General features: G+C 46.6%; 1 protein-coding gene across 1 annotated transcript; it reads right to left on the reverse strand.

The window, feature by feature from the left end:
- Positions 1-2852: 2852 nt before the first annotated feature.
- Kiaa2012 (KIAA2012 ortholog) lies at positions 2853-53808 on the reverse strand. The gene is made up of 12 exons (XM_032899742.1): positions 53538-53808; positions 51274-51540; positions 35049-35208; positions 32134-32289; positions 26804-26934; positions 25521-25683; positions 24040-24182; positions 21105-21273; positions 19519-19740; positions 16038-16199; positions 13033-13143; positions 2853-2956 (listed from the first exon to the last, which is right to left on the reverse strand). Exons 1-12 carry the CDS (start codon positions 53619-53621, stop codon positions 2853-2855), a joined length of 1872 nt encoding a protein of 623 aa, XP_032755633.1. The 5' UTR covers positions 53622-53808.
- Between the last annotated feature and the right edge of the window lie 17829 nt (positions 53809-71637).

The following is a 71637-nucleotide window of genomic DNA, read 5'->3' on the forward strand; positions in this document are numbered from 1 at the left end:
AGAAGACCCACCCTAGTGAAGACCTGTCGTAAGACTCATAAGCGTGTTCTGGGATACTGTCTTTGGTTGCCCGGGATGGCCCATTTCTCACTTTCCCTCCCCCACCCCATGTGCCCTGCTATCCAGGCATTACAAGTTGCTTGTACTTCTCCTACTCTGCTATGTTCTCTAACACTCCTGAAGTCTCTTTCCCTCCGGAATCCTTTCTTTTCCATTTGGCTGGTTCCTACACGTATCCACAGAAACTCTGTTATGGGTTTTTTCTTTCCTTCCAAAAGCAACAGCCTCCATACATCTTAATTTGTGTTTAGCTCAACTCACTCACCTACTGCTGGGGTCGCCCTTTAAGGCATGGCTCTGTGGATCGCATTGTTGTGCCTGGATGGTACTTGTTGCTAGCAGACTGTCATGTGGTACGGCTGAATTAATGAATGGGCGATTTCTTTGTGCCTTGTAAAATAACCTGACTCATACTTTGTGGAGCATGTTCCAGTCTTGGTGCTTATGTTGGTTTTTTTCAAGTGAGGAACTGTGGAAAACCAACACTGGTGCTATTCTCAGACCATGGGCAGTGTGTGGAAGAAGCAGGAAAGACAGAGACAGGGCACCCCGGAGCAATCTCCTGCTCCAGTCACACACAGTCCCAAACGGCAATGGAACAGAAAATCATATTTATGGATTACTGGCTAATGAAAGTAAAAACTTTTAGTTACTGCAGCAAAAGAAAAGCTAATGTTTTAAACTTTATTATAAGAGAAATTCCCTTCTCTTAAAAAATCTATGTGAGCCTTAAAATATAGTGTTAAGTCCTCCTCTCTGTGGGTCCCTCGTGTCCATTGGTGTTGCCAGAACAGCAGATCCCAGGAAGAACCATGCTGAGGGTTTCCTTGCACCCACGGGTGCTCCCAAGGTAGCCGCCACAGCCTGCTCCTGACTTTTTAAACAAATATTATACTTAAAAAAAAATTGTCATTCAGTCTGTCCCTGACCTGTCTTATTATGCTTTTATTTTTTATTGCTGCTCAGTGTGTCCCTGACTTTTAAGTTTCAGAGTCCAGACTGACTTTCCGGTGTATAAATTACCTACAAAGCCCATCAACTTTGTACTATTTTTAGAATCCTATCTATTTAATCTAAAACTTTTCATTAAGACAAAGTTCTCAGGGTTGGGGATTTGGCTCAGTGGTAGAGCGCTTACCTAGGAAGCGCAAGGTCCTGGGTTCGGTCCCCAGCCCCCCGGAAAAAAAAAAGGAAAAAAAAAAAAAAGACAAAGTTCTCACAAACTAAGAGTGTGTGACAGTTCTGTAGATGACTAACAACGGGTGCTTTACGTCCTCCATTGCAGTCGGTTCACGGGGCATCCCCCAGTTCCAGTATAGTGCTCTATCTATGTCCCCTTAAAAACAAAGTGTGTAGTGGAAATCAAGCACCAGAAAAGCTAAGAACTTTTTCTTATGATCAGTGAGCGAACCAAGGAGCCAAGCAGAGCTCTCCTGCTCTGGAAACCAGAAGAGGGACTGTATGAGAACATGGGGACAATCAAAGAGAGGCCCCAGTGTTTGGACGTCAGACATCTGTAACTGCAACCATTATCATCATCAGCACCACCACCATCACCTTAATTATCGTCATCGTTTCACGACAGGGTTCTAACCTGGGAGCTGCTGTGTCGGTCACCTCTATGTAAATGTTGAACAAATGGACCCAGAAACTGCCCACCAAGGATGCTGGCCAAGAGAGAGCTTAGGTGGGGCCAGCCTGTCAGTCAGCTTCTTACAGAGCTTGTCATCACGAGGACATGACTGTGTCTTTGCTCTCACTTTTCCAAGCCCTGGGAAACGCAATCCCTCCTACTCCGCTGTGCCCCAGCTTCAGGCTGGGCATCCTGTTAATACAGCAGGTCCCTCACTCAGGACTCATTGCTGCCTCCCCCAGATGAACAACAGGGACCACACATGGTTTCCTTTTCACCAAAGACTCTTTTTAGGAGAAGAGCCTCTGTGTAATCATGCCTCCACCCTCGCCTGAAACAGGCAGCCATGTCTGTGGGTGGAGGAGGAGATACCAAGGTTTGCGTCTCTCTGTGAGAGAACAAAACAGAAAAGGAATTTTAGAAGGGGCAGAATTGCCCTCAGTTCTCCCGTTGGAACAGGAGCCACAGAGGGCTTTCTAGACAGCTTCCTAGTCTACAGTTGTGCAAGCTGAACTGTGTCCCACTGTAGGGGGCGACAGTCACTTATGGTCATAGGAGCTTTCTACTTCCTGGTTTATGTGGGGGGGGACTTTGTATTTCTGGTGGTCTAGGCATGACATAATGAGTTCAAGAGTTGAGAAGTCAGGGTGAGTTTTTAAAGAGAAAGCTGACTTTTCAGGTTAATGGCAATTAGAATGGACAGATCCACAGACTGAAAAACAATAAAAAATCTTAATAAGAGTATGAAACACTTCGAAAAAAATCATTTTCTTTGCCCTAAGATGGGGGAAACATAAGGTCAATGGATGCCTGGCTTTAAGCTTTTGAAACTGCATGGATGCTTGTGGAGAGAAGGTTGGTCTAGGATTCAAAAGCCATCGAGGAGAAGGCTGATTTTATTCAAGGGTTTAGAAGAGCCCTGCAGGACTCACAGTGCTGAAACTGTGAGCAGAGTCTTTGATCAGCCAGAGCACTGGTCAGCTGATGCTGGCCACGTGCAGTGGCTGCTGCTGGTGTGTGATGACACCCTAGGCCCAGTCTCCAGCCACAGCCACCAACAAAGGGTGGCTGGGACCAGGGCAGACAAGAGGGATTCTGGCCCTGGAGACAGACATTTTCACAGATTTTCTCCCTCTCTCCTTTTTCCAATCTGCTAGAGTCACCCGGGGTGAGAATTGTAGCTGTCCTTGTTAGCCAAGATGAAAATGAGTTTACACGATGCTGCTTTTATAGCTGAAGAGGATGAGGTCGGCAGACCTGAAACTGAAGGGACAGAGGTGGGGGGAGGGAGGAAAGGAGAGGGAAGGGGAGGGAAGAGGGGAGTAATAAGGGGGAAAATCAGAGCAGCTTAGAAGATTTACGCTTGAAGAGACATATCTTCCAGGTAAATTACCCACCCAAACTCACTTCCAAGTACTTCCCCTTTAAAATTCATTTTGCTTCATTAGTCTGTTAGTGACAATAAGTGTACCAGAGTTTGCCAAGGAAGGGGCAGCGCGGACCAGCGCAGCTGCAGTGCCTCAGCCTCCTGTGCGTCTGTGCAAGCGCACGGGCAGTCACAGGCACGCCCAGAGCCCAGGCTGAGGAGGCAAACCTGGAATCCACAGAGCCAACGGTGGAGGGAGGAAAAAGCCATAATTAGTGTTAATTGTTGACCCTCCAGTTCAAGAATAGATACTCTGGAGCATGGAAAATGAGAACAAACATTAATTATTGAGTAGGGACCTTGGAGACAGACACTCTGGATTAAAAGGAGAGAGATAAATTGCATAATGAATGTTAATTTTCCCTCCTAGAATTGAGCGGTCTGGTGGTTGAACGGGAAAAGGGGGCTAGAACAGTCCTGAAGGAGAAACCTCCGTGGGGGTGGGGGTTGGAGGATGGAAACACACACACACACACACACACACACACACACACACACACACACACACACACACATGCACACACACACACACACACACACACACACGCACACATGCACGCACGCACGCACACACACACACGCCGCACACACACACACACGCACACACACACACGACACGCACACACGCCAAGCACACACGCGCACACACGCACCACTTTCCGTTATGCTCCTCACCTGCTCCCTTTGTCTTCTGGCTCCTAAGAAATCTGTTCTTAGGCTGCCACAGTGGACTGCTAGGGAAGCCCAGACCTTTCTACAGTAAAAACCCCCATCATACTGCACTTCCAGCAAGCACATGGCTGCTTCCTAAACTGGGGCGGGGGGCGGGGGTGTGACTAGAAATAAGGAAGCCACGGGAACTGTGGACCTGTGGGTGCTGCTGGGGAGGTGGGGGGCTGCACATTGTGGGCTCCAGGCCTTAATTGTTGTTTTATCTTAATTACAATATACCAGACACACAGCACCCCCACCCCACATTGGTAATTTCTTAACTGAAAGTAAAAACAGAAGAGGGTAATTGTAGCCAATTTTGTGGACACTACAAACAGGCTTGTCTCTGGCCGCTCAGGTTTCATCCTCACATTAGGGCAGCCGCATGGACGGGGAGTCTCTGCCCAGTGCCTTCTGTCCAGCTGTCCATTGGCTGCCGTCTGGGGAAAGGGTGGCTGCCAGCTGTCCATTGGCTGCCGTCCGGGTAAAGGGTGGCTGGAGCCCTCTGCCTCTTCCCATGGTTTTCTTATGAAAGCAGACACTCACACATTGGGTCGAATAGTGTCTTTCCTCAAACGTCTGTGATTCCTTGTCATCCAAAAGGGAACCTTTCAGCTCTGGCTGGCATGCAGACCTTCTCTGGGCTGGCCCTGGCCTGCCTTTTAGCCCCAGCACCATCCGTGGACCAGGCTCTCAGTTCATACTGGACCACATGCTCTCTGCTTCCCCACCTCTCTTTGTCTCTGTTCATGCTAGTTCCCCATCAGCATAGCCCCACTGCTTCCTCCTGTGTACTGATGTCTCAAGGGGCCATGCACAGGGAATCCCTCCATGTGCAAAATGCACTTCCTACTCCCTTAGGCTCACTCCTTCCTTAGCGGCCGAGTCCTGTTGCTTGGGTCTAGACTCCTTCTGCCTTGCAGCGAAATTGCTTGTGAATCCACTTCCCACCTGGATTGTAAGGTCCCTGCACAGTAGTTACAGTGCTGGGTCCAGAGCTCGGGGAAACCCGAAAAGTGAGAATGGCACTCTGCAGGTGTGTAACTGGGGGAGACAGAGGGCAACAACGTGGAATCCTGGAGATACTCATTTATTTCTCTTGCATGTAAGAGTGGGCGAATCAGTGAAGTTATCTGGGCACCTGGTTCTTTAAAACGTATTGCTTTGTCATCCCATAGTTTTCTTCCCTGTGGCTGAAACCATTTTTGCTATTGCAGTCAAGTGCAAAGGTAAAAAAGAGAGGAAGAGAGAGAGCGAGCAAAGAAATGACTTGGAAGCCACACACATCAGTTCCATTCGCATTGAGCACACAGCCGGAACTAGGGGCAAAGCATGCTGGGAAATACCATCCTGAGTTAGGTGTCTGTATGTCCAAGTAACATTCAGGGATCAGGATTCTAATTAGCAATGGAGGGATGGACATTTGGGAATAGTTGAACACTCTGTGATTATAGTTTCAACCAATATTTATGAGCATTTTCTGTAAGGGTGACCTGTGTTTTCTGGGATGTTTGGAAGTAGATCAGAGAAACTTGCCTTTGGGAATTTTACTTCTAAAAGAGAAAAAAACCAAGAGCCTAGAAAATCAAGGAAGCGAGGCAGATGTTGTGCACATCTGTAATCCTGTACTCAGGAGGCTGAGAAGGAAAGGAAGGTAGTGGGTTCAAGGCCAACCTGGGATATATATAATAGCAAGGCCCTGCCTCAAAAACAAAACAGCAAACAGAGGGTGGGGGCGGGGACGACATGATATAGTGAGAAGAACTTTGACTTAATGGTATAGGAGACTGCAGCCCAGATTCACCACACAGAAGTTATATAACTGGGAAAAAAAAAAAAAAAACAAACCCACATATCTTTAGCTTCCAGTTCTCTTATTCTGAAATAAGAGGGCTTCAAACTATGTTTTTCCGTCCTCCAGCAGCCTAGCATGGACACGCTATGCAATCCAGCCAGCCTGGGAAGGGAAGAGTTAGCTATGAATACACGGGAGGCACAAACTCCTTTAGGAAGCTCAGCCCGTGTCTGTTTTCTCTGTTGGTGCCCTCAGCAAGCCTCACTAAGCGCTTCCTTTGCACAAATGTTGGTGATGGTCACCTGCACATTTCTCTTAACTTTAGGAACTCCAAAAGGCAGGGGACACAGAATCTGTGCTCTCATAGGCTCTGTAAAAAAAAATGACACAAGTGCTGTCATCTGCAAAAAGACGAAACAAAACAAAACAAAACCAACCAACCAAACAAACCCTAAACTAAAAGGCAGCAGGGAAATTGTGTTTTAGCACTTACTGTGCTTTTTCTTCAAAGATGGAATTTCTGGGCTGGAGAGATGGCTCAGTGGTTAAGAGCACTGGCTGCTCTTCCAGAGGTCCTGAGTTCAATTCCCAGCAACCACATGGTGGCTCGCAACCATCTGTAATGGGATCTGATGGCCTCTTCTGGTGTGTCTGAAGACAGTTACAGTGTACTTACATATAATAAATGAATAAATCTTAAAAAAAAAAAAAAAAGGAATTTCTGAGCCAGGTCTGGTGGTGCACATCTGTAATCCCAGCACATGGAAGGCTTGCTCTGAGTTTCAGTGTGAGTTCAGGCTAGGCAATGAGATTTTAAATCCACATTAAATAACATTTTAGCATTTTCAGAAAAAAATTATATTTCTCTTTGGCTTTTTCTTTTTTGGGTGGGTGTTACAGAAAGAGGGAGCCATCTACCGTAGAACCCTCAAGGGGCTGCTGCAAACAAAAGGAAGCAGCCAGGTATGGTAGCTCAGGCCTATGATCCCAGCACTCGGGGAGTTAAGGTAGGAGGACCTAGTGTGCGGGGCATGCTTCCTACTAAGACCCTGCTGAAAAAGAAAAACAGGAAGAAGGAGAGAGGAGAGGGAGAGAGAGAGGAGAGGGAGAGAGAGAGAGAGAGAGAGAGAGAGAGAGAGAGAGAGGAGACTCAGTGTCTGCAGAACTTTAGATGCTGGTCACTGTGGGGTGCTCCGTGTAGGCTGTGAAGGCCTTACTGGTTTCTTGATAGTGAGAGAAAAGGACCCAGCTTCCTTTTGAAACCTGGACAAACTGCTGTACAGCTGTCCCTTCTGAAGCCTTCAAGACTGTGGAACAAGAGACAAATTGGGTTTAGTTCAGTACCCGCTGAAGCTGATGAAGCTCTAAGAACTAGTGTGTTTTGTACAGCGGAAACCACTCAGGTATTCTGGGGAGAAACAAGGTTGCAAACTGGCTTAAACTACCTGCCGTGGTCTGAATGAAAATGGTCCCCACGGACTCATAGGGAGCAGCATTATTGGAGGTGAGGCCTGGTGGGAGGAAGTGTGTCACTAGGGGGCTTTCAGGTTTTAGAAGCTGAAGCCAGGCCCAATCGCTTTCTTTCTGCTGCCTGGGGAACCGGATGTAGAACTTTCAGCCACCTCTCCAGCACCTGCATGGCACCCTAGTAACAACAGACTACACCTCTGAATGGTAAGCCAGCCCCAATTAAGTATTTTCCTACATAAGAGTCGCCATGATCAGCTTGGTGGTGGAGGCAGATGCTGTTAATCCCTGCGCTCTGAGGCAGAAGCAGGTTGGTCTCTGAGTTCAAGGCCAGCCTGGTCTACAGAGTGAGTTCCAGGACAGCCAGGCTACCCAGAGAAACCCTATCTCAAAGAACCAAAACCCAAAAGACAAAAATAAAAACAAGAAAACAATGGAGTTGCCATAATCATGGTGTTGACTCTTTACAACAATAAAACACTAAGACACTGCCTTTTAATCTGTTGTCTTCAGGAGCTTGTTGCCAACATAAGTAACCCCAAACATATGTCTCTGCCTCACTTCCACCCGCAAAATCTCACGGGATCAAGGTTAACTGGCAAGCACACTATGCATTCAACTCCCTTGCTGAAAATGTTATCTGGGAAATGTAGTTTTCTGTCTCCTAGCTTCTACAAGACAGGAGTGTTGGAGGCCCAGCAACCATATCCTCCCATGCTTTCCTTTGTTCAGACTTTTGATTGGAGACCAGTAGAACTGATAACATCTGCCAACATTATTTAGTACGGGTCATTAGCAAACACTGATTGGGCAAGAGGAACAATGAATTATTACCACATGGGCCTCCTTCTTGCCTTCCTCTCCTCAGAGGGGGACGTTCTGTGGATTGTGGGATTCTGAACTGAGGTTTTCAGATGGGAAGCAAGAACAGTCAGACCCCAGTGAATGCTATGACTATGTTCTGGGTTAGAGAGCAGAACCAGCCCCACTGGGGGAGGCCCTGGGGAGAGGGGTTGTGTAGAAGCAGACACTAGAACCCACCGGCCCAGCATTCTCCAGAGGATATTTCAGAGGATGATCTAGATCTGTATGACACTTTGCTAAAAAACCAAAACTCGCTCAGCCATCACATGCTTCTACAACAGAAATTTACTTAACTCTACCTGTTCCCAAATACATTTGACCAAACTGGACCTCGAAACTCTTCCCTTTTGTGAGCTGCCCATACCTGGTGTCCCATGGGGCATGTGCTGGATGACTGGATGTCAAACCAGCTCTCCTTTTTCTATGACAAGGTTGAGGCTCAAAGGAGTGAAATTGTCTGCCCGTGATCACCAAAGCCACAGGTGCACAGGTGCTAAGAGCTGGTTGTAAGACCCAAGATTTGTGGGCCTCTAATTCAGGGCCCTTTCTCTTTCTTCATAGTTAGTGAAAGGCATTCCTTTAATAATTTCTTTCTTTCTTCTTTTCTTCTTCTTCCTCCTCCTTCTTCTTCTTCTTCTTCTTCTTCTTCTTCTTCTTCTTCTTCTTCTTCTTCTTCTTCTTCTTCTTCGATTTATTATATATAAGTACTCTGTAGCTGTCTTCAGACACACCAGAAGAGGGCATCAGATCCCATTACACATGGTTGTGAGCCACCATGTGGTTGCTGGGATTTGAACTCAGGACCTCTGGAAGAGCAGTCAGTGCTCTTAACCACTGAGCCATCTCTCTAGCCCCATTCCTTACATTTCTAGGCATCATTTTTATGACAACAGATGCTAAGAGATAAGCTACTCAAGGAAAACCACTCTGTGGTACATCCACCAACACAGAATGACCCTTTCGTTCAACCCAGACTCAGCAGAGGAAGTGAGTTGTCTGTTGTTGCAACACAAATTATCCTCACACTAGTCTACTGAAGTAGTAGAACCTTCTTACAAATGTGTGGTGGGAAGCTGGGAGTGATGTGGATCTGGGAGTCTGGTAAGCGCCATCACAGTTGCAAGGTCAGAGAGGAGTCTGTAATCTAAAGGCCTAGCTGGGTGCTGCTGCCCTTTGGGAGTGTGAGGCAGGAGGACCTTGTGAGTTCCAAACCAGCCAGAATGACAGCGAGACAAAATCAAAGTAACAACAAAATCTCCTGCCTGGCGGTGGTGCGCACCTTTAATCCCAGCAGGTGGACGCAGAGGCAGGTGGATCTGAGTTCAAGGCCAGCCTGGCCTACAGAGTGAGTTCCAGGACAGCCAGGGCTATACAGAGAAACCCTGTCTCAAAACCCAAACTGACCAACAAACCGAACCAAAAACCATCCTTCTGCAAAATGTCCTACGTATGCTGAAATTTGATCTCTGCGGTGACGAAGAGCTAAAGAGTGTCGAGATCTTCAGTGGGTGTTTGGGCTTTGCTCGGGAGAGTAGTAGGGAGTACTGTTAATTTGTGAGGGAATGAGGGCATTCTCTCTCTCCCGGGACTGCGGCAGCTCTTTTAAGAGTGGGTTCTTAGAACTCAGGTTGCTAACTTGTATCCCGTTGGACTTTCCCTTTGTTTTCATGTCACTTCCCCATAGCACATGCAGATGATGCTGGGATTTCTGTCTCTAGAGCCATGATCCAAACTAGGTCTCTAATCTTTACAGATCATTCACGATCACATCTTCTGTTACGGCAACAGACAGTGGGTGAAGACAGACCCTGTTCCCAAAGCTATAAACCTCCCTTCAGTCCACATCAGTGTTATTAGACATAGGCCACCATGTCCTTTTGAAGCGAGATATGTCAAATAATTTGTGCATGTGTATTAAAACCGACACCCCAGAAAGTGTTAGATAAGGATGCTAATTAAATGACAAAATAAAGCAGCGAGAGTAAAACAAACAAATGAGCTGTGGAGAAACACTTCACGTTAAAATCCGTTTGGGGCAAGGCTGAATGGTAATTAAGAACTGCGAAAGAGATTGGAAATTCAAATCTGTGTGGGACCTGAAGTCCCAACCTCAATGCTTGGCACAGACATCTTTGAGCATCTTTCAGCGAGAAGCTTGTGAATAGACGAGCTCCTGAGAGGAAATGTGTTCTGCTGGCACTGGGATGGGAATAGCTGAGGATTTGTGTCAGGAGTAAGCGATTCAGAGAGCGTAGCCAGTGTTTGACTTGGGCCTTCCCAAGCCAGCGCTTCCCTTCGTAAGCCTTTGAATTCTGGGAGTGTTGCAATAGCCCATCATTGAGGAGAGGGTCAGATTCCAGCTCTAGTCCTCACATCTTCCCCCACCCTCTTCTTCTAAAGGTTATATTCATCTCCCTCTGCTGCTTGAAAGCAAACTTATCATGATCTAATTGCCTAAGAATTTATTTCCAAATAGTTGTTGACAGAGCCTTAAAGTTTCAGAAAGATCAGACAGATCATATTCCCTCTTTTACTTGAGAATTTTTTTTAATATTAAAAAAAAAACTAGCTATGCTCCCCAAAGAACTCTTCTGTGTGGCACCTGGGGTATTCAGTCAATCAGCACGCATTTCTTGGACATACGATAAAGAAAAGGGGTTCCCTAGGACTCATATATTAGGGAGCCAAACTGAAAACAGATGCAGATAGATCCAAAATCACAAAGGTGGGGCTGAGAGAGAAGAAAGGGGCAAGATTACATCTAGGCAGTGGTCCAGAGGGAGGTAAAGTTATTCAGCAAAATGTCCTAGAAAAGATGAACTTAGAGCTCGTCTAAATATTTGGGGGCTGACTCGGGAAAAGGCCTGGAGAGAAAAGATGAAGCTGAATACTTGGGGCATATTTTGGGGGGATCACTGGAGCTGGAATGTATGGGAGACGATTCTGGAAGGAGGTGTGGAAATGGTGACCGTGTACACTCAGGCAGGAAGGCAGCTCAGTGGTGGACTGCTTGCCTAGTATGTGGGAGGCCACAGGTTCCATTCCTAGCACCAAATTTAATATAAGCAAGCAAAATAAAAATTAAAAGATGGCACTAAGAGTCTGTTGTGGCAGAACAAGTCCTCTGCAAAGGACTTTGAATATACTGTCAGATCAAACCAAAGATCAAAGATCAAAACCCCCAAATCCACAAACGATTTTCAAAACAAAACAACAACAAAAATACCCTCCAGGTATTCCAAAGAGATGGCTCAGCAGTTTAAAGCACTGGCTGCTCTTCCAGAGGACCTGGGCTCGAACTTGCCACCTACTCATTGCTCACAAGTCTCTGAAGCTCCAGTAACAGAGGATATGGTGCCCTCTCTTGGCTTCTGTGGGCACTGCATGGAGGCGCAACACACACACACACAAAATATGAGTACAATTTTTAAAAACGCACTTCAATTAATGGAGTCTCTTAGAAAGGTTGACCAGTTTTTTTTTGTTGTTGTTGTTTTTTGTTTTTGTTTGGATCATTGTAGGAAGACATGAGTTTAAGGTTTTTCCTCACTCTTTAAGGCACCATTGAATTACCTTCAAGACTGAAGGTCAAGCAACTGTTCTTTGGGGAAGCCAGAGAGAGAATGCCTAGCTGACTCCTTCAGCACAGTGAATGCTTTTGAATTTGAGAAGCAAGTGAGATTTTGTGTGTCATCCTTGGGACTAGGAGAGGATTCGGGCAACTCTCCATTAATATAGCCTAAGTTTTATTTCTCTTTCTCTCTCTGAAATTTGGATGTGTGGGGGGTTTGCTGGGACCCAAACTCAGGAGCCTGTGCCTGCCAGGCTCTCTACTCCATGTCAATTGGTCTCTGAACTCTTTCTCAGTGAACACTTGTATGTGTTGGTAACTGTGATGGGTGCTGGAGACCATGAAGTGTCTGAAGCATTATATATATGACAGACAATACTTGACTATTTCTGTTTCTGTGGCTTGCTTCTGCATCGTCCAAAGAAAAACTACCTCTTCAGGAACGGCAGGCAAATGTGAGGCAGGTGATCATTCCATTTGCTTCCCTGCTGGCCCACCAGCTGTACCACAGAGTCCTTCCACCTGTCTCATTCCTGCTCTGACAGATTCAGACCCAAGATATTTAAAAATCCATCTCCTGGTATAGCCCAAATGGTGATGGAAGCTCTAGGATGCTGAATTTAGAAGCAAATGTATCATAGTCCTCAGGAATCCCTATAGTGGTGGGTGGAACTTACAGCAATAGGTGCAGGCTATAAGATTCAGTCAAGGGATCCTGCCCCCCACCCCCGCCCATATCTTGTCATTTTGGGTGAGGAAACATGGACACAGGAAACATCATCAGTCCACACAGAGGACAAGCCAAGGCTATGGAAATCTGGCCCTGAATCCAGGCCCTCCTCATTAAGCCAGTTGTGACATAACCAATTCGTGCAGCTTTTAATCTTTCTCATCAAGGGGCTCGCTGGCTGCACAGCTCGTGCAAGCCCATCCTGGTGGTTTCTGGGTGGTTGATACTCATCACCCTCTGACTTCAATTCTTTTTTTCCTTTGCAAAATGGCTACTGTCCAGAGCCAGCGGCTCTTTTCCAAAAACCTTCCCATGCCAAAGTGGGTTTTGGAAACCGCCTGGCTGTCTGTCTATCAGGAGCCAGGTGACTCACTGCAGTGAACCAACTCACATAACAAGGATGCCTGATTGGATTACCAATTAGCCACCTCCACCTCAGGAGCGTGGTTGGAAAGAAGAGAAAAGGCAGTGTTTAGTTTGGGCAAATACCAAAAGGGCTTTATCATCCTGATCAAGGCACTGGCCTGGCACACTAGATCTCTTCCAAGCTATTCCTCTGCAACTCCTGTCTCCAGATGTTGCTGCAAGAGAGAACTTGTTCCTTGAACATAGGGTTATTGTGTCTGGACGACAGAGGAACCTCTGTGTCAGGGAGCGGGAAAACCTGGCTGTTCCATGTCTGTTTTTAATGATGTCTCTGCTGCTGGGAACCCTTGGTAACTGAAGGTAAAGCCTACCTCTCTGAAAATGAGGCTGACCCGGAGTGTTACCTTACCTTGTCCCAGTGGAAGCGCCTCTGTTCCCATGAGCCCTGGGAGGGTCAGGCAGACGTTGTCACCATCTGGACTCAGCAAGAAGGGTCTCAGTGTAGGCTCTCTGGAGTCTTCTTGAAAGTAAGCACATGCATGGACAGCATTAGTCCCAGTGCAGGGAGGGAGACTGTGCCTGGCTGTGTTCCCCTGAGCCCAGGTGGGCACTGGGGTGGATATACTGGCATGCTCTGTGTTTGCCAGAGATCAGGGGCACTTGGCAGAGAGGGCTCTGTTGTCCATGCCTTGTCCTCTGGGGGTCAGAATGAGGTGGAGAACGGGGGCCTTCCATGAGCTTACCCTATACCCATCAGCATCTGGAGAAGGTGGCAGCTCTGGGCATTTTGAGGGTGGGGCTAAGCCAATGGGGGTTCATCTCCAGTTAAGTGAAACCTAGTCCCTGGTTACAGGATTTGGTGACTCCTGCCTTTGCTCTTTCTCTGGGCCGATGACATTGTGAGGTATTCCATATGTATGATTACAGACTAGGACCAAATGCTGGGACTGCACAGCAACTCCCAGGCTGCATAAGGAGGTTGTCTGACCCTTGGTTACTTGCAAAAACTCAAGGTGTTGTTTGTGTAAGCTTACTATGAAAGAAGAACAGGTTTTCCTTTTCTGCTGTCTCAACACATAACATGCCTATGACCAGATGTGTGGAGGTTCTCTCACCAAGACACACCTGTAGCTGACAACAGTGGGGCTTCCTGTACTTCTGCTCGATGATGACAATGCTACCTGCAGTCCTCATCAGATTCCTCAGGTTAGAGGTTCAGATTCACAGAGCTGTCCCCATTGCAGCTGTGGACTGCAAGTCCCCACTTGTAGCCTGTGCTTCTGAGCCACCAGTTATAAAGTGGGGTCCCATGAGTCCCTCCTTGAGTCTGATACTTTCTTAGCACACTCACAGAGCTCGCTCATAGACACTTAGGTTTAATGTGTTATAAGGAGCACAGCCAGGCAGCCAGGTGACAAGATACACAGGATGGGTGGGGACTGGGACCCACAGAGCCTTCTCTGAACACAGGTGACTTCATTAGCAAAAGCTCCATCATTATCAAAGATGCTTTCCATGAGTAAGGAGAGACACTCTATGTGGAAATTCCATGGGGTTTTAGGTCTGGGATAGAAACCAGGGACAGAGGCTTGAATACTTTTACATTTCCTATTTCCAAGGCAAAGGGGCAGTAGCAAGGCAGGCCTCCAGCTGGAGTGGATGCTGAGGGGCATATACACAATTCACTTACAAATATACATAAAGGTGCACACACATGTACATATATGTGCATATTCTCAAAAGACTAACATACACAACCTCATATATGCAGGCATGCAAGCTTATATACATGTGATATACAAACAATTGCCCACATGCACGGAAGCATGTACTCTGTCACGGGCTTGAATTCATCTTAGACATGTGCTAAGACACATATGTTTTGTGCACACTGCACACACATGTCCTTACATGGACAGATAAGCTTATGTATATACTACGACAACTTTGAGATTCTTGAGCAAACATACACTCTCTTACACACATGCATACACCCCCAATCTATACACTCGAGACTTCCTGTCTCAGTCTGGCCAAGCCATTCCAGTCTAGTCATATTCTACCTTTATGAGATTACACAAGACTCTGTGTGTGTGTGTGTGTGTGTGTGTGTGTGTGTGTGTGTGTGTGTGTGTGCTGTGATTTGTCCAGGCCTGTTGGCCTTCAGGATGGCCCTTGTTGAAGAAGGGACACTAGTCAAACCTGAGTCCTTTGTATCATGTGGAGGGGGATGAAGCTGAGATTAAAAGCTCAAAGGCACTGGGACAGAAAGAGAGGGGCGAGAAGGAAGGGATTTGATTTTGACTACCTCGGCTCTAAACAGAGAAACTGCAAACATGGAATGGAGTTATTGACTTACATATTTAATTTATGCTCTCAAGAACTTAGTCACATGTGCTTTGGGGACAGAATAAGAGATGGGAGGGGAGAGAGAAGGGGGCAGGGGAGAGTGATTGATTTAAATAGCGGCAGCCTGTTTCCAAGTAGCATGAAAGGAAAGGAGTCTAACTGCTGTCTCCTGAGGCTCTCTGGTCCCCGGTTCTCTCAGTATGGGTTGTACTGTGAACAGAAATGCCTCTTGCTTTGCATAACCTGTCTCTTCCACACTTGCGAGCTCCTTCATGTTGTGCTCCCCAGAGGAGGAAGTGGCTCAGGGCTCTGAGGGAAGAGGAACCGTGAATGGCTTGCATTTTAAAGCCATATTAAGATTTATTATGTATTATTTTTATTTTATGTGTATGAGTGTTTGTGTGTATGAATATATGCATATGTACCATGTACATGCCGGGTGACCAGGGAGGCCAGAAGAGAGCGTCAGATTCCCTGGAACTGGAGTTAACAGATGGCCAACTTGTGCTGGGACCAGAACCTTGGGAAGAGCAAATGCTTTTAACTGCTAAGCCAGCTCTCCAGCCCCCAGCTGCACTTTGACCATTGCCTGTCAACTGCAAGTGTTGCTTTGGACCTTGGTCCCTCCTTGCCTGCCAGAGTCTAAGTGCGGCTCCGTTACAGAGGGCATGCTTGCCCTGTCTCATCTTCCAATAGGAATACAGCATCTTCATCCTCCTGTGAAGACACCTCTGCCCTGGGCTGGAGTATGACTTCCCTCGGCTAACTTTATCTACTGCAAGGCCTACTGGTTCCTGTGCCCAGGGAAGGGGTGAGGCTTGGAGTGGTGCTACGTACGTCTACTTAGCCTAGCGATGTGCCCCCGAGGAGTTCAGGGGGCCAAGTCACCACCCACGGCTGCTGGAAGGAGGAAACAGCTGTGTGTGTATTGGTGCAGCAAACCTTCAGGGGATGGCTGAACATGGATTTCCCCTTTCAGTGGGAGGCTAGCCCTGTGGTGGAGCCACAGAGAAGCTAATGGGGCAGACAGTGAGGCAGAGCTTCCACACACCCCAGAATGGTTACCTGCTCCTACTGGCGGGGGCCTCTCATTAGGGCCACCTGTGGGACTACTGGAGCCTGATGTTCTGTCCATGTGTCTCTGGCTCTCCGGACTTTTCTTTCCTTTAACTGGGGGTAGGAGACCCAGGGGTTGATTCACGCTCTGGGCCAGGACATCACCATCTTCTAAAGCAAAATGGGAGAAACCATGGATGAAAAGACCTTTGAATCAGGAAGATCAGAGTTTATCTTTCTGGCTTGGTTGACAGCTGCTGGCGCTAGGCATGACGGCTCCATTTGTTTTCAGCTTTGTTCTTCTTTCCCAGACTGCTAAGGAGTAGGGAGTGACCTGGCCACATTGCTCTTAGCTAGAACAGGGGCCTTCCTCTGAGGAGCTAACTGCCCAGAGTGGGGAGCAATGGAGAAGTGATAGATGGGACCTAGGGTGGGAACAAGACTGAGGGGCTGTGAACCCCAAGGGTGAAGGCTCCGAGGACTGGGGCTCGGGGGAGTTTGATTATGATACACTTTTCTTTAGAGACAATATGGTGCAGCCCAGTCTGGCATCCAAGCGTGATCTCTCTCCCTCAGTTTCCCAAATGCTAGGATCACAGCCCAATGCTACTACCCCTAGCTAGATGCAGATTTCTGATAAAGCAATGTTTTGTTTTAGACAAAGCCAATGATCACATTCCCTTCTCAAGATATGCAGGGTGTAGGATACAACCCCCTATTGACCCCAGGACAGACTGGGTACACATATTCTCAGATACTGAAGTTCCTTACATAAAATGGCATAGTATTTTCTTAGAACCACATGCACTCCTGTGTATACTTGTTTCTAGGCTCCTTATAATAGCTGACACAATGTAAATGCTATGCAAATAATTGTTTTATTGTACTGTTTAGGGAAAAGTAGCCCGAAGAGAGGGGATGTTTAGTACAGTTGATTTTTTTTTCCCCCAAGTACTTTTGATTTGTAGGTGGTTGAATCTGTGAACGTAGAGTGAGCACCCTGGAAAGGAAGGCCAACCATACCACCCTCCAGGCGGTAGATAGAGGACCACAGGACTAGTAAAGAAAACTCCAGAGAACACCTCTTACCCTTCACCTCCATGCTCTCCTCCTCTCAGACCTAGCATTCTCTGTCCTAGGAAGGCAGAACCCTAAGACCTCACCTCCAAAAGCCAGCCTTTGGCCTTCAGAGACAATGCCCTTTATTTTATATCTGACCCAACCATTCCCCTTACGATTAAAAGCTGGCTTCATACACGATCTGAGAAAATTACAAAAAGTACTGTTCTCCTCCCGAGGCAGAGTCTCTCTACATAATCTTGGTTGTCCTGGAATTCATAGAGATCCGCCTACCTGCTCCTGCCTCCCGAGTGCCGGATTTAAAGGTGTGGACCACCACACCTTACAGAAGTATTTTGACACTGTGGAGAAGTCTGGCACACATCACCCCTGGCTTAGTACAGGTTACCATCACCTCCTATGGAACACACTGACACTGATGTCATAAGAAACTAGTCTGGAACCTGATGTACCCATGACCAACTCTCATTCCAGCACTTGGGAGACAGAAACAGGAGGAAAGAAGTTCAAGGTCGCCCTTAGCTACACAGTAAGGTTGGAGCCAGCCTGCGCTGGATTCTACATGAGATTCGGTCATGTAGAAAACAGCAACAGCAACCCGCACACCAAACCATGCTCTGAGAACTCTTAAGGGTTAAAAGACCTCGAGGAGAGGTGACAGTTAAATGCAATGCATGGGCCTGACTTGAATTTTGATTTTTTTTTTGGGGGGGGGACCAAAAAGACAGAGAACATTGTTATAGCAAGAAAAACTTGAATAAGGATTTTATATTGGAAAATATTTCTGCACGAATGTTAAGGTTCCTGAATGTGTGGTGTTGAGGCGAGAATTTTATGCTGATAAAATGTCTAATATCTGCAACTTACCCTCACACAGTGCTACAGTGAAGTAAAAATGCATGAGTGTAGCTACGCGAAGGCTTAAAAGCTGGCTTCACTTCCGGGCTACTAGAGGGGGCATGTCCTAGGGCTGAGCGAGCCAATGGGCATGTGCGGCCAGGGTGGGCATGGACAGACCACTCACCAGCTCTGTGGGGATATAATGTGTGAAGAGCTTGCCTTCCCCACGCCTCCTTTTTATTTGCTGAGTTGGCTTCACTCTCTGGGGATGGTCGGCCTTGAGCTTAGGACCCTCCTTGGGCTTCCTTTCTTACAAGGTGGGGTCATACACTGAACTATCCCACCCTGACTCTGGCATAGCAGCCAAAGATGAGCTAGCTCTCAGCCCCCGGTGGGTAAATACAGTCGGCCAAAAGGAGCAGAGGGCAGCCTGGGATGAGCAATGGCTGAGCGGAACTCCACGGAGCTGTCTTTATCTCCTGTGGCTCTGGCTGTGAACTGGAAAGCGGTCCTTGCCTGTACTAAAGAAGCTGCAAAGCGGGTGACTGACATTCGCGTAAGGGGCGGGTTAAATAAGCCCGTATCCTGACAATACCTTTCCAGAGCATCCTGTCCTGGGTTCTTCGCTGTATCTGTTCTCAAGGGCATTGAGTAAAGGGCAAGACATGGAGTTGAGCACTGGGAGGTCCTGGCCTCCAGTCCTAGCCAGGCCGCTTGGAGCTGTGTGGCCTCACATAAGTTACTCAGCTCTTGGCACACCCATTTCTGGTCTGTAAAATGCAGGCAGGGTTGCTGTGAGGGGCACCTGAGAGAATCCGTGTTAAAAACCAAGAGCAGAGCTGGCCCAGAGGGAAACAGTATAAATCAATGTGCACCCCCCTGCTTCCTTGCGGGGTGCTTGGTGACCCCGTCACTCATAGACCTGTCATGACAGGTCTTCCTGTCATCACAGGTCTTTTGGAAGAAGACCCAGGTTTCTGAAAATGGAGAATGGAGATCTTTCCATATGTGATTCATAACTTCCGACTTATTTGCTACATTAAAATCCATGAGCCCTGTGTGCATAACTTCTTTATTATTTTTAAAACTTTTGTTTTTAATTTTCTTAAGCCCAGGTCTCTGTGTAGCCCTTGCCTGTCCTGGAACTTGCTATGTAGACTAGGCTGGTCTCAGACTCACAGAGATCCTCCCTCGGCTTCCCGAGCATGGGGACTAAAGGCGTGTGCACTATAACACCTGGTTCTATGTGCATAACTTCTAATGACTATGTACTCTGAGAAATGGAGACTTTTAACCAATCTTACAATCTTTTAAATGAACAAGTACAGATTTATAAAAGATTAGAAATAAAATTTTCATTGCTTAAAAACAGGATTAGTAACAGGGCATGCAGCAAGTTTTTTAGTCAAGTTAGCGCCAGTTTACATCTGTAAGCAGAAAATATGAGGAGGGGATGATCTAGTGGGTAAGTCTTTGGGAGGTAGGCGCTGTTAGCTGCGCGGAAGTGCGTGGGTTAAGGCAGCTGCTGCCTGAACAGCAGACACCTTCAGGAGGCTGAGGGTGGACTAACCTCCCTGGTGGCCTCTTTTCTCTCCGCTGAGGACCCCTCTGTGCCTCGCCTTGTGAGGTGTTGAAGGGAGAGAGGAACTACCTTGAGGTGAGGGTGTGTCCTGGCTGCTGTCCACTGGGAGATGCACCGTTATCCCCCTTGGCCTTTCTAAGTACCGATGCTTCTTGGGAGGCCTCCATAAGGGTGTGGCTTCCTCTGGTTCTGACTTGAGGTGCTGAGCATCTAGAAGGCAAAGAAAGAAAGCTTTTTTTTTTTTTTTTTTTTTTTTTTTGGCCAGGTGCCCTGTCTTGGTGGAGACCTAGCTCTCCCTTGGTAGCACAATGGGGTTTGGGTAAATCTGTGTTCATTCTCTGACTACAGGGGTGGCCATATGACTGATCCCGGGTTATAAAAGGACTTCATTATTTTAGCCATAAGGGTTGGTTCCAGGGTAGGGACATGACCCGAGCCTGACTGTCCCTCCCTCTCTCCCTTCCCTTCTTCTCTGTCCTCTCCTCTTCCTCCTTGCCCTCTCCCTTTGAATGAGGCTGAGGATGAAGCATTCATCTTTGCAAGAATTCCAAACAGCCTGGGAGAAATAACCTGTGAAATTTCCAGAAGTCAAAACTCTGTAAGAAATCAGAGGTTTCTGTTGATGGTTTTTAGAAAGCTCTGACTCCTTTAAAATGGGAGTTATCTTTGTCCCAGACTGACTGGGGAAGTTCCAGGAGCCAAAAATCCATGTTGCACAAGGGTACAGTTAGCAAAACAACTTGGGATCCTCCTGACAAAGATTGTAGCGATCGGCCTTTTAAGATGATTTTAAAAATCAAAAAGATTCTCTTGGGCACATTTCCTTTTTCTTCCTATAAAATGAAGGTCCAAATAGCCAATAATTGTTCTATAGGAAAGCAGACTGAGCAAGCCAGTAAGCAGCACCCTCCCCTGGCCTCTGCATCAGCTCCCACCTCCAGGTATCTGCCCTGTGGCTCCCCTCCGTGGACAATCACTCTGTGTTTGTAAGCCAAATAAACCCTTTCCTCCCCAAGTTGCTTTTAGTCATGGTGTTTTGTTACAAGCAAAAGTAACCCTAACTAGGACTATTTTTCTTTTCAATTTCATCCTTAGTTTTTTTTTTTTTTTTTTTTTTTTTTTTTTTTTTTTGGTTCTTTTTTTTCGGAGCTGGGGACCCGAACCCAGGGCCTTGTGCTTCCTAGGCAAGCGCTCTACCACTGAGCTAAATCCCCAACCCTCTGAGCTAAATCCCCAACCCCGATTTTTAATATTATATTCAAACTGCCTAAACATTCTTGCCCCTTTATACTATCTATGGTACCAGGTCTTATACGTATCTGTCTGCCTTCTTTTCTGAGTTTAATAACATGAACTGCGTGATGCAGGGCTTGGCAGATAGTTATGAAATTGAATTGGAGATGAACAGAAGAGACCTACATATTTTGCTGCCTTTCCTTTGTTTGGAGAAGACTGTCTTTTCCTGGGGATGACCCCAGGAAGCCCGGCCATCACTTTGGGATGGGTTGGACTGGCAGGAACCCCATCTCTCTGCCCTTTCTGGCTTGGCCAGATTCCATCAGGAGGGGACCCACCTCTTCTGCTGGCCTTTTCTTGTGGGGGTTGTGGGGTGTGAAAATGAATCTCCATCGGGATAACGAAGAGCTCCGTTGGGAGTTCACTGCCTTTAAATCGGCTCCTCCGGGGTTTGAGGGCTCTGGGTGGTTCTTCTGAAACAGGAGGTAACTGCAGAACCCTTGGTGCCTGGAGAAAGTTTAAACACAAAACCAACATGGCAGCTATCCCAACTCTGCCTGCAGAGAGCAAATGATACAGCGTCTTACCACACTGCTTCTACCAATGCCTGCTAGGAGAAGCAAAGGTAACCCGCTGGGAGGCGTGCTCAGGGCTGGGGTGTTTGCCTTGTGTTGTTTTGATGTCTCCAAGGAGCTCTGCATATGCCCTCAACCTCCCTGCCTGATTCTTCTGAGTTTTATCAACACGATAAGTTAGAGAATCTTTGAGAGAGCCATGTGTGGTGGTCCACATCCCGAATCCCAGCACTCGGGAAGTGATGTCAGGAGGATCATGAGTTCTAGACCCCGCACAGTGAAACTGCAAATTCAAAGCCATCCTGCCCTCCATGAGATCCTGCTCCTCTCTCCCTACCATGAAAGCCTTTGAGAGAATAGGAGCCTCTGTTGTGACTGGGAGGATGACAAGGATGTGAGTGACAAGGATGGGGTTGCCGTGGACTGATAAATGGGGAATCTCCAGATATATGGCTAAGGTGGGCAGGGACAGACACTTCCGCTTCAGGTGAGAGGGGGCAGAGGCCGGACTAGTCACTGTGCCTGGCTCCCTGTGATAACTTCCAGACCTCAACTTCTTCCTTAAATTAGGGCCTGGCCAGACTTCCTATGCTGCAAAGCCAGGAGATATAAATTAATTAACATATTTAGTCACAGTAGTGTTTAGATTGTGGATTATTTTTATGACTTATGTGGTGTGTGTGTATGTATAAATTAATTAACATATTTAGTCACAGTAGTGTTTAGATTGTGGATTATTTTTATGACTTATGTGGTGTGTGTGTATGTTGTATGTGTTGTCTGTGTTGTGTGTACAGTTGTGTGTGTGAGGATGTCTACATGTATACTGCATGTGTGGTGTATGTGTGTATGTCTGCATGTATGGTGTATTTGTGGTATGTGGCATGTATGTGTGGTGTGTATGTGTGTATATGGTATGTCTGTATGTATGGTTTATCTGTGTCTGTGGTGTGTGTGTATGTGTTTGTTTGTATGTGTGTTGCTGAGGGTACTAGACAAACACTTTACTACTGAGTGTCCTTTGACCACCCCCAGCAGAAAATCTGAGCTTCTGATCACTTTTGCCTCATGAGCACAACCAAAAAGAATTTCTAAGTGGCAACTTAGTAACTCACACACACACACACACACACACACACGATGTTATATGTATGTATGTTGGTGGGGGTAGAAGCCATAGGGTAATACTTGGATCCTCCAGTGTCCAGTCATTCAGACACTACAGAGCACTTTGGTTTGCAGCATTGGCCTATGCATTTAATGCTCTAAGATGTGTAGGTGCTGGCTTTCAGAGAGTTTGATTTCAGAGAAAGAAAAATAAAAAAGATTCTCTTTTTTTCTCTCTCAGTGCTTAAAAGGAAAATAAAAAATAAAAAATAAAAAATAAAATAAAATCAGAAATCAGAAACACACAGAAGCATCCCACATGTTTGGGGTTGATTGAGGAAGGAAATTTTATCCAACTTATACAAAGTATTATTTATAATTTTGAGACCTTAAGAAAATGATTGGCCAAACATATGCACATAGGCTATCTGTTTCTGAAGACCCTACCGGTGCAGGTATTGGCTGCCAATGGCCTTGCTTTGAATACAGACCTTGTAGGGTCTGTTTTACAAGGGTTGCATTGAAAAGCTGTGCGGGGAACTCAGACTGCTTGCGTGAGGGATGGCTGACAAGCCAAGCCTTAATTTCTTTATTCTAATTAGAAATTGACACAGGGTTTTAACATAGTGGAAAATATCGCTTTCCTATGTTAATGAATGCCTGGGATTCAAAGGCGTCCCTTTCTTCTAGGCCTGGCACGGGTCTGAACTGGCTGGGTATGAGAGGCTTTCCACAGGCCTGTGTGGATCCTGAGGTGATGCCAGAGCTCAGGTCTGCTCTTTTTTCCTGGCCCAAAGGAACAGAAGAGGACAGCTCAGACTCAGGACCACCCAGACAAGACCCATTCCTGGCTCCAGGAGTGCCTGGACTGCCTGTGGTCTCCAGGAGTGCCTGGACTGCCTGTGGTCTCCAGGAGTGCCTGGACTGCCTGTGGGCCTACAGAGCCACTTAAGATGCTGTGAGCCCTTACTCAGTGCTTTCCAACCGGACTCTAAGAAAGTTCTAAAGTACATCATCTCTTGCCCTTCTGCCAGCTCAGAGGGTCACATCATTTTCTGCTTCCAGACAGGCTCTCTGTGGCTTAGATGTGAATGGCCTGCCCACATTCACACAGCAGCTGTGGGCAGAACATTTTGGAGTGTCTACATGACTTCTCCAACACTGATGCTTCCTAAACACCAAAGTCCTATACAGAATTGTGAGGCAGGGTCAGGCTAGAGTCATTTTCAGGAATAGGTGCTCATGACTTCTAAGATTTTCATCACATGTGTTTACTTATTTATTTATATGTGGATGGGCACTTGCCACTATGTGCCCGTGGACGTCAGAGGACAATTGTGGGAGTTCGTACTGTAATTTTGTCTCAAGTTCCAGAATTGAGTCAGGTCATCAGGCTTGGACACACACACACACAAATGCACACATATATACACACAGTTACACATGGACACAGGCACACACAGAGACACCACACATATAGAGACATGCATACAGATACCGATTCGTGTGTGCACATGCACACACACACACACACACACACACACACACACACACACACACACACATATGCTCCTGCCCCCCAGCCTCTTACCTTCTTTTTCTTTGTTTCCCCAAGGGTATTTTGTTTTGAGCCAATGGCAGATGCTATATGAGGGAAAAGGCATCTTTTAACAAGAGGCTCCTGTGACAAGCAGCTACCTCTGGCCTTGGTGGGTTTCATGTTTCCTTGTTTGTCTGTAGAAACAGGTAGGAATGAAAACTTGTCAGTTATAGGGATGGAGTAAGCTGCTAATTTTTTTTTTTTTTTTTTTTTAAAGATTTATTTATTTTATGTATGTGAGTACACTGTAGCTGACTTCAGACACACCAGAAGAGGGCATCAGATCCCATTACAGATGGTTGTGAGCCACCATGTGGTTGCTGGGAATTGAACTCAGGACCTCTGGAAGAGCAGTCAGTGCTCTTAACCGCTGAGCCATCTCTCCAGCCCAGCTGCTGAGTTTTAACTCTTGTTATTTTTTTCTTTTCTTTGAAATTGGTTTTTTTTTTTTTTTTTTTTTTGGTTCTTTTTTTCGGAGCTGGGGATCGAACCCAGGGCCTTGCGCTTCCAAGGTAAGCGCTCTACCACTGAGCTAAATCCCCAGCCCCTAGAAATTGGTTTTTTTTTTTGTGTGTGTGTGTGTGTGTGTGTGTGTGTGTGTGTGTGTGTGTGTGTGTGTTGATACATGTTACATTCCTGCAGAGGTCAGGGGGTATCAGATCCCTTGGATCTAATTACAGGCAGTTGAGATGGTTGTGAGCCGTCCAGCATGGGTGCTGGGAACTGAACTGGGGTCCTCTGGAAGAGCAGTAAGTACTTTTAACCATCGAGCCGTCTCTCTCACCCTCTATTTTAATTTTGAGCAGGGTTTCATACTGTGGCCCAGGGTAGCTAGTCTGAAACTCAGTATTCGAGATGATCTTCAAGTGGGGTGCAGTCTGAGTGCTTGGATTGCAGACATCCCGGGTGCCTTCTCTGGGTATCCCATTAATGTATAGAGATGAATATGAAGTTTCATGCAAATCTGGCTGATGAGAAGGAGATCGGGGTGTGTGTGGAACACTGAGGTGGCCGTGGCTTTGCCATGGCAGGCAGGGGACCTGCAGTCTCACTGTCTGGTCTCTGCTGGCTGAGTCAGGTGGCAGTGAGAGTAAGAGCAATGGTAACTCGAGTGGCCTGAGAACTAAATATGGGAGGGGAATTATACACCGTGTCTTATATGTATTAACCCATGCAATCCCCATAGTCTCACAGTGGTGTTATCTCATCCCACAGAGCAAGAAATGTCCTCTATAAAACTGAACAATTTGCCGGTAGGTGGGCGATCGTTCAAACTCAGTCCTGTATGGTTAAGCACTAGGCAAGGGGGAGCCTGTCAGAATCTCATTCCCACACTAAGTGGACTCCGCTGTTCTCAAGGGTGAGTGACAAGAAGTGGCATTTGACGAGCCCGAGTTCTCAAGTGAACGCTGCATTAGGTGCGTTCAGATCATAGACCTCGGGCTTCTTACCACTGAGACCTGCCTTTCTACCTGGGAAGGCTCCACAGTGGAAGGTGAAAAGGGACTTGTCACTAGGAAGCTGAGGGTGACTGAATGAGGCACACCCAAGGACCTTCCGGGAGGCTTGCTGATTCTTTCTATTGTGACTTTCCTCTGAAGCGTGGACACGGAGGCGGCTCTCTCTCAACGCGTCCTAGGGAACGACACACACACAGTCGTGTAAACATAAGGGATAAAGCAGCTCTCTGTAAACCAGACCTGGCGGATCTGAGGGTGAAATCTCTGAGGAATGGGGAGGCAAGTCACGGCAGCGTTCTCTTTAATGCTGTTGTTATGATGAGACGACATTAGTGACCAAAGGAGGAATGACACACGCTACATGCAGCGCACGGAAGCTGACGTGTTAACCCTGTGGTGTCACCAAAAGGGCCGTGGGGCGGAGAATCAGAATGAAGTGCTTAAATCAAGGTCCTTATGCCATAAAATTCCCTCTTTCCCCATCTGTAGCGGGGCTCTTCCCCATGGTTCTGCTCTCCTAGGCATGTGAACTCCCGAAGCCAAACAAGAGTATTAAGATAGGAGTAGATACTGTCTGTGTGGCTCTGAGAAACTATCAACAGAGGCAGCACACACACATCTCTCTCTCACCCCACCGCTCACTGATCCCTTCCTACCCCCCCTCCCGAGAGAGAGGGAGAGAGAGTGAGAGAGAGAGAGAGAGAGAGAGAGAGCCTTGGAGTCTAGAAAGCACTTCTACATTTAACTCACAACTCTATCCTGTACAGGAGTTCATTCAGGCTGGAAGTTAAGTTCTTAGTCTAAGGTTAGGAGTTTCCTTCTTTCTAGGCAGACCACAGTTGTCTGTGGGGTGGGGATCGAGGAGAATCTGGTTCAGCAATGTGGGAAACCAGGAGTTAGACTGAGTTAAAGTGGCCACTTCGCCTCAGGATCTTTTTTTTTTTTTTTTTTTTCGGAGCTGGGGACCGAACCCAGGGCCTTGCACTTGCTAGGCAAGCGCTCTCCCCCTTGAGCTAAATCCCCAACCCCTCGCCTCAGGATCTTAAAGTACTCCCTGTCCAAAGTGTACAGTGACTTCCCAGGAGGGAGATGTGTGGACAGCATTTCTTAGGTGCAGAAAGCCCGACTTTAAAAGGAGCACTTGGCAGTGTCCGGGTTTCTTGAGTGACAGTTTAGGAGACAATATTCGAAGTCAAAATACCATTCTTATCTCTGGAGAGTTCCAAGAAACAGTGAAGGGAGAGAGAATCTCCCCTAAAGTCATGAAGAGCAGAGGGAACCCTCACAGAAACTACCTCGGCCCGGGTTTCATCTTCCGGCCATGGCTGCTTCCTGAGAGACATCAGGTGGTGAGTCTCCCGATTGCTTTGGTTCTGAGCAACAGAACCCTGGTCCATGTGTGTACCAATTTCCCCTTCATCCAGACCTGCAAAGGTGACAGTGGGTCAGCTGGGACCTCAGACATGGCATGATGTTGTGGCTCCTTCCTTCTGGCTGTTCTAAGCAATGGTGGCCCAGGTACTTGTTTCTCTTGCTCCCTCACCTTCTGCCTCCATGGAACTGGGAGACACAGGGCTGCCCTGGCTATCAGGAGATGCAAGGCAGAAGCTTGGCTTCTCAGATACTGTTTCCTCGCTTGTAAGATGGGAATCCCCACCAACCAATGAGTGAGTACACGTGGAGGGGGACCCATGGCTCCAGTCACATAGGTGGCAGAGGGTGGCATTGTCCTGCATCAACGGGAAGAGAAGCCCTTGGTCCTGTGAAGGCTCCTTTCCCCAGTGTAGGGGAATGCCAGGGGGTTGAGGTTGGAGTGAATGGGTGGGAGGGGAGCATCCTCATAGAAGCAGGGGGAAGGGGGAGGGGTATGGGAAAGAGGGTAAAGGGATAACATTTGAAATGTAAATGCATAATATCCAAGAAAAATAAAATTAAAAAAATATGCACAAAGCCCTGGATTGATCCCCAGAGCAACATATATTAAAAAAAAAAAAAAAAATAGGGATCCCAATTTCTTGCCTTCACTTCCTTACAGAGTTGGCTGGGCCTCAGATCCAGGTCATGACAGTGACCATTCTATGGTAAAGTACAAGGGATCCAGAGTGGTGGAGGTGCGACTGTGTGGTGTGACCAGCAGCCCCGACCTTCTGCCACGGGGATACTGAATGGAAACCTGCCCTTAGGGTTTCTGGGTGTCTCCTGGTGGTTTACTTGGGGAAGACCTCTGTCAGAAGGCAGGGAGGTAAGACTGCTGCCTCGCTCTGGATTCATCCTGTCTGCAGCCTGCAGGAAGGATCTGAGTCAACAGATGACTGTGGCCTAGTTAACAAATCTTTCGCCGACGGTTTAAAGGGTCCCGCCGCTATTTTCATCACCTACTCAAGGTAGATTTATTGCTGAAAGAGTCTGGCAGGCCTTCCTCGTTAGGAGCCAAGCTGCGGCAACACCTCCCCTCCCAGCATGCAGCTCTGCCTCCATTCCCAGCATGCAGCGCTGTGGAACAATGTGGGTCTGTGGAAACCTCCAGGTGCCTGTGTGAGGTGGAGAACTGGGCGTCTGGGACTTCCTGTGTTCCTCCACAGCCAGCCTCACCTGTCTTCACTCGCATCCTTGGTATCTTTGGCCTGGGGCGGCGGGGGTGCAGCTCTCCCCACCCCCTTCCTTTGCCTGAAGGGTGCTCTGATTTGAAGAGATGCTGGAAGTATCGAGAGACAAGACACAAGCTCGGGTTCAAGTTCAGAAGTCTCCCTGGGTTTTTTTGGCCCAAGGAACTTGATATATAGCCCAGAGCTCATCCACAAAAGGACCTTAACTCCATACCGAGTCTATAGCACTAAAGAGCTTTGGGGGCATTCTAGAATGACCTTTTGATTCTAAGCCAGACTACAGATCTATCTTTCCTAGTCAGATTCACTGGGAATTGGATACACTTCTGAGGGTGGAGGAAGTGGAAGTCCAGCCAGACGGATGATCACTCAGCAGCTGTGTACGTCAGAGAGCGTAAGGCGGACAGGGGCACTGTGGGTAGAGGGTACTTGCAGGTCATTACTCTTTGACTGTATCACAGTGAGATTGAATGTGTGACTCAGTCTATGTGAGAGCAACATTTTCAGACACAGCATCATCTGGCTCATTAGTTAAAGCTCCACAGGACTAGGTTTGCAAGAAAAGCACTAGACATTTTAATTAGGAGACCAAAGCTACGTCTCCGTACTTCAAATATGGACTGGGACCATCCCTGCCCCTCCCCTACAGTTTCTGTGTTCCCCTCCCCTCCCCTTCCCCCTCCTCTCTCTCCCCCCCTCTCCCTTGCTCCCTGCCCCCTCATCTGGGCATGGAAAGTGGAGAGGATTCCAAGAGTCTTCTACCAATCCTTTTTCTTTTTTTGCTAAATTTTAATTTTTTTAAATTTTTTAAATTTTTTTTTAGATAGTGTGTCTCCCCATAACCCTGGCTGTTCTGGAGCTTGCTAGGCTGGCCTTGAACTTACAAATATCCTCTTGCCTCTGTCTCACCAGTGCTGGGATTAAAGGGCTGCACTTTAAATCTGGACCCTTTATCACCTTAGTTTTTGAACAGGCTCTCCGCTGATCTAGACGCTCACTGTGGTGGTTTGAATACGCCTGGCCCACAGGAAACGGCACTATTAGGATACGTGGCCTTGTTGGAGGAAGTGTCACTGTGTATGCAGGCTCTGAGGGTGCCCAGTGCTCAAGCTCCACCCAGTGTGGAAGGAGAGTCCTCTCCTGGCTGCCTTCAGATCAAGATGTAGAATCCTTAGCTCCTCCAGCACCGTGTCTGCCTGCACCTTGCCGTGCTTCCCACCATGATGATAATGGACTGAACCTCCGAAACTGTAAGCCAGCCCCAGTTAAATCTTGTCCTTTATAAGAGCTGCTTGGTCGCAGTGTCTCTTCACAGTAATGAAACCGAAGCCCAGACACTCACCATCTTGGTTGGGCTAACTGGCCAGCAAGCCCTGGGTTTTTTATTGGCCCCCATTCCTAACCACTTTAGTTCCAGGTTCTCTACTTAGCTTTCAGATGGGTGCTGGGGGGTTGAATTTTAGGTCCTCCTGCTGTCACAGCGAGTGCCCTTACTCACCGAGCCATCTCCCCAGCCCTCCTGAGATTTTTTTTCACAAAAGCACACAGGGGAAAGACTGCAGACACCATTGGTCCCATTTTATAGCTGAGTAAACTGAGGAAGCAGGGAGCAGAGCTTTGGTAACAGTTCATTGTTGGGGATCTGAGCTGTACAGCCAGGACTTTTCCTACCTCTGAAAAAAGAAAAGGCCATCAGCGGGATGCTAAGGGGGGATGTAGTTAAAACCAACGAAACCAGTGGGGTCCAAATGTCAGCTTCTGAGCGCCATATAGTTCTTTAACATTGATTTTTTTCCCTTCTTTTTCCTGTGATCACAGGCAATTGGGTACCGCAATTAGCAATTACACTGAAAAAAAAAAATCTAGGGAGGTCTATAATTAACATTTATTGAGCACTTGCTATATCGGGGCCGCACCATCGCCTTGAACTCCCACACACAGTCCTCTGAAGTACCTGTGGTATGCTCTCCATTTTATAAATGAGGAAACTGAGGCCCAGAGACATTATATATAAGGCTTTGAATCTCGTGCTATCCCACACGTCCTAGTCCACCTTGTCTCTATTTTCTGCTGATGGTAACAGCTCCATGGTAGATGGTGTCAGTGAAGTCACAGATCCCACAGTTCTGAAGTCTTGAGACCCCTCCCCAGTGAAGGTGCTGCCATTCCCTGCCCACTGTCTTGGGTCCCAGAGTGTCAGAATCCCAGGCTACCAGTAGGGCTATGAGGAGAGACTTCATAAGACCGATGAGGTAGCCCTCCACCAGGGAATGACAGAGTCAGTCCCACATGACATTACCTAGGTGGGTTCCAGTCCCCAGAACATGGATTGACTGTCCAGAAACATGATTTCATCCATGTTCCAGAATCTACTGCTTTATGGAATTTCCACCCATGTTAATAAAGCACAGAGAGACTATGCTATAAACAAAAGTATAAACATCTAATGAGAAAGACGGTCGATGGACCACTGTGTTTTACATAGACAAACTACATGTGGGACAGGTTCTGACCAAGGTTCAGTGGCACTAGAGTCTAGGTTCCAGTGACTGTGTGTTGGAGTGCTTGGTGGCTCCAGCCTCTGAGGACCTGCCATGTTCCACACTCCCCCTACTAATCTGGACAAGATCTTCTCCCAAGGAGAGAGCTGGATCTGATGTTGCCATCATTTCTGGAAATATCCTTTTGGATTTCAGAAAAATACCTTTATTGATGCTAAGCTCTGTTCTGAGCTACCTCTTGCAATCTCTTAACTGCTCTTCCGGTGACACACGTTCCCAAGAAAAGCATTAGCAGGTAAAGTCTCCACGCTGCTGAACAGGTTACAGGCAGAGCACAGTTATTTTTTCTGTGTAGTGCTGAGTGGTTTTAATATGCCCATTATACAGATAGACAAATGGAGGCTCAACTCAAAGAGGTTAGCTGACTTGCTCAAGATCTTTCATCCCACAAATCAAAGGAGAGACTTAGCAAAACAGATTTATGGTTCTAAAGTTATGAATTTTTAAAGCATTGTCACAAAAATCACAAGCTTAAAGAATGTTAGATGGTGACACACATCTCTAACGCTAGCATTTAGAAAGCTGAGGCAGGGGACTGTGAGTTTTAGGTTATCCTGGGCTGCATAGTGAGACCCTGTCTCAAAAACCCAACCAACTAACAAAGGTAAGAGAATATTAGAATAGAACAAACTTCAGAAATCTGAACACTAAAATCTATAGCTATGTTGTTCAGTGTAGTAGCCACTAGCAACATGCTATTTATATGTAAATAGATCAAAATTAAATTAAAAACTCTGTTTCACAGTTGCAATAGCTACATTTCAAGCACTCACTAGACATATGTGATTAATAGCCAATCTACTGGATATCCAGACTGAGGCCCTTGTCTTACAAGTGAAGACGATGGGACCAGATCTCCTGGATTTTACTCTGTGAACCTTTATTTTATTTTGGTTTTGTAAGACAGGATTTCTCTGTGTATCCCTGGCTATCCTGGAACTCTGACCGGGCTCTCCTTGAACTCACAGAGATCCACCTACCTCTGCCTCCCAAGTGCTTTTGAAAACTTTATCTTAAGCTGTTAAAACTAATCCAAGCATCTATGAGCTAAACTGATCGTGAAATCAACAGGTAGGGGCTGGGGAGATGGCCAGGCATGTCAAAACTAGAGTTCGAATTCCCAGAACTCACTTAAAACGCTGTGTGGGTATAGCATCTGCTTAGAGTCCAACTTCAGAGGCTGAGGACAGGGGATGCCCAAGGCAAGCTGGTTAGCAAGACTACCAATTCAGTGAGCTTTGGGTTTGACTGAGAGACCTGCTTCAATGGATACAGTGGAAAAGCCATGTAGAGTGATAGCCAACATTAGCCTCAGGCCTCAGCACACATGCACACACACATGTGCATGAGCACCCATACCCACACACGCGTGCCCCCACACAATCAAACACGCATATGCACACGCACATCTCATCATACACACACGTACATGAAAAGTTAAAAAAAATCAACAGGTACCTTGTGCATAAGATGATCGCTGCTGAATCCAAAATGAAGGGATGACAGGCAGGAGATGGTATTTTGGGGGTACACCTGAAAGGTCCTGCTGTGGCCTGAGATTCTTGGGTATCCCAAGCTGACTAACCTGGAGCAGCGCAGCGTCCTTGATGTGTCCTGAGGGGCAGGTCAGGAGTTACTGGTGTCAAGCATGGTCACCAACCTAGGGTTCTGGGAAGACTGGGAGTTCCCCAACTTGCAGTAGTCCTAGCTTTGAACAGATGTTAAAGTGGACAACTGGAAGATGCGCGGGGTTAGCAAACTCAGAGAGAACGCGTGCCTTGGGCGTTTCTGGTGCCACGTGGGCGCTTAGTCCTACTTTACCATTCCCAAGAACTAGATCCATGTTGGGAAAAAAGAAACAAAGGAAAACCAAACCTGGGGCTGCTTCCCCGTGTTCACCAGGAGGCTTGCTTGGCTTCAGAAAGAGAGATCTAACCACAGTAGGCAGGGCTTGCTTGCTCTGGCTGCCTCGCTTAGAAGCCTTCTGAATCTAGTCTACCCGACCTGCAGTACTTCTTGAAGGCTTACCGAGGGCTGACCCTCTGCTAGGCCACGGGGTAGATGCAGGAGAACTGGACATGGATTCCTCATGGCAGTGTGGAGAGATGGAGCTCTGTACTCATCCCTACAGCTCTGAGTGTCAGTGTGATGTGAGGTTAGAAGGCCAGAAGCTCAGTAGTGGCTGGAATTGTTTTTTTTTTTTTCTTTTTAAGACTTTATAGAAGATTCGGGCTTGTGTATGCAGTCTAGATTAAAATTTTTAGGTATATGTGTATCTGTGTCTATGCACACGTACATGCACATAAGTTATGAAACTACAAAGGGCATCATGAGAGGGCAAGAAGATATCTTAAGGGGGTGGAAATTAGAGAGAGAGCAATGGGTCCATGGTAAGGCAGAAAGAGGACTGACTGCAAAGACAGATGTGCGAGGAGCAGTCAGATGGGAGGAATTAGAACGCACTCTTATGTATGGTTCTCAACCTGCAGGTTGCGACCCTTTTGGAGGTATTGAACAGTTGTTCTTCCACAGGAGTTGCACATCAGATATCCTGCATATCAGATATTTATATCACTACTCACAACAGTAGCAAAGATAGTTATGAAACAGCAATGAGATATTTTTATGGTTGGGGTCACCACAAAATGAGGAACTGTATTAAAAGGTCGCAGCATTGGGAAGGTTGAGAACCACAGCCCTAATGATGTATGAATGAAGGTGTCCTGATGAAACTGGTTACTCTGTATACTAAAATAAACATTGATTTAAAAACCCTTTAAAGCTGGCATGGTGGCCTCATGCCTTTTAATCCCAGCACTCAGGCTGAAGCAGGAGGATGTCTATGAGGTTGAGGCTAGCCTGGTTTTGCATTGATCTTCAGGCCAACCAGGGAAAACCTGTCTCCAAAAACAAAACAAACACTGAAGTAAAAAAAGAAAAAAAGAAAAAAAGCGCTTTTAGAAAGGAAGAAAGAGAAAGGAAACAAGCTTGAAGTGTGGGGATTCATCACAGAGTCAGGAAGAGGGGACTAGAGGATGTTGCTGACATTGAACAGTGGGTGAGTTCTGAAACCTGAGGGGAAGAGGTAACAGCTGTGGAGACAGTGGCTTCTCACTGGAGTCTCGGCTTGGCTCCTCCAACTTGAGGGCCTACTTTAAAGAGGGGCTTTAGTGAGGGGCTGTGGCAAGGGGCCCACAAACACAAACCACCTGTACCTCTTCTTAGACCATACATGCTAGACTCCATTACGTCGGGTCTAAGATCTGTCTGTTGTTGTTTTGAAGGGGCTACCTTTCTTGAGGCTGCTGGGCCCAGGCTGTGGGATGGTAACCGCTCTGCCTTGGTCCCATCCAGTGATAATACCTTTTTGGTTGAGAAGCTCTTTCTCTTAAGTGGTAAGTAAATAGAATTGCGTGGAACCGTGAGACTCTGCCTTGAGAGTAGAACTAATCGCCAGAGAAGCCACGTGGCTCCTCTTGCTTCAAACCACCACTTACTGGGCAGGGAGCTGTTCTTTCCTCTTCCAGGTAAAACTATAACATAAGAAGCAAGCCAGAATTCTCTGGTCCTGTTGGTGCTGAAGGAACGGCAGAGAGGCCGAGTGAGGTCTGGCACCTCTTACCACCCATCTCTCCCACGTAGTTTGTCAAATAAAATACAAGATGTCCAATTAAGTTTAAGTTTCAGATAAACAATAAATACTTTTTAGTAGAAATATGTCCCAAATGTTGTGAGTTTCGCTGTTCGTGTGGGTGTAATGTGCTGACTCAGGAGACTCAGATTCCCACTTCGGCCTTCTGTAAGTTTGCAGGGTGCGTTTGGGGTTCGTCAGGCAGAGGGGTGTTCATCCCTCTCTGGAGGGATCGTGCTGGAGAGTTGCTGGTTTGGGTTTGTTTTTGTTTTTGTTTTTTTTTTTTTAAAGAGGACCTGAGATGACCTCGGACAGGGAACTTGGGAGTTCTGGGAAGAATGTGGTGCTGTGGGTGTGAGAAGTATCAGCTTTCTGGGCTCAGCTCTGCTTCTCGCTGGCCGACCCTGGACAAGGAAGTACTTTGTGTAGTTAGAACCCCTTTTGTTTTGTCTTGTGACCAGTGGTTTTTGAGATGAAGATCTCCAAGGCCTTGGCCTGGAGTAGGCTGGGAAGCAAGCTCTGGATTGGGGAGAGGATGAACAGCGTGATCAGGGACTCAGGTGTCCCTTCCTTCCACAAATGTCCAGGCAGATAAAAGGCACAAGTTGGGATAGAGGCTTGGGGACTTTGCAGACCTGGACCTTAAATCCTGGTGTTTCTGGCATCAATGGGAAACACACCTTCACATCAGATTGGGACACGGGGGAGACTGGAATTCACTCCAGCCCATTTTCCCACCGACCTGCACACTGGAGTCTGTACATGGTGTCAGGGGGCCAGGTCCGCAGAAGGCCTCGGAGGTATCTCTTGGCTGAATACCCAGGCTGGATCTGCCGTTGGGTCTGGCTCTCTGGCTTGCTTCGGAAGTACAGGTAAGGTCTCCAGGCGCTGTCCTGCTTCCTCTGTGGGGACACCAATCAGAAAACATCACAGCCACTGAGCCCTGAGACTCCAACTGATGCAGGCAGGCTGGTTAGCCCAATCCTCGTCAGCAATCCGGAGACTCCCAGGAGGGGCCAGAAGGCACCAAGAACAAATGCTTTGGTTAATAAACACAATCCAAAAGCCCAGCGAGCAGAGCCCTGAAAGGCCCCTGAAGATACACAGTCAGGGGGGAAGGAGAAGTGACAAAAGCCAGACTCCACCTTGAGCTAGAGCATTAGGGAAGAGTAAAACCTCAGAAGAATTAGTTCAGCTGTGGAAATCCCGTCAGTCCCTTCTAAATGGCCCTGATGCAGTGGGAAAGCATGTGTGGTGCAGCCTGGTCACTCAGTGTTCCTCAGGGGAAAGCTGAGGCAGACAGAGCCTGCCCGTGCTCACAGGAAGCTTGGCATTTGGAAAAGAGTTGATGGTGTTGCATTTCATTTCAGCTAGAGAGAATTTTCTGGGACTCGTCCTTCCAGAGTCAGCCCCTCAGTGCAAGACACTTGGGAACACATATACAACAGCCAACGCTTGACTGAGATTTTATTGTATGCATAGCCTTTAACTCTCTGCAATCCTATAGGGTGGATAGATTTTAAATGGTGGACGAACTCCTGAAGATGATTCACCAAACCCATGAATAGCTGGTGGCACATGCCTTTAATCCCAGCATTCGGGAGACTGAGGCACCCTGAGCTCTGTGAGTTCAAGTCCAGCCTGGTCTATAGAGTGAGTTCCAGGATAGTCAGGGCTACACAAAGAAACCCAGTCTTGAGAAACCAGGGGATAAAAGGCCTATGAATAACAAAAATGCTAGTAGACATTGCTAATTGATCATGGCATCCCTGATTGATGGCTGGACGTGATCTTAGAATACAGGCTCTTAAAATTAATGTTTTAGATTTATCTTATTTTATATGTACAAGTGTTTTGCCTACATGTATGTAAGTGTATGTATGTGTTCCTGATGCCTGTGGAGATCCAAAAAGGGCCTTGTGTACCCCGGACTTGGAGCTATAGATGCTTGTCAGCCACCATGTGAGTCCTAGGAATTGAGCCTAAAGACAAGTGCTCAAAAATGCTGCGCCATCTCCCCAGTCCCCTTCATTTTTTTTAAATGAAGGCATAGTTTGTGTCTAACCTGCAACATGCTTAGATTTTTTTAGTCTAATAAAAGTTGACAACTATATAAGCTTTTGTAATCACCATGGAAAATAAAAGGCAGACTACTCTCGTCTGCTCAGGATATATCTTAAGCCGTTTCTTTAGCATTTTCCATCTACACACCAGATAATTAGTTTTGATTTCTAATCCCATTTATATCAATGATTTTTACACACACACACACACACACACACACACATTTGCACATCGTATGTTCATTAATGCCCCATGAATGTGTTCCACAGTGTTCCATCTAGAACTGGTGTGAGGGAGACCATTTGTTTACCAACTACTCCTTAGGTAAACCGTTCCCACAGGGCCATAAAGCAGACTGGGAAGATGGAGGGCACCTTAGCCCGTTTACTACTGCTGTAACAGAATCTGAGCTTGGGTAGTTTATAAAGAATGGAGGTTTGGCTGGGTGATGGTGTGCACACCTTTAATCCCAGCACTCTGGAGGTAGAGGCAGGAGGATCTCTGAGTCTGAGGCTAGCCTGGTCTACAGAGATGGTGTTACACAGAGAAACCCTGTTTCAAAGAACAAACAAACAAACAAACAAAGCAAAACCAAAAAGAACAGAGATTTGTTTCCTGCAGGTCCTAGAGGTCCAAGGTAGTTCATCCTGTGAGGCCTTCTTGCTCTGTCATCCTTGGCAGAAGGCGTATATGCACTCGTTCCATTTGCAACTGGGTGTGGGGGTGGGATAGGGGCTGAACTCAGTCTTTTGTCAGAAGCTGACATTCTTGATAATTAATCCGGTGTCGTTGATAACTCCATTAATCCATTCATGAAGGTGGAACCCCTGATGTTCAAATCCTCACTTAAAGGTCTCACATCTGAGTACTGCATTCGGGGATTAAGTGTCTCATGTGGGAACCTTGGTTATATTTAAACCACCACAGAGTGAGGCAGGCTCAGCCTGTTGCCCCTGGAGTCAGAAAGAACTCAGAGCTTTAAATTTCTCCTCACCGCAAGGCCTCCTGTTCTCCAAGAACATACGGTCTCATCAATGGACCCGGACTTAGCTCCATGAGCCAGCTCGATGACAGAAGAACAAAAAGAGGGTTTGAAGCAGGCGCTTCAGCGAATGCCCTGGAGAGAGAGAGCTGCAAGACTGGAGTCCAGCGCGTTCACGCTTGTTAGGATTCAGTAAAACCTGACTCGATGGTTAACACGACGAGAAGAAAGTGTGTTAGCTCACATATCAAAAAGACAAGGTTTGAAGAGTAATGGGGCCGGTTAGATCAGAGGTTCAATGTCTCCTAAGTTCCACAGGCAGTGAGGCCCTTTGTACCTCTGAGAAGTCTTTCACGTTGCTCTTAGACACATGCTGAGCTTGTATAATGGACAGGAGACATGAAGTGGGTCCAGAATGCCCAGCAGAATTGGGCAGGAGCTTAAGAGAAAGCTTGGGACAGTCTGTGCCCAGATTAATGGTCAAGGGTGTCAGTGTTCAAGGCTCATTCTGCCTCTGGTCTTTATGACCATGGGCAAGTCTTTGAGCCTTTCTGAACCTCTCCAAAGTAGGGCTAACAGCATGTTAGAAGGAGTGAGAAGTTCATGATATTTAGAATCACGTGCCTAAGAGATTTAGATTTCATAGGTCCCAGAAAGATACTCTTTGGAAATCAATAGCTAAGTGAAAACACACTTCTCTTCCCTGCTCTGCCACATTTCAGCCACCCAAGTTATATAACCTCATCGGCAAGGAGAACATAATTCCTGTCCTTTAGGGCCCATTTCACACTGTAGACTGACCCTAGTGTCTCTCACATGCTAGGTAAGTGCTCTATTCCTAGAGTCCTCCTACCAAACCCCCTCTTTTTGTCTTGAGATGGGATTTCATTCAAGTGCTCCAGGTAGGCTTTGAATCTGAGCTCTTTCCCAGGCACCTGAGTACAATTTCAATCCTAAGCTACCATGCTGTGTGTGTGTGTGTGTGTGTGTGTGTGTGTGTGTGTGTGTGTGTGCATGTATTCAATTCATGTGTATATGTATGTCTCTGGGTATGCATGTGTATGTATGTGTGTATAGGTGTCTGTATGTGTGTGTACAAATGTGTATCTGTGTGTGCATGTGTGCCTCTGTGCCTACATATATGTATATGTGTGTGCATGTATGTGTGCCTGTGTATGTGTGCATGTATGTGTGCCTGTGTATGTGTGCATGTATGTGTGCCTGTGTATGTGTGCATGTATGTGTGCCTATGCATGTGCATGTGTGCATGTCCATGTGTATATGTGTATGCATGTGCATGTGTGCATGTCCATGTGTGTATGTGTATGCATTTGTGCATATGTGTATATTTTTGTGTGAATGTGTCTGTGTATGTTTGTATATGTATATGTCTGATATGTGTGTGCATGTGTCTGTATGTGTGTGTCTGCATGCGTGCATGTGTGTATATGTGTCTATATGTGTGTGTGTGTGTGTGTGTGTGTGTGTGTGTGTGTGTGTATGCAAGTTTGTATGTGTATGTGTTTTAGGTCAAAGGACAGCTTTGTCCTCTGCTCCCACCATGCAGGTTCTGGAGAAATGAGCCCACTGGCTGAGTCATTTTGCCAGTCCTGTTGTAGGGCTTTCTGGTGCTGTGAATAAATCATGGAAGTGAAGTGTGTCCTTCTAAGTCCAACTCTGGCAAGGTGAGCATTTCCTTCCTCTCTTTCCTCCTTGTCTCCAGCCTGCCTGCCTTGCACCCGTGAACATGGTTCAGTTTTTCTAGCTTTGAGTGGGAATGAGGAGAGCACACTCAGCCAGACTGCAAAGCTGACTGAGATCCACTCCTGCTGAGCATGTGTCCTTAGGCAAATTAATTACTTCCCAACTAATTTTGCTCAGCAGAAAGAGTAACAAGCTGAGGTGTATAATGTATTCTAGACTTGTAGTAGGTGGTCAACAATGTCAGCCTTGTTTTCTCTGACTTGCTCAGGGTATGGGGAACTATGGTAATTGTGAAATACTTCTTGTTGCTGCTTATTAACAGACTTCCAATTCATTTCGATTTTTTTGTTGTTGTTGTTGTTAACTGAACCCCTTTCCTAGACTTTCTTACATTTTGAAGTGACTGCACGAGCCAGTTTTGAACAAAGGGATGGAACAGGAAATTTTTGTGATCTTCTGGAAAATCTTGTCTTCCTCAAAGAAGGGATAGATTTGTCAGACTGGTGTGCTGGTGACTTTCCTTTTGCTTTGAGCCAATGTGTGATTTCTGGACTCATGGGGCCACTAGTCAGGGAACGTCATCTAGGTGGTGGAATCTCTCTTCTCTGTAAACCTTTGCTTCCTCTGACTGCTCTCTGAGCATCCAAGTGTCAGCTCCTCTGGAACACTATAGCCTCTGCTAACATAGGGCGGTGACTGGGTAAGCCCCCTGGTTGTCCTTGTTAAGTATAGTTCTTTTATACTCTCTCTGTTACAGTATTTCTAATGTATCAGTGGGAGCTTTGCTGGAACTGCTTGCTTAAGGGGTAAGGAGCTGCCAAGACAAGTCAGGGAAGGCCTTGACTTGGAATTTGGACTCCTTACATATTGTTTTGCTTAGTCTTTGAAAGCTGATCTTGGCCACTGTATTAGTTTCCTATGGCTGCTATAACAACTCATACACAGCTGTTGATTCAGCCAACAGTCAGCTAACAATGTATTATCTTACACTTCTAGCAGTAAGAAGTTTGAAACAAGGTTCAATGAACTAACATCAGGCCTGTGTGTCTAGTGGAGATCCCAGAAAAGAATTATTTGCCTGAAGCCTTTTTCAGCTTCTCCTAAGAGCCTTGTGTTCCTGGCTTGTGTCCCCTTCTTCCAAGCCAGCAACATTGCACAGGGCAGGCTGTCCTTCTCATCTTATGGTCCCTCTGGTTCTCCTTCCTGAGTCCTTACATATAAGAATCCTCATAACTACATTGGGCCTACAAGAAAATCAATACTAATCTATCATTTTAAGGCTAGCAAGCCAAGCATGGTACTGTAATCCCAGCACACAGAAGGTAGAGGCAGGAAGTTTGTGAATTTAAGAGCAGCTTGAATTTTATGGTGAGACCCTGTCTCAAAGCAAAACAAGATAAAAGGGTTAGGAGTGTAACTCAGTGGTAGAGAACTTGATGAACATATAAGACCCTCCCCTTTGTCAGACAGTAACATATTATCAGTCTCTAGGGATTAGAAAAAGGACGTCCTGGGTTGGTGTGTGTGTGTGTGTGTCTGTGTGTCTGTGTGTGTCTGTGTGTCTGTGTGCGTGTGCGTAAACAGGTATGTGTTTTAGTTTCTCTTGGCCATTTCTCAAGGATGTCTGTGAAGGTAATTAATAAAGCTTCATTGGATAAACGGGCATAGGGAATACCAGGACCACTGAAGAGGCTGGTTAGGGTGAGAGCTATTTCCATGTTTCCAATATGCATAATGTAAGTGGAAACAAAGCAAAACACAGAGGAATGAGTTAGAATAACCACCACCTCTTAAAGAGTATCTTTACGTATAATAATGGTGAAGAGACTGAAAGGGAAATATTAAATTCTAAAAACAGCAATATTACACTGCTGGGCATAAGAACATACATCATTCTTTTTTATAAAATCAAAAGTCTAGTAATATGATTAGATTATATTTATAAGGAGGAAAAATTAAAAATCAACTAACTTTAGTGCATCTGCCTCCTCTTCTCGTCCATGTTTTCCTAGTCCTCTCTCTTTCCCCAGTAGCCTCTCCACCTAACACCCACTCAGAGGTTACTTGAAAACAGAGAGGGAGACAGAAGGGAGCCGGGGAGGGAGTTTCTGGAAGAGGGAAATAAACACGACAGCAGGAGGCTGGCTGCGGTGGGTTCAGCCTGCTCAGCCTGCCTTGACTTTGCCAGTCAACCCTCTCCAGGCTTCTTGTGAGACAAGTAATTAGTATGCTCAGAGCAGCCTGTTAGCCACCCTCCACCTTTAATGAGAGGCTTGCTCTGACAGGCTGCCTTCTCCATGTCTACCAGGCCTATGAAGTGTGTGTGTGTGGTGTGTGTGTGTGTGTGTGTGTGTGTGTGTGTGTGTGTGTGTGTGTGTGTGTGTGTGTGGGGGGGTGCTGACTCCCAGGCCCCTGTGCTGCCTTGCATTTGTGGTGTTGTCCACTCATCCCAGGACAGAGGGAGGCGGTGGTTAGGGCTTCGATACCTGCTCAGGATGACAGGGCACCAGCATCCTCAGGAAGGTCAGAATAACCCACCCAGCCAACTGCTACCATACTGCAGAGAGCAGTCCAGCTTCTGTGTGCGGAAGTCCACAGAGGTTGAAGAGAGATATCCACAAATGCCAGGGCTGGTAGCAAAGCCCCGTCGGGCCAATCCAGCCTTCATCAGGTGCTCCAGATCTACTTTGCAGCCAGAGCCCACTCCTGGCTGATTCCCCGGAGTTCCCTCTGCTCGTGATGGGCCCCTGCTCACCTATGCCTGGGCCTCTACTTATTTTTTACCGCAAGATTCCATTTAAATTCTTTCTCCTCCAGAAAGCTACTCTAGACTTTCTCAGTCAGAGGCAGTCATGATGGGAAGATGCCAAAACCAGCAGAGACAACAAAGGTACAATTAGACAAACGAGATTACTCCGGACTCAGAAAATCAGCAGCGAAGAAGCCTACAAAATGGAGTGTTTTAAAGAAGGTATTTCTTCTGGCAAGGGATAATTAACTATTCAGAATAGGGAAAGAACTCAAAAACATTAATAAAAAATCCAGTTAAAAAACAGGCAGTGCGTGCAGGCACTTCTGAAAGAAATCTGAATGGTCAAGAGACTTGTGAGAAAAACGCCTAATGCCCTTGGCAGCTGAACTTCAATGGGAGAGCATCTTACCCCAATTAGAAAAGCTGTTATTACAGAGACTAGGAAGAGCCAGGGAGATAGTTCTGGGGGTGAAAGTGTTTGATGCTAAGCTGAACTGAGTTCAATTCTTGGGACCTACATGGTAGCAGGAGGGGACCAATCCAAAAAGTTGTTTCTGACCTACACATGCCTGTACATGTTTACGCACACATACACACACACACACACTCACACACACACACTCACACACACACCACACACACACACACACACACACACACACACACACACCCACACCACACACACACACACACACACACACACACACACACACACACACACACACACACACACACACACACACACACACACACACACACACTCACACACACTCACACACACACACACACTCACACACACTCACACACACTCACACACACTCACACACACACCCACACACACTCACACACACACACACACACACACACACACTCACACACACACACACACACACACACACACACACACACACACACACACACACACTCACACTCACACACACACTCACACACACACACTCACACACACACACTCACACACACATGTAATTTTTAAAAAGACAAGAGGTAGTGGCTAGGGATGTAGCTTAGTTATTAGAATGCTTGTTAGCATGTCTGAGGCCTTAGGTTCTATCCCCAGCTACACTGCAAACCGTCCAGTGTACCTGTCCGAAAGCCTAGCATTCTAGAGATGGAAGCCAGAGGGTCAGGAGTTCAAGGTCATTCCCAGCAAGATGGTGAGTTTGAGACCAGATACAAGACCTGATCTTTACAAAGGACAAAAATGACGGATTACCAAACACTGGTGCAATGTGGAGCAAAGGGAACACTTAACACTGTTGCTGGGCATGTAAATGACCACAGGCACCGTGGAGAACAAAATGGAGATGCCCCTAAACACTGAAAACTGATTCACCACATAGTCTGTCAGTCAAACTCACTGCTCAGCAGTAACGGAAGAAAAACACTATAGCGGCATTCTCACGCCTATCTGGGCATCAATAGCTAAGACAATAACTCATCACTCATCAGTGGGTGGATAGATAGGTAAGGGTCTTCCTCCCATGTGTGTTGGGAACATAGCATGAAGGTCCTCTCACCCACAGATCTCCAGGAAAACCAGGAATGTTAAGCATGTGGGATTTTCCCCTTGAAGGAATGGATGTAAAACCTGTTCTTTCATCCAGAAAGCTGGGAGTTGGAGGTGATTAAAAGCCTGGTGTTCTGTGTTATCTGTTGGGCCAAGCCATATCAAGCTCCCCCAACCAGGACTGGAGATGGCTAATGATCTAAATGGTTTCTATGATATCTGTATGACAGACCAGGCCAGATGCTTCCCTAGGCCTTTAGGCTAGCACAGGTTGCCTATCTCTAGAACCCATCTTCTTAGAAGAAATGTCACAGACAGACCCTGAGTTGAGTTTTGATGTAATCATGCTTCTTGTGCACCTAGGATTGTATTGGACCAGGACACTTTTTTCTAAAGTATACTGGGGTTAAATATGCGGACAATGAGCCACCTGGCTTCAGACTCTCTAGAAGGTTTGACCCGGGCTGAGGAAGTCAATTTGAACCGAGTTTTCCTTCTTTCCTCTTCCAGGTTTGCTTCCTGGCCCGACAGCTGCAGAGATCCCTCACATGTGGATTCTATAAGGAGATCGGGATGGAGAATAGCAGTGGAGGTACGAGTGTGCCCTGGGAAGGAAGAAAGGATACGGAAGGAGAAAGCTCCAGTGTTCTGCAGCTTGGTGGGATGGCTGCAGCTCACAGGAAACATCTATTTTGAGCAACCAGAAGGGAGAAGCTCAGAGGCTCCAAATGCAAGGCGAGGCTAAGTCAGGTTGAAATGCCAGTTACCTTATTTGCACACATATGTGCAAGCAGGCGTTGCACACGTATTCTGAAAAAACACACCATACCCGTATATTTGTTACGTTAGTCAAAAATTAATGCGTGCATGCATTTTTGTTTGTTTCTGATTTTGAGTTCTGAGTTAGACTAACTATGCTGCCCAGGCTGGTTTGGTCTTCCGGATTTAAAAGATCTTGTCTTAACCAACTAGGTATGTGGGAATATAGATATACACACCATTGTACTGACTCAAGAGGTTTAAGACAGGGGCTGGAGTGATGGCTCAGTGGTTAGGGACACTTTTTTTTTTTTTTCCGGAGCTGGTGATCAAACCCAGGGCCTTGCGCTTGCTAGGCAAGTGCTCTACCACTGAGCCAAATCCCCAACCCCGGTTAGGGACACTCTTAATAAACTTATAGTAATGATTAATACTTAGAACTTCCAGAGGCTGCTCTTCCAGAAGACCCCATTCAGTTCCCAGCACCAACATGGCAGCTCACAACTGTCTGGAACAGTTTCAGAGGATACAATGCCCTCTTCTGGCCTCGAGGGCTCTGCATGCAAGTGATACACAGACATAGGTGCCAGCAAAAATCCGTAGTAATAAAATAATTGAAAAAATTATATAAAAAAGAGGTTCAGGTCAGTGTTTAAGGGAAGCCAGATGAAATGGTAACCACAAGATGTCTCAGATGTTAGACGGGATGCCGACTCTTCTGATCTGGTCAGTACCATTTATATGTGTATTGAATTATCACACTGAGCCCCATAAATATATACAATGAAAATTAAATAATAATACAGCAATAACAAAGCACCCCTTCACCCAGTTGTTCCACAGTGCTATATTCCAGCTTGTCTTTTTTTTTTTTTTTAAAGATTTATTTATTGAGTTTATACATATGTGCACACCAGAGGAGGGCATCAGATCCTGTTACAGATGGTTGTGATCCACCATGTGGTTGCTGGGAATTGAACTCAGGACCTCTGGAAGAGCAGTCAGTGCTCTTAACCGCTGAGCTATCTCTCCAGCCCTGTTCCAGCTTGTCTTAGAGATTGGCTGTGTTGAGTGTCTCTGGGATTAGCTTCCTTCACCAGTCTGTGCCCTGCTGTTGGGTAGAGGTTGTGGCTCCCACGACAATGCTGGCAATGAATTTGCTCACTCAAGCACTATTTCTTGGGTATCTGCTAGGTGTTGGGCATTGTCCTGGGTGCTGCCCGGTTACTTCTTAGCTCAGTTGAATGGAGGAGCCCCAATGTCCCCACGGCCGACTCCCCGAGCCTCGGTTTCATAAGTTTTTAAAGTGTGGAAACAAATGTTAGTAACGGTGTGTGCAACGATGTGGATGTACTAAATGCCAGTGCATTGTACACATAAAAATGATAAAATTGTGTATGCATTAACACAATAGAAAAATAGTATAAACCTTATAAAGTGAGAATTAAATAAGGCCACAAGACAATTAGATCAATAACAGGTTTAACAATAAGGTCTGGGTGTTAGACATCACTGGATTCTTCAGACCAGGAAGGTGGCTCAGCAGGTAAAGGTATTGGTCAGCTGTGCGAGCCAGATGATCTGAGATTGATCTCTGAAACCCAGATAAAAAACCTGGATGCCACTGGGCTATGGTGGCACATTCCTTTAATCCCAGCACTTGAGAGGCAGAGGCAGCCAGGTCTCTGTGAGTTTGAGGCCAGTCAGGTTTACAGAGTGAGTTCCGGACTGCTAGGGACACACAGAGGAACCCTGTCTTGGAAAAAAAGATCAGGATACAGTGATGTGCATTTGTAATCTTATGGTGAGACAGGGGTAGAGACAGGAGCATCATCTAGAAGCTGTTGAGCCAACCAGGCTAGAGTACAACGCATAGCAGCAGAAGCAAGAAGGATGTTAGCTTAGCAAGGCGGAGGAGGAGAACAGGCTTCCAAAACCGTCCTCTGATTTCTTCATATGTTCCATGACACTCTAGCACATGCATACACACACACACACACACACACACACACACACACACACACACACACACACACACACACAGAGTGAGAAAGAAAATTAAAATGAAATGAACAGACTGTATTAGCTGTACAAGGGGTCTAATAGATGTCTATAAAGCCCAGAAAAACAGGAGTCTACTATACTATATATATCGAGCATGAAAGCGTTTTCTGTAATCTAGTTAGCTTTTAATGAAAATTTGATTCACCGTCTTAGAATTGTAAATGGTTTGTGCAAGGAATGTGTTGAATGTCTTAAATCTCCTTTCTCTGCCCTCCTCTCTCCTCTCTGTTTTTGTCCGTCTGCCTCCCTGCCTCTCTGTCTGCCCCGCCCCCACGCCCCAGTCTCTCATAGTGCAGATTGAGGTGCAAACTTAGGATCTCACACACGCAAGGTAAGTACTCTTTCTCTGAACTGTCCCCAGCTCTGCTCCTTACACATATTGCCAGAACCGGGGAGAGGCATTTTTTTTCTGAGGCAATGTAGTGGCTAGGGGTTGAGCTGAGCTTTAGAACAAATTGTCTAAGCTCTGATTCCATCTGCAGTGCTTGGGTGTGTAATTTGGGGTAAATTATTTAATTTCAAGTTCTGCTTTTCCCTCCTTCAAAGCAGGGGTAATGCCAGTACCCATATTACAGGATTGTTCAGATTAAGTGACATTCCCTAGATAAAAATGCCTGGTGCAGTTAGCATTCAGAACATATTAGCACGAGCTGGGGAGATGGCTCAGTCGGTGAGTGCTTGCCTTGCTAGGATGAGGAACTCAGTCCGGATCCCTAACACCCATACGAAAGTCAGGTGTGTCAGCACATGCTGCCACACAATCCCAGCACTGAGGATCCCTGGGGCTTGCTGGCCATGAAGTCCAGTCAAATGTGTGAGCTCCAGGATTAGTGAAAGACCTTGTCTCAAAAATAAGGTAGAGTGACTGAGGGAGGGGCCTGACATTGACTTCTGGCCTAATGAGGAATTCATGTTCTGATGGTGTTTGGAGGTGGGGCCTCTGGAGATGGTTAGGGTTAAAGGGGGTTATGAGAATACCTCCTTACCCCCATGGCATTAGTGGCTTTAGAAGAAGAGAGAAGGACAAGGAGGAGGAGGAGGAGGAGGAAGAGGAAGAAGAGGAAGAGGAGGAAAAAGGGGAGGAGGAGAGGCCAGAGCTAGCAGGTGTGGTTTGGCTCTGAGAACATTTGATTATCTCTGACTTATTAGATGCAGCCAGAAGCCTGTCACCAGATGTGGTATAGACACTAATGTCAGGCACTGGAACAGATAAGCTGCCACCAGCCCTACTCTATAAATTACCCAGTTTGCTGTATTAAGTGACAAGGGAAAATAGACTAATGTAGGCATCTCCATTTATGTATGTACGTATATATGTGTGTATGTATGTATGTATGTATGTATGTATGTATGTATGTATGTATTGATTTTTTGAGACAGGGCTTTTCAGTTTATAGCCTAACCTGGAACTCACTCTATAGACCAGGCTGGCCTCAAACTCAGAGATCCCCCTACTATCCTGAGTGCTGAGATTAAAGGCCTGTAACACCATGGCCGTAGAAAGTATGCATTTAAAAAGTATAAACAGATTCACAACATTTTGAAAACATAAGAGTGAGAAATAATAAAACAAATTTAAAATTAATATATCTGATGATTTTAGAAACTCTTCAAAATTCTGTTGTGTTTCAAGATCATAGCCATGATTTTCATTTAGAAACTGCCCCAAATTATAACTCTCTGGGTTTACAACCAAGTGATTTCTAAATATGGAGATGCAGAATGAATAAAAGTCCTCGGTGATGGTTTTAACTTTGAACCAAAACAAAACAAAAACCAAGAGAAGACTCAGTAGCCTGCAAAGGTCCCAGAACTCTGAGGTCTATAGTCTTTGACCTGCAGAGGTCCCAGAACTCTGAGGTCTACAGTCTCTGACCTGACAGAGGTCCCAGAACTCTAAGGTCTATAGTCTCTGACCTGACAGAGGTCTGAGAACTCTGAGGTCTACAGTCTCTGACCTGACAGAGATCTGAGAACTCTGAGGTCTACAGTCTCTGACCTGACAGAGATCTGAGAACTCTGAGGTCTATAGTCTCTGACCTGACAGAGATCTGAGAACTCTGAGGTCTATAGTCTCTGACCTGACAGAGATCTGAGAACTCTGAGGTCTACAGTCTCTGACCTGACAGAGGTCCGAGAACTCTGAGGTCTATAGTCTCTGACCTGACAGAGGTCTGAGAACTCTGAGGTCTATAGTCTTTGACCTGACATTGACCTTTGCTCCTTAGGACGCTGGATCATCAGGAAAACTGCCAAGTAGACCCAGAGATGCCACCACAGAGAAGTCCTCAGACTGGCACACCTGGAGGCACTGTGCATGTAAACTGTCTCCCTGCCATGCTTTTTCTGAACCTGGGAATAGAGGGGTTGGGGGTCTTGTTTATTTGGGTTCTAATTCTTGGCCGAGCCAGTACCGACATTCAGTAAGTGTCACTACCATAACAGTGAGCCTTCCACTCTGTTTCCCTCACCATTAGGGCTCTTTAACTTTGAGTGTGGTCTTTTTAACTACTGGTCTCCTTTACTTAGACAGAGTGACCTAGAGGAAGACAGCTTGGCTAATGGTGGATTCAGTTTATAGCATAGTTTGCTGAGAAGGATTTCAACCACTGAGCTGTGTCTCCTGCACAGTTCTCAGTTCCACTCCACCTGAAACAGCTCGAGGATCATGGCAAATACTCAAGCATTTTCTCTATTTTCTTTCTTCTTTTCTTCTTCTTCTTCTTCTTCTTCTTCTTCTTCTTCTTCTTCTTCTTCTTCTTCTTCTCTTCTCTCTCTCTTCTTCTTCTCTCTCTCTCTCTCTCTCTCTCTCTCTCTTTCTGACACAGGGTCTCTTTTGTAGCCTTGGCTGTGCTAGAACTAACTCAATTGTCCAAGTTGGCCAGAACGGATCTCAAGAAGAGATCCCGACTGCTTCTACCTCTGGAGTGCTGGGATTAAAGACAGACATGTACACCACCACTAGGCAAGGCAATATTTTATTTTTAATGTGTGTGTGTGTGTGTGTGTGTGTGTGTGTGTGTGTGTGTATTTGTGTGTGTGAGTATGGCTGCTTGCAGAGTCCAAAGGAGACCACTTGAAGCCCTAGAGCTGGAATTAAAGAAGGTTGAAAGCTGCCTGAACTGCATGTTAGAAACTAAAGTCATTCTGGAAGAGCATCAAGTGCTCTTAATTGCCGAGCAATTAGTAACATGGATACTATTTTGTAATCTCCTTATTTTATTCATTTGTCTATCTATCTATCTATCTATCTATCTATCTATCTATCTATCTATCTATCTATCTATCATCTATGTATATGTCTATAGACAGGGTTTCTCTGTGTAATCCTGGTTGTTGTAGACCAAGCTAGCTAGTCTCTAACTCAGTGATCTGCCTGCCTCTGCCTCCTGAGTGTTGGCACTAAAGGTGTGCACCACCACGCCTGGCTGTAATCTATGTTTAAAAGGACACTGAATATTTTTTCATTAATACATTGTTTCTTGCCTGCCCCAGAATCTGTACTGTAATTCATTTAATCAGTATTCACTTGTGAGATGTTTACAGTTTCCAGTGTTCTGGGAAGTGATGGATTACTCTATAAACATCTGGGGCATAAATCTTGGGGTATATGTCTGCTTCGATCCTAAGGGGCTTCTAAAGGTAGACTGCTGAGTAAAGGGTACCAATCTTTTATAGACTTCTGCCAAAATGCCCCCCAGAAAGGTCACATGGCTTTTCAGTTTCAATGATTGAGACTATTTCCCCATAGCCTTTTGGAAGTGGGTGTTGGGCCACCCTGGGCTACACAGTGAGACTCTGTCTTTAAAAGATGGATAGCTGGGGACAAGCAAGGTTGCTGAGAAAAACTGCATCTCATAGGAGCATGCTGGAGGGTCAAATTAAATAATAGCTTATAGTAACAGTAAACATTTGACAAATGTTTCTTTCCCTTTCATTCAAGAATTTATTTATGATTTCATGGTAAAGGGCAGTGGGGCATGGGTCAAGAGGACAGAAGAGGCTTTCATTCAGCCTGTGGTAGGATATATGACTAAGGTGCCTGATGATCAAAGTGGGAAACAGACTAGGAGACACTGAAAGTATGCACAACCAGTTCAGGCAGTGCTTGCCCAGAGGAGATAGCATCCCATTGGATACTCAAAGAGACCAGCTTTCAGTGAACAATGGGATAGGGGTGTTTCCAACAGGGGAAGCAGTGGTCCACTTCTGCTCAGAAAGTAGAGAAGTCTTTATGAGATGACATGCTGTGTGTCGAATGTTGAGTTGAGTTATCCAGAGGTATGCACAAAAGTATAGTTGAGAAAGGAGTTTTTGGGGTGAGCTAGTCTGTTTAGGAGGGGTTGTGAGGGGTCCAACAAAGCTGGGATGAAGAAGTGGGACATAGGGCTAGATAGGAAGAGAGAGTCAGTGTGTGAGGCACCTGGTGTCAAAACTAAAGCCTTAGAACTGAGAGACTTTGAAACTAGGGAGTAACCCACCATCTCTAATCTAGAATTTCACAGAATGTCATATCTTCCCAGACTGTCTTAGGAAGATGTGTGTGGTTATAAAGAGCAGAGGGTCGTGCATCTCAACACATTGGACGGTGTGAACCAGAAGAGAGCAGAGCTTCCCCTTAGTAAATGCGGAATGGGAAAAGTCATCAACTTCTGCTGCCGTCAAAAGGCTCAAGGTAGGGGTTGGGGATTTAGCTCAGCGGTAGAGCGCTTGCCTAGGAAGTGCAAGGCCCTGGGTTCAGTCCCCAGCTCCGGGAAAAAAAAAAAAAGGCTCAAGGTAAATACTTCAGACATTCTAGTTTCCACAAGCTAGGGCCATCAGAGGAGGAATAAGGATGTTTGTGGTTATAGATGGGGTTTCGGGGGTTTCTGATTACACTCTGGATGTGACAGGGATTTTGTGTCACTGTAACAGAAATGTGGCATGATGACTCCAGAGTCCTCTTGCTTTTGGAGCTCTCCCCGTATATGATCTGTGAGCCTCATGACAGTTCTCAGCGTGCAGGGCAAGGTGACAAAATGGAGGTCTAGGGGTTCTTTCCCTCCCAAGAAGTTACATTCAGGGCTGCAGACACATTTATGAACACACATCCCCATCATCTTTCCCAAACTCACCTTTCTCCTTCCGTATGCCAAGATAGCTTCTTTGAGGTCTTGAAGCGTGTGCAGTTCATGGTCCGGCTTCTTTCTGGGACCCTTTCTCCTTTTTCCGGGTGTCCATGCTGACACAGCTAGCCCTTCTGAGTAGAGGATCAGTGCCCCCTTTCTCGTGCTGAAGGTCTTAGGAAGAAGGAGGTTCCAGGAGTGCTGGCTGGCTCTGTCCCCATTCTGGGCTTTGCTGACCAGGACGTAGTCTTCCGGGGACTTCCAGTTCAAATAGTCCTTTCATGAAAAGAGAAATTGTGGTGGTTTGAATATGCTTGGCCCATGGGAAGTGGTACTGTTAAGAGGCGTGGCCGTGGGGAAGTTTGTCACTGTGAGGGTGGGTTTTGAGGTCATATGCTCAAGTTCCACCCAGTCAAAAGAGAGCCTCCTCCTGGCTGCCTGCAGAAGACAGCCTCCTCCTGGCTGCCTTCAGATCAAGATATAGAACTCTAGGTTCCTCCAGCACCACGTCTGCCTGGATGCTGCCAGCTTCCCACCATGATGACAATGGACTAAACCTCTGAAATGGCAATTAAATGTTTTCCTTTATAAGAGTGTCCTTGGTTATGATGGTTCTTCACAGCAATAAAGCCTAAGACACCGTAGAAGATCTTTCTGCAGCAAACACTGTGCAGTTTTTGGCTTTCTTACTTACACATACATGTGCGTGCACATGTCTCACATGTGTGTGTAGAGGTCAGAGGACACGTGCGGGCATCAGTTTTTGCCTTCCACCTTATGGACTTGAGGGACCACACTCAGGTCGTCAGCGTGAGTGGCAAGTGCTTTTACTGAACCATCTCTCTGCTTACTTCCTTCCCTCTTCCCGGGTGTTAATTTTTCTCTGAAAGTTCAGGTGGAATTTTGAATTCTTTAACAATTGGGCGTTCTCTCTTTAGTGCAGCAGACCTTTAATCCCAAGAGACAGGTAGATCTCTGTGAATTTATGGCCATCCAGGTATGCCTAAATATCTATCTACAAGACAGCTGTGGCAACAAAGAGATGCTGACTCACAAAACAAGACAAATAAAACAAAAACCAAACATGGGCTTGGAGAAATGGCTCAGTAAGCAGTTGTTGCTCTTCCAGAGGACCCAAGTTCAGTTCCCAGCACCCACATTAGGCAGCTCACAATCATCTGTAACTCCAGATCCAGGGTAGCCAACACCTCTGGCCTCTTCAGGCACCTGAACTCATGTGCACATAGCCACATACACACCTACATTCAATTAAAAATAATAGAAATCTTAAAACTCACACACCAACACAAAAACAAAAATTGGTAGACCCTAGCACACAAATCCATTTTATTCCATACAACTTTGAGAAGGGCCATATCTGTCTAGAGGATTTGAGTAGAGCACAGTGTAAGTTAAAGACTAGTTACACCTTCCGGTATGCAAGCAAGGATTCAGAATTATCGAGGACCGTGGATAACTTGGCAATTAGACTTGGACTGATGACCAATTTAAATATGAGAAGCTCTTCCAACCTGCTACCATTTCTGCTCTAGAGAGAAGATCTATACATATCAGGCTCTGTGTAGCATTGCCTAATTTGGCTACTTACGAGCCTACAATGTGGCTATCTATTTTGTAAGTGTATGCTCTTGGCCATTGAAGTCCTTTGAAACTTTATATATCTTTTATCATGGTGAGAGTCAAATATTATATCAAACTACCATGGCATGGAGACCTCTGTTTAACCTGTGGGTTTGCAAAGTCCCCCAGTGCATCTATTGTTCCTGGCAATCCTCGAGAAGTAAAACTGCAGCCCAGCAAGGGGAGTTTTGCCACCTCTTAGAAAATCTTCTAAAATGAGATTTGTTTTGGCCTCCATTAAATATGAATCCTGTGGGTTGAATTCCACAACATTCTAAATAGCCATCGAAAGGCACAAACACGCTGCGTTTCAACCACTGACACGGCTCTTAAAAGCCAGCAGCAGTCAGCTCTCCTTCTAAACACCAGGTGGGAATTCTGGTCTTGACCCAAATGTCCAGTCTCCAGACAATCCAGCTTCTCCTTCAGGCTGGATCAGGCAGTAGGAAGCCGGTATGAAAAAGGCAGATCGTTCCCATGGGAATTCTGGGAGTCAGGCACACAAGGGAAGGTCCTCCAGTCTCCACCACTATCTTGGTTCCAACACTTCCCGAAACATAGCTTGAAAAAACCAGAACATTCCTCCTCATCTTCAAAATGTGCCCCACCCTCACCCCAGCTCTAAGACTTACCTCTGGTTCAAAACAGACTTCCAACTTCTGTTTGTTCTGGACCAACTTGCCATGTCCTCGGCTCAGCAGAGAGAGGGTGAACATGTTTCCTCCCTGACTACTCCCTCTCAAGGGCAGTTCATCTCAGTTTTGAAGGCTGAAAGCGGATCACACCTCAGGGTTTCCAAAGCTCAACAGAAAACCCAAGGAGACTACGAACATTGGGCCTTTTATGAAATACATTTCCCCTTTTACAGCAGTCTAGTAACGGCCAGCCACACAGCCACACGGTTTAGACAGAGTGCATCTTTGTGGAGAGAAAAACCAAAATGTAAGGCCTGGCTCCTCAGACAGCAGGCTGTGTACTCTCTGCTCCCTTGAGCCCTTGTTGTCCCTGAGACCTGGTTGCTCTGCTACAGGCCGTTTGCATCTACTAATCTGGGTCAAGGCACCGTCCTTCTCAGTGGGTGGAGGTTGTTTCCAGTTGCTATGGCAGCATAGGGGAATGAAGTCCTTTAACCCAGGCAAGGCAGAGGCAGCCAAAAGCACTGGCTGAGGTGGGGATGGAGGTGGGGCTGCCACTGGATATTGAAGGGACCAGAAGTCTCTCATGCCAAGTCCTGGGGCGGGGGGTGCAGAAGGTGGGGTGGGAGGCCATGTTGGGGTGGTTTTTTTGTTTTGTTTTGTTTTGTTTTTTTAGCACATGAGCCTCTCACTGTCAACTAACCACTAACAGACTTCAGGGAGTCCTCTAGGTCACCTAAAGCCATCTGCGACATTTCCCTCGGCTCTGCCCCAGGATCCCCTGAACTAGACAGAAAGTCTCATTTATTAATGGCTGCTTTGCATGAGGAGACACTGGGAAGCTCTGGCTTTCTTTGCATACCTGGTTCTCAATGGGGGACATTTTAGTTGTTACATCAGCCCCTCCCTGCACCCCCTCTTCCCACACTGACACACATAACCCGACCTCACCACTCTGGTGCCCAGGATGTTAAATGTCCTGCAGGGTGTGGCTGTCTGCACGATGACTGTCGCCTGCACCCTGTTATGAACCTAGCCGCTTGCTTCTCTTTGATGGTTACGCTCAGAGAGCACGAGCTGGAGAAGGGGCAGGAAGGCCACTTTACTGGTTAGGACCCAGTTTCGGCCAAGGAAAACAAGCTGCTTGTGGAAGCTCACCCTGTTGGTTGGTATTCAGAAGTGCAGCAACCTGTGGGACTACAGCTTCCTCTCTGAGGAGGTCCTTCCAGCCCTCCCTCCCCGCCAGGCAGGCTCACCCACCTAGAGTTAGATCTCATGGTTTGAAATGAGATTGAATTTATTTGGAGGAATTAAGATCCTTAATGTAGAGGCTCAAAACTGAGTTTAGTCAAATCAACAGTGAGACAACGTCTCACACCTGGGAAGCCATAACAAAACAAATAAAATAACCAGTGTTGGCCAAGAACAGAGAACTCAAAAGTCCTTGTACCTTAGTGTGCATTTAAAACAATGCGTCCTCTCTAGGCAGCAGTTCATGCACACCGCTAATCCTCCCCTGACCCCGCCCCCAGCACGCAGGCAGGTGGATCTCTGAGTTCAAGGCCAGCTTGGTCTACAGAGTGAGTTCCAGGACAGCCAAGACTACACAGAGAAACCCTGCCTGGAAAAAAAAAACCAAAGCAAACAAATAAACAAGCAAACGGTAAGAACAAGGATAATAAAAAAAACAAAACAAAACAAAACCGAAATGGTGCTTACTCAGTGACAATGGCAAGACAGTGCCTAATAAAATAAGATAGGCATATAGTCAACACATCGATTAGTGATAGGTTATTTCTCTGCTGGCAGAATGAGCCAGTTCAAGTCACAGAATTATTACATGCAGATTTATTGGGAAGCTGCTCTTGGTGAGTTCATGGGCCCCAAGGATTGAGAGTCCAGGGGAGTCACCATGGGGAGAGGGGGAGAAAAAGAGAGAGAAAGGGCAAATGTGCAGAGAGAGAAGTGGGAGAGACAGAGACAGAGAGAGGAGAGAGAGAGAGTAAGAGAGGGAGAGCAAACTGAGATAGTCTGGATTATATAGGGAGGAGCCTCAGGGGGAAGGGCAGCTCCCATTCCTGGGAAAGTTAAGAGTTGGGGGCAGGGTGTGCCAGGTCAGGGACTGAGGGATTCTGGGAGAATCTGGAGGCCAGGTCTGTTTTGGTATGTAAAACATATACCTCAGTCCCTTGCCTCAGGGTCCAAAAACAAACAATTGTATAGTCTAGTAAGCCTAGTTCTGGGTACATTCCCAAAAGAAGTTTCTGAAGACAGAGTCTAAGATTTGTCTTCTCTGTGTTCACAGCAGCAACAGTTGCAACAGTTAAAATGTCAAAGCAGGGGCTGGAGAGATGGCTCAGTGGTTAAGAGCACTGACTGCTCTTCCAGAGGTCCTGAGTTCAATTCCCAGCAACCACATGGTGGCTCACAACCATCTGTAATGGGATCTGATGCCCTCTTCTGGTGTGTCTGAAGACAGCAACAAATTTTTCTAAAAAAGTGAAATCAATCCAATTATTCACTAACTCACAGATGATTGAACAAAACATCGTATGTATACAATAAAGCATTATTCAGTCTTAGAAATGGGAAGCCATTGAGATATGTGTTACAATACTGATAACCCTGAAGACATTATGCTAAATGAAATAAGTCAAATACCCCATGGTGCTAACTACAAGAGTCAGACACTGAACCAGGAAGGGGGATGGTGGTGTTAGGGGATGGGAGCCTGGGGGAAACGCAGTTATGTTCTGCAGATAATGTGTTTGGGAAAATAAAAGTGTTCTGGAGAAAACCTCACCACGGACTGGATGTTCTTAGTGCCAAGGAACTGTTAATGATAAACTTCTGTATCTTTTATTCTGTATCTTTTATCACAATTGTTTTTTTCAAATATATAACAAAAAACCTGACAAGCTGAATCGGATACTTGCTAATCCAAGCCCCTAGCACTGCTATCCGGAAGTGAGCTCCTCACAACAGGTACAACAAAGTCCTGCCAAGCCAGGGCTCTAACTCACATCCTGAGGTCTTCCCCTTCAGTGCCTGTTCGAAGCATAAAAAGACCTTTGACAAAAGTTTCCCACTTAGAGATAACTACAGCTGAGAAGAAACCCTAGCCTAGAGGAGCATCCCATCCACGGAGGCTGTGTTCCCTGAGGCGGAGGACAGAGGTGTTCTGGGAGGAGGCGCCTGTGGTAGAGGGGGAGCATGGGCAGTGGGGGCCTGTGGTAGACTACAGACAGGGGGGCCGTTAGGGTGGAACATGAAAGGGCAGAAGGTCAATGGGAAGATGTGAGGATAGTGTGGGGGAGGAGGTTACAGGAGGCACGCACATGACCTCTCTGGCTGCCTTGACCGTGGAGGTCAGATACCCACTGGCTTTTATCCCTCAGCTCTCTCCTCCCTGGTCTTGTCTTTTAAAGACAGGGTCTCGTATATCCCAGACTGACCTTGAAATTGCCTTGTAGTCATGGTGATCTGGAATTCCTGATCCTCCTGCCCACTCGGATGGGGTTTTCAAAGCAGGGAGGTGATGCGGGTCCATCTGGGCCTTTAGAAAGGTAAGTCTGAGAAACTCGTAAAAGTCGGCTGGACGAGGCTGCTTATCTCGTGAACCTCTCAGTGAACCTTCAGGACTCGGAACCCTGCTCAGTTTTCCCTTGGACTTGAATGAACTTGTCTTTAGGTTGGGAATGACTAGTTGCTCAATGGCCGTCGAGTGAAATATACAAAGCTAATCGGGTTTCTATCAGCTGCAGGAAAATAGAAATCCTAATGTTTTGGAGATGGCATTGCTTAAAAGAGAGTAAAAAAGACGGCTCAGAAGCATGGGGGAGTGGGTCATTGGCGAGCCACGGTGGATGGCCAACTCGTGGTTCTGTCTGTGAGGAAAGTTCCTTGTGTGAGCCCCACAGACTCTGCAGTGTGGATTTGCCCACAGATGGTGAAAGGGAAACCAGGAAGTGATTGTTCCAGTCTGTTTGAGCATCTCACTTGAGAAGATACCCAGGTGTCCGTGTAGCCCTCTCAATGCCAGGGCAAAGTAGCTAGGCCACTCCGGGGTTGTAATCTGAGGGCAGACAGCTTACAGCAGGCCTCTCCTAAATCATCGAGTTTAAGTTCATGCTGTTTACTACAGACAATGAGCAGATCCACAGATCAATTAATAGGCATTTAGAAGCATTTGCTCTGTCCCCAACAACAGTTTATGGAAAGTGCATTTAGAAAGCAATCGAGGTTATTGCTATTCTAAAGTGCTTGGGGATTCCAGATGAAAGGGCCTCGTAACTGGGAAGTATTTATAACTCAAGAAGGAACCCTCCACACCCATGTTATACAACACCACCACCATCCCCTGGCATGCCTGACCTGTCAGCCCATGCAGCGTGTCTGTTTAAATTACACTGTAAATTCTATAGGGTGGAGGCCTCGTTTTTTATGGTTTGTAAAGCATCATGAATAACCATGGTACTCTGGAAGTAAATAAAAACCACATGAACCGATGAAAATAGATGCCGTGTCCCCTGTGTGCTTGGGAATTTGTCCCTTGTTTCAAAGCTCTTGGGTTCAATGGATGTCACTCTGCAAAATGTGGCTTGGGAGGCTGCACCAGGATTTTTTTGCCCCACTCCATAGAAGTGTGAGCGTGTAATTTTATTTATCTTTAGTCTACGAGACCCAGTGGTGCTGTCTTACTTTCCAAAGAGCACAGAGAGAAACAGTTTCACAAGGCCACAGAGCAAAGCAGAGGTGACATAGGACCGTCCCTGAATTTGACTCTAACCTGTTTTTTATACTAGCGTGGTGGCAACCGTCCCTAAGAAACTCCTTCAAGGCTAATACACAGCTGTCAGGATGGCGCCATGACTGGGATGCCGCCATGAAGATGGAGGTGGGACGCTAGCCCTCTGGCCTGACTTCCAAGGCTCCTTCTACTCTCCGATCGCCAGCCTGGCTTTTCCTTGTTTTACCTTGCAAGTCGACTGGGTCAGCTCTTAACTTCATGAACTACAGGAATTGTCAAACGAAGGCCATGAGAACGCCAAACACAAGTTACAGGAAAAGTCAAAATGAGAGATTTTTGAAAAGACAGCCTTTGTTCCTGCCTTACACAGTGAGGGCTCTTTCACAGAAGACAGGCACTGGATCTTATCTGCCACATTCCCACTCCACCTCTTGCGCATAGTAGCAGTTCACTAAGCACTCGGGGTTTGCTTTGTGACATGCTCAAAGAGATGGGTAATTATCTCTGAGCCATTAAGAGAGATAAATGGGGAGCACTAGGTCAAAGCCTGTCTTAGAAGCTGGTAGTTTGCCTGGCCATGGTACAAAGCTTAGACTCACAGGTTAAAACCCCAACCAATCCAGACTCAGTAAACAAAGGCAGAAAGCATGCTAACAGCAGGGTGGGATCGTCAACCCCATGGACGTGTTGGAAGAAGCACAGGCTAAGGATGAGGATGTGGCCTGTTTAGATCCTGGAGCTGCTTTCTCCTGTGGCTCAGGCCAGATATGAAGAAAACAATACAAGAGGCGACACAGACTACCCTGGAGTCATAGTAAAGGAGAAGATGGCTGTCCCTACCTCTGTATTCTCTCTGATCTTAGGTATAAATCAAGGCCACATACCCTGCCTGGTTCAGGATAGAGAAAGGGAGATCTGCTTATTCAGGGTCTGTTGAAGGGTTTGCTTTGGGAGTGGAAAATGCTCGGTCCTTCTGAAAAAAAACAAGACAAAAACCAACAAACAACAACAACAACAACAACAAAAAACCCTTTGCTTCAGGCTTTGTGTTCTTAGCACAGACATTCACAGGAACTGTAAACCCTTAAATTTATGGTGGGGAGATGGCAAGTTTGCAGAAGAAACATAAATCCCTCACTCTCGGTCCTTTCGTAACATGGGAGGAATCAATCTCTCTCTGGCAGCATCTCTGGCAGTGGGAACAAAAAAAGCAATTCCTGGGACCCGATCCGGGAGCAAGTCAGGAGGAGCGAGGTTCCAAGTTGACACAGAGTCCATGTCACAGAGGCCCTGTGGCTTCTGCTTGCCTCAAGCCATTAAGCAGCAGAGATAGAAGAATGTTTTATCAGTCACTGGCTTAGTCGGGTTTGTTGAGACAGAGTCTTACTGTGTAGCTCTGACAGGTCTGGAACTCATGTAGGCTAGGCTGATCTCAAACTCAGGAGATCCTCCTGCCTCTGACACCCAAATGCTGACATAAGAGGCAGAGATAGGAGGATCTCTGTGAGTTTGAGGCCAGCCTGGTCTATATAGTGAGTTCCAGGACTACATAGAGAGACCCTATCTTAAAACAAAACAAACATTTCATTGGCTATTGTTATGATGTTTATGTAACAGATAAAGTGACTGACTTAGGAGTCAGGCTGTATGCAGTCCCGTAGTATGCAGTCAATAAATAGTGTTTAAGAAATAATTCTGGAGCAGGAGAGATGGCTCAGCAGTTAAGAGCACTGTCTGCTCTTCCAGCGGTCCTGAGTTCAATTCCCAGCAACCACATGGTGGCTCACAACCATCTGTAATGAGATCTGGTGCCCTCTTCTGGTGCGTCTGAAAAGAGCGACAGCGTACTCACATGCATAACACAAATTTAAAGAGAAAAATAATTCTGCCTGGTAATACAGAGTTCACACGGAGAGCAGCTCCCTATTAGATGACAGAAGTAAGGTACAAGCAGAGTGTCTGAAGGTCACGCCTCCCAGAAGGGCTCTCATTGTGTAGACAGTAGGCGACTAGACTCCACAATCGACACCTTTCTGTCAGCCGCCTTCCAGCACACTACTTAACTCTGTGATGAGAACCATTTCTGTGTTTTCTGTCAAGAAGTCAGTCTATGAACTATTCACTAATCATTTGAGAAATGCTAACGTAATACATCTCTTTGTAAACACACTGCATAATTTAGGGCACAAACACATTCTAGTTCTGGTATTTGCTCAGATTAGTAAGTTTTTTGTTTTGTTTTTTTTTTTGGAATGTTCAAATTACATCTGCATCCATGGCCTCGGCAGAGCTAAAACTGACAGTGAGAGGCACTATAGGTATGAGGGCCCGTGTCTTGCTACAGACAAGAATCCAGAAGCCCTCCTCTCCCAGGGACCCTCACTGTCCCCATTCAGCCCACGTGGGTTCCTTTAGGGAAACACTCAGGTTCTCTTGTGAACTGTTTTTCAAGTTCCTCTATAGAGATCGCTTAACCAGATTGTGTAGAAATGGGGTCCAGAGAAAATGCCTGATTGGGATTGACAGAAAAGGAAGAAATGAACAAGACAGCATACATCCCTGGGGGATAGGCTAGGAGACCCACCCAGGGTGATTTTGCACGTTCCTTTTTGCTCCAGAGGGCTAGCCTGTGCCTATGCCCCTCCAGGCAACAACGAGGGTTAGGCTGCCAATCTCTGGTTGGTCCAGGAGGTTCTGGGGATACATTCTCCTCAGGAAGGGAGGAAGCCACCCATCCATCCCTCTTCATCACAGAGAACACTCATAGGGCAGCAGAGTCTGACCTCCCCCAGGACAATGGCCTGAAGAAGCCAGGCCACAGCTGAGAGGAATCTTACTGTAATAAATGTAAGCAGACAAGAGCAGTGCCCTCTACGATCATATAATAGACAGCTCTGCTTATCGCCTCTGCGGATGCCTATACATAACTTGGGTCCGGGGAAGTTGTCAGTCAAGCAGGGAGGACAGCTTTGCAATAGTCATCAGCGGGAGGAGCTGGCAGGGGGAGGGAGTGGCTGGGTGTGTGTGACTTGGTTCCTAGGATTTTACCATCCTTTTCCCTGACAGCCTGCTCCTGGTTAGGTGAATAAAGGGTTAACCATTCTTGTAGGACTAAGCTGCCAAGTACATTTAATACTCACTCCAGCACTCCTGTCCCCTATGCTTGTATTCTTACGCTGTTGGAGTGGCCTGCTCGTGGCATCTGGTTCCCTGGCAACAGCTTTCATTGGCTCATTCAAAGCCCTTTCTTCTTAAGAAAGCTCCGACCGAGCCGCCCACCACCACTACTAATCACCCTCTCCACTCCGCTCGGGATGCAGCTGGTATGAAAAATAGCAGCTGTGGACACGAGGCCGAGGCCATAGCGCCACGACTGGGGTCGACTACAGCTGCTTTGCACTGGTTTTCGCCAGGACTAGGTGGAAGCGGTTTGCTTTTCCGCTGGGACCAAGGGAATGGCTCGGCCAGAAAGTTTCCCAGCGCTGGAGTTCTTTGTTCCGGCAGAAATCCCTGAGTCCCTGTGATTCACTGGCTAAGTCCTGGGCTCGTCTGTGCTATGACTTCGGACTCTGCGCTTTGACGAGGGGCGTGGCAGAGCTAAGAGAACCCAGACAAGAAATCCAGATTGTATAGATGGCTTGCCCTCCCTCCATCAGGAGCAACCCGGGATAAAGTCTGTCTCCCTTAGAACTTGGGGAGCCTGGCAGCTGCTTCACCCTTCCCCAAGATAGGCAGCAGCTCTAAATTTGCCAATAAAGGCGGGGGTGGGGGGTGGAGGAGAGCTCTTGATGCAATATTTTGAGAAATAAAATACTTGGCTAGTGTCTCTAATAAAGAAGGGAACTGTTCCGGGATTCTCAGACTCACTGAGAATCACTTGGGGTTGTTTTGTCTGGAACTTGAATAACATGAAAAAATAACATAGTAGGCTTGGGGGAGAAGGCAAGCTACTTTTGTTCCCCTTTGTCAATCTGCCTAATCCATCCTGGCTTTTAGGAAAAATACCAAATTTCATCTAATCCACCTAGACTCACAGAAATCAGCCTGATCAGGAAATAAAAATATCCAAAATGTATAGTTGAGTTGATCGAAGATGTTGCCTTCTGGCCCGGCCACCCACACCAGTGTGCAGGTCTTTGGAGAGTCAATGGGAGGGGCAAGACAGGTGAAGAGTCAAGGATGTAGGGCTTGAGCTCCCGTTGCCTGTAGGGGCTGGAACTGGGCAGGAGTCTTCACTACTGCTTCTAGGATGGTCTGATCCTTGGGTCAGTGTGGGGATGAGTAGGGCAGGGCGCTATGCCACGTGCTGTCAGGACACTCAGTGACATGCCTTTGAGAGAAAGATTTGGGATGTCTTTGAGCTCCTTCAACTGGAAATGGGGGTGATAGGATCTAGCGTGATAGCCTGTAACAGAGACTATTAGAGACGAAATGTGTGGTCCCCACTCCTGTCCGGCACTGACGGGTTTCGGAAACTCTTCAGGGAATTGTAATGTTCAGTCAGTTTTAAGAATCATGGACGCAGGCCTGGTCTAGAGCACACCTGACATATGTGAGGCCCTACAGTTAAATTGTCAAAATCTGAGGGGAAAAGAACCGTTATGCTTACAGTCCTGAGCTCAGTCCCCAGCACCAATGAAATAAACCCAAACAATAACAAACTCATTTGTTGATGCGGCATATGAAAGGCCTTTACAGCTGTTTAATTTTTAGGTAAAGCATTCCTTGAAAAGCAGAGCATCTTAGGGATAGAGATGAAAAGAAGATACTGTTTATAGAACTAAACCTATTTTCCTGTTTCTTGCAGTAAAGAGATTGGGAAAAGGTATAGATTACTGCCTCGAAGCACACTCTCTCCTTTGAGCTCTTCCAGAGAGGTCTCCGCAATGGGCCCCCTTTTCTTATCTATATTAGAGAAAAAAACACAGAGTAATTTCAATAAGAGTGGTCTGATGAGAGCACATAGTCTAAGGAGTCGCAGTCTTGCAAGGGAAAAGAAGACATGAGATTGGCAAGATTAAACAGGAATTCCCTGAGTTGCTTTTCCCTGAAGGAAGATTGGAGTGTGACCCAGAAAGAGTCTCTGAAAGGGGGCTTCATTATCAGCTTGAGTTGTAAGCAGGAAGTAGTTCTTATCCTTAACAGAGAACAGTGAAGACCCGGAGAACAAAGACGGGGAAGTTTTTGGTCAGAACATTACATTTTATAAAACACTTCACATTTTCGTTAGTTAGTAGATTAGGCAGCATGAATTTGCAGAGCAAAATTTAAAATAATTTTAAACTTATTATTATTAACCCTAGTTGTAATATTATAACCCTAGTTATAATGTTAGAATAATCCTAGTTATTATTACTAATAACCCTATAACTTATTATTATATTAACCCTAATTCCTCAGTCCCAAGATGCCCTCTAAATACGCTGCTTGTTTAATGATGACATTTAAGGGAAATAAACATGTTTGAGAATACACCTTTCTTATTTCTTTTTGTGACAGGATTTCTCTGTGTGCCCCTGGCCATCCTGGAATTCCGTTTGTAGACCAGGCTGTCCTCGAACTCAGAGATCTGCCTGCCTCTGCCTCCCAAGTGCTGGGATTGAAGGTGTGCGCCACCATGTCTGGCCTTGGGAATGCGCTTCTTTCAAAGCCAGGCTGTGGCTCCTCTGAATACTTTGTGATTGTGGACAGAGATGCTCGGCTGCGTGGGTGGGGGTCCTCAGCATTGGGTGCTCAGAAGCTCGGGTGGGGCTTGGTTTGCAGCCCCTTTAGCAATGAAGGACAGGTGCTCTGACTGATGGTCATACTGGCTGGAGTACCAGGGTTCTAGTTGTCTTTCCTGTTTGGCTGCATTCAGGTTTGCCCTTCCTTTAACTAGATTACCCGTTTCTAGAAGCTTCTTCTGAAAGTCACCCAGAAGCCTCTTGAGAGATCCCTGGTGCTCTCTGGTGATGTTGCAATAAATGAGTTGATTTCCTCAAGTTTCTTTAAGTTGAAAAACCTGAGACATCTGTCAGTTTTTATTGTATAATTGCAGCCCATTGTGTGTGTGTGTGTGTGGGAGGGGGGGCTGTCGTCTTCCCTCTGTGCCGTGTGAAGCCCTTGACTCGCTTTGCTGGAAGACATGAAAGTGTAGTCGTGCCTTCAGTGCTCGCTCGCTCACTGTAAATATGCTTCACTGTATTTGCTGAGTTCTCCCACGGGGCAAACAATGACAATGCAAAACCAACTCACTCTCCTGCCAGCAGGTGGCAATTACTCAAAACTGTAAACCACATCTCAAATCTAGAGATGCCACCACGTGAACAAGTGAGTCGCTGAGGTAAAGTCGATGCCTGAAGACTGGCGTGCGGAGTGCACACCTGGAACCCCAGCCTCAGGAGGCCGAGGCAGGACGGGAGAGACCTCAAGTCTGCTCTGAGATACGTAGTAAGAAGTTGTCTTTAAGAAGCAGATAAAGGCACTGGCTGTGTGTGTCTGAGGATGCAGGTTCGAGCCCTGGAACCAGATAAAAAGTCAGATGCAGAGGTTGTACACACTTCTAAACTGAGATGGCCTCCTCCACAGAGAATGACACCAAAGGCTGTCCTCTGACCTTTGCATGCACACTGTAGCACGTGTACACACACACACACACACACACACACACACACAGAGAGAGAGAGAGAGAGAGAGAGAGAGAGAGAGAGAGAGAGAGACTGTGAATATATTTCTTAGGCAGCCTCCATGTCTATCTCGGTCCCTTACAGAACAGACTTCATGGATTCCCTCATACGACTGCTGTGTTGTATAGAGCAAAGTAGAGAGAATCTCGAGAAAATAATGAGAGATGGAAAACACTAAGTTGAAGTCAGACATGGTGGTGCATGACTGTAAGCTCAGCATTCAGGAAGCGGAGGCAGGAGGATTGAGTTTAAGGTCAGATAGTAAGGCCCTTTCTTTATAAATAACAGCACATGTACAAACGCACTCCACAAGCATTGATTTATATAAGCGAGAGATGGAGACACTGCCGTGAGACTCACAGGAAAGCAGAGGGCAGGTGCCCACAAATGGGTGCTGAGTAGATTCTAAGAGGGACTTGTGAAGAGAAGACAGCTTGGGGTAGCCGGGTAAGAGCACCTCTCACCATCACCAATTCCAAGGAGTAGAAGTGACAAAGGCCCTCTGCTTCTGTCACCACATGTGTGCCAAAGCTCGGCTTCTCCAGGCTGCTCCTATCTCATGTCTGAGTTTGCCAGCAGACCCATGGCAGGCAGGCTAAGCCTGGGGACACCTCTGACGCTTAGGGATTCCCAGTGACCTTGCAAAGCTTTCTCCACTGGCACAGCAGTTAAGACACTTCCACCAGCCTGCCTTTCTTGCCTCTCTCCTTCATGCGGCTGGGTCTGTGCCTGAGCTGTGGCTTCTCCTGGCTCCCTCCCCATTTTCCCTCGCAGGTGTCTTCCCTAATAAATCTCAGACACATCTAATCTTGTCTTGGTATCTGCTCCTTGGAGGACGCAGAGGGACACACAATGCTGGTGACGATGCCAGGTCGGCATCCCCACTGCATTCCAAAGCTCCTGTTTCGTTTGCTTGGTTATTCCTTCCAATTATCTTCCTAATTACCACTGTCTTTCAGAAGTCGCTACTACTGACTATTCTCTAGGGAAAAAGACATTTTAACTAGGAGCGTGTCCGTGGGAATTCCCACCAGGAAAAAAAGCAGGCCTAGAGAACAATTAGAGAAACACCCTAATTTTTCCTTATTTGAATTACTTGTAATAAAAGGTTTAGAGAGGGAGGGAGGGAAGAGATGGCTCAGCAGTTGAGTACTTGTTGCTCTTGCAGAGGACCAGGTGCCCACACCATCCATAATCCTAGTTCTAGAGGCTTCAATGTCCTCTTCTGACCTCTGAGGGTACCAGGCAGGTACCTGGTCCAGATACAAACATGCAGGCAAAATATTCATAAAATAAAATAGATCTTTAGAACAAATTTAAAGCGCTGGTTGTGGTGGCACACACTGCTGAAGGAGGCAGGGGCAGGAGGATCATGAGTTCGAGGCCAGCCTGGGCTACACATTTAAAAAAAATTTTTAAAGCATATCTTTCTTAACTTCCCTTCCCTTCCCCCTTCTTTTCCCTTCTTCCCTTCCTTTCCCTTCCCTTCCCTTCCCTTCCCTTCCCTCCCTCCCTCCCTCCCTCCCTCCCTCCCTCCCTCCTTCCCCCCTTTTGTTTTCTTTTTTTAAGACAGGGGCTCATGTAGCCCAGGCTAGCTTCAAACATGATATGCAGCCATTGATGCTCTTCTGCTCTCCCTGTCTCCACCTCCAGAGTGGATGAGCACAGACACCCAGGTTACTCAGGGCTGGGGATAAAGCTAAGGCCTGCTAGGGTAACCACTCTAACAGTGTGGCTACATCCTTTTGTCTTTCAGATCCTTACCTCTTTTCCCCTTCTTCTCCACCCATGCTTCCTAGAAAAGAGATGCCAAGCCCTGGGAGGAATTTTGAAATGTACCTCTGCTTTCAAGAGAGTTTGGAATGTTTTCTATTTTGCGCCTTCTTAAATTCCCATGGAAGGCTCTCATTTTCATCAGGCAACCAATAGTTTTGCTTTTGGGGATTATGGGAGCACTGGGAAGAGTGCGCCAGTGTTCTCCTCCCCTTCCTCCCACGACTCTGCTCTGCAGACCCAGGCCTGGGATGGGAGTGTTAATTCGTTTTCCCAGTTAGCATCACCGGGCTCCACAGACTCCACTCCAACAGGAGCCGCACACTCTGGTTCTCAGTGCTTTAGAAACCCGGAAGGTAAGTCCGGGGGGGGGGGGGAGGGGCATGCCTTCCAGCGTTTCGATTGGACAGCCAGCCCAGTGCCGGGCGCCTACCCAGCCCCTAGCTCAGTGGCGGTCACCGCTGCCTGGGGAGCCTGCCTTTGAGGGCTGGCATTTTGTTGGTGGTAAGCTGACTTGGGTTGCAATGGAAAGTAGATTCCAAAGCTGCCCCTGGAATGTGAACTTTTCTTGGAAGATTTCCATGCTGCCTCTTAGAGAACAGCAGGCATCAACGTCTTCACACCAGGAGTCAATTAAAGAAACCCAAATTATTGCCATTCCAATAAACAGCGATCTCCTCTCCTCTCCAAATAAACTTGTTGGGATGGCCTCAGAGCCAGGTCTAATTACACAGTCAGATAGCATAAATCTGATTAGAAGCCTTTCCTCTGCCTTAATTAATTTTCTCTTGCAATCAAAGCTATCTTCAATAAATGTTAAATATGCATTTAAACAACTCCTGGGCTTCACACTGTTCCTCAAGCCTGCCGGGGGTTCTCTTTCATCTGTCCTTACTCCCTTCTGACCAAGCATGCTCCTAGAACACTCTATTCCCAGGAAAAGACTTACAGGAACAGCACATCTCTGAAATGTAGCCTGTGATATAAATACTCGTATCCTGGGGACATGGATCACGAGTCTTAGGTTAGAATGGGGGTCATTTAAGGTGGTTCTTCATTGGAGCCACGGAATGGAAAAGGAGAGGAAGACATTTAGCAGTTGGAACCTAGTTATGCCTTTCAAAGTTGTCTGGAGTAGGACTTCTCAATCAAATATAATCTTTTTATTTTAAATAAATGCTAGGATGGAGGGAAGGCTCAGTGGGTAAAGTACTGGCCACATAAACCTCGTGGGTGTGACCCTTGGGTCCCCTATAAATGTGGGAGGAGATAACCAGCTCCACAAAGGTTTCCTCTGACCTCCACAGGTATGCCACAGCACACGCCAGCCTCCATAATAATAAATAATGTTTTAATGAAAAAGAAAAGGAAGTGTTTATTATGACATGTGGAGTGCTCCACGACTATGTGTGAACACAGCCTCCACTGTCACACACAGGATGCCGAAAATGGCAGGACACAAGTTCCTAGGATGGATGGAGCTTGGGAGGCTGGGGATGAGGTCATGTGTTAAAATAAAAACGCCACTCTCCAGCTTAATCCTTAAAGTCACACCTGTGGGGACCCTGGGCTGGCAGGGTCAGCAGGGCTGGTTAGGAACAACTTGGTATGGATGCTGTGAGCTGCAAGAAGGTAGAAAACCACACATCTGGAAGTTCTGGAGAACCCCTGTGTGAAACCCCAGGTGAAATTCTGGTGACACCCCAGGTTAGGGTCAGAGTTTGGAAGACTTTATGTTTGCAAACCACATGGAATATCTTCAGTTTCAGGGAACCTGACATGAAGAATCACTATCCCAAAGCCAGGCACAGTGACTCATGCCTGTAATCCACTGGTGTTCAACCTTCCCAATGTTGTGACCCTTTAATACAGTTCCTCAATGTTATGGTGAGTCCACACTGTAAATGTCTAATGTGAGTGTAAATATCTAATATGCGATATCGGTTATGTGACTCCTGTGAAAGGGTTGTTTGAGCCCCAATGGGGCCAAGATCCACAGGTTGAAAACTGATTGCGTCGGAATCCCAGTACTTTGAAGGTGGAGGCAGGAGCACTCCTTTGCCATCTTCACAGAACAAGGACCCCATGGATGTAAAGAAAGCTGGACCAGACCAGAATCCACTGAGCCGATGTGTCAGCAAATCTTACAAAGCACACAGGTCAACAGAGCTGCTCTTCCTGTCATTCGGGGGACTGTTACCCCTCCCTTTTACGTGGGTCAGACTGAAAAGGGAAACAACCACCTGTAGGAGAGGGTATCTACTGGGGAAAGGATTACCGAAGCAAGCAAGATGAGCACACAAACAAACCAGAGAACAGGGGGACAACTCCATCGGTACCATGAGGGTGGATGGAGGAGACCAAGCTTCATTTTGCTTCCCTTCTGCTCATCTTGAACTTGACATGGCGATCCCATTGGTTTTCTGAAGTTCTGACTCAAGAGAGAGTAGGGAGTAGGGAGGAAGGGTGACCTGGGATCATGGCTTAGCAGAGAAGGCCTCATTCCTTCGTTTCTCTGATCCCTTGTAATCCTAGGGATAGCAAGGACTTTCTGCTGACAGCTGGTCAGAACTGTTCCTTTAAGGCTCCAGCAAGAACCTGGAGAAAAATTTCAAAGAACTTTCTAGCATCATGGACAACAGTGAGCCACTCCGGAGAAGAGTGAAGGCAAAGCTGCGTTAAAAGAATGCTTTTTGTCTTTCTCTACCAGTAAGGACACAGAACAGGCTCTGCCATCCAAGCTGGGGCTCGATCCAAGCTGCTCTCAAAACTTTAACCTGGGCTCTGCGTTCTTGCCTCACTGTCTTGGCTTAGTAGTTCTTTCTCCTCTTCCTCATTGAGGCTGCAGGGTGATAAGGTCACTGAGAGAAGGTCCACGGAAAACCAGGGATACTCTACACCTCCAAGTAGGAAAGTGAGGCCTGAACTCGGCTCAACTGTGACCGTTTGCTTGGTTTTGCTAAGCAAGAGAATGGTATTGGGTTTAAAAAATGGTTCCTGGCACACAGCTTTTACATTCTCTTTACTGGCTCTAGATTTGGTAACAGGAACTGCTTGGAACTGAAAACAAACAGACAGACAAACAGACAAATAGACACTCGAAAGGAATACAGTCATGAGTAGAGGGAAAGAACCCTGCAGAAGTCCTCAAAGCTCAGGGGCAATGAAAGGATCGTGGATGATATTTATATCAGTTCCAAATGGCCAGGGTGGTGCCAAATGGAGTTGCTCTAATTCCATATCTCCTCGCCCAGGCACCTCACTCCCAGCATCCCACAACCAGAACCCCACCCCCACCACCCCACCCCCAGCACCCCACACCCACCACCCCACCCCCACCACCCCACCCCCCCACCACCCCACCCCCAGCACCCCACACCCACCACCCCACCCCCACCACCCCACCCCCAGCAAAGGTAGAGCCCTTTTGAGGCAACTTTCCTTAAATGCTACAAGACTGGGGAGACAGTGAGTATGAAGAGCAGGAGGAAGGCAAAGGGTGATCATGCTTGTCTGTCAGTTTCCTCCACGCTCCTCAGTGCCCCACTGAACGCCAAAGCAACTCCATCTTCCCAGATGCACCTCTGCTCAAATAGAGCACGAGATCCCTGCGGCTGCAGTAGTGATCTACACTAATCAAACACAAGTTACTCATCTTAGCACAGCCCTGGGCCACTGTAGGGCTCAGAGCGTGTTCTATGGAAAGAAGGGAGGGGGGGAGGGAGGGAGGGGGAGGAGGAGAACTCTGTATCTTACATGTCAAGATCCAGCGATCTCTTTGAAAGGTTGTTAAGCTGACTGAAAAGTATGATTAATTAAATTTGTTAAATACAGAGCATCAGCTAACACACTCTTTGCATGAGACGTGCATAACTGTTAGCAATTTGTTTTTTTCTTTGTAATGGAGTTCCTTAAGTGTCTGAGCTAAGATTCTGTATCTGTTTCCTATTGACAACAATCACTGTAGTCCCTTTATGTTCTTTGAAATTCATTATGTCTCTGTTAATTCTAACAGTGAAACACACACACACACATACACACACATACACATACACACACACATAAACACAGAGAGAGAGATATATATATTTATTTTATCTTATTTTTTTAACAACTAGTTTCACTATATAGCCCTGTCTGACCTGGAACTCACTATGTGGACCACGTTGGCCTGATCTGTCTCTGCCTCCCAAGGATGAAAGGTACATGCCAGCATACCCAGCCCTACCTTGAGATTTTTAAAGAACAAAACCAAATTCCTGTGGAACTTGAGTAATTGCTTTTCTCCTCTTCACTGAGAGGTGGTTAAAAGTGTCATTTAAAACATTTTGGTTTAGGTGCAATGTACATTTTTTTTTTCATTTTGTTACTTTTAGAAATCTTGAGACCAATGTCCCTGCAATTGGTGCTTTTGTGTTTTCTTCTTTTTTCAAAGTAGCATAGGGCAGGCGAAAGGGGGAAGCCTGCGTGATCATTCCTCAGAGGTAAGAAAAGCAAATCGGAGCACCAAACATGGGTTGGGATTTATTTTCCTGTTAGTATGTTTGAGTAATTCATCCTGAAGTTACACATCATAAGGGAAGGCTCCCTAAGGTGCCCACTTCAGTGTGTGTGCACAGTGACTCAGGACTCTTAGAAAGGTTGTGCCATCAGATGCAGCGGAGTGAGCTGTTGCTGAGGGTGGAGGTGTAGGGGAGGGGCATGGTAGGAGCCACTCTCACGTTTCTAACGCTCAGAAAGCTGGAGACCTCCCATACTCTCCCATAGAGAAAGAGTTTGGCTAAAGTGATAAGAAGGCTCTCTCACCTCTGCGGCTGGGCCTGCGTGACCCGGCTGACAGTGTCTAATAACATCTCTGTTTACTCAGGCGCCCGTTCCTAGGGCAAAGTTCTCCACTGCCACCGGCTCA

This window comes from Rattus rattus, chromosome 4, assembly GCF_011064425.1.
Source record: "Rattus rattus isolate New Zealand chromosome 4, Rrattus_CSIRO_v1, whole genome shotgun sequence".
Taxonomy (NCBI): domain Eukaryota; kingdom Metazoa; phylum Chordata; class Mammalia; order Rodentia; family Muridae; genus Rattus; species Rattus rattus.

What these genes read in the sequence shown, in the direction of transcription:
- Kiaa2012 (XM_032899742.1), bottom strand. Translation starts at nt 53,621, where the DNA reads ATGTTCACCCTCTCTCTGCTGAGCCGAGGACATGGCAAGTTGGTCCAG. An exon ending in GCCCCCGCCAGTAGGAGCAG is followed by an intron (nt 13,144 to 16,037) that starts GTAACCATTCTG and finishes CTTACTTTCAAG; the next exon opens with AAGACTCCAGAGAGCCTACA. An exon ending in GGCGCTTCCACTGGGACAAG is followed by an intron (nt 2,957 to 13,032) that starts GTAAGGTAACAC and finishes CTGTCCCTTCAG; the next exon opens with TTTCAGGTCTGCCGACCTCA.